The sequence below is a fragment of the Stegastes partitus genome, unplaced genomic scaffold, assembly GCF_000690725.1.
Source record: "Stegastes partitus isolate 25-593 unplaced genomic scaffold, Stegastes_partitus-1.0.2 Scaffold1471, whole genome shotgun sequence".
Classification (NCBI taxonomy): domain Eukaryota; kingdom Metazoa; phylum Chordata; class Actinopteri; family Pomacentridae; genus Stegastes; species Stegastes partitus.
Window position 1 is genome coordinate 114680 of NW_007579202.1, and position 65475 is coordinate 180154.

The window sequence follows — 65475 nt, forward strand, 5'->3', positions numbered from 1 at the left end:
AAGCTCACCCTGACTCTTATGCACAGTAAAAAAAAAACTTTCCACCTGATGATAAGAAGTCTTTTCTAGAATTTCTATGTTTGTTTTTATCTAAAAATAGCTTTGACCCCATGAAACCACACTTTGGCACAAACCAGCAGCCTCACTTCAAACCACTTGGATATAATCTGACTACTATGTAAACAGAGAGCTACGTGACAAGTGTTACTGCCGTTTTTTGTGTTGACTTTAGAGGTGGTGGTTCATTCAATATAAATCAAAGAAGGAGCACCAATATGATCATTGGTGCTTCTGACTTAAACATATCTGCTGATGATATTTTGTTAAAGCTGGTTAATCACTGTCATGATTTTTGGGTTTTAAACTAAAACAATCTTTATCCAGATTCTGTTCACTTCATTTGCAAAACACAAGAGGAATCATTGTCAGATCGCTCATTTCCATATATATAATATATAAAATGCGATACCCCGTGTCACTGCATATGTTTTGCTGCAAATGTAGCGTCGTATCGGATTTTACATCAAATTAAAAAATCAATTTTTTTTTTGAAATGACTCACTGAAATCTGGAGCTATCAGAATGATCTGACTCGCCATCTGCTGCACAATAACTGTTTTAAGGCTAGGCAACTTTATTTGTACCTTTCGAACACTGAGGCCATTTATTGTGCTTGAGGCTGAAATAAAGACATTTAATAAGTTGTACGATAATACAACAAAGGATAAAAATATGCAGGAGAAGAGTTGAGCTCTAAAGTGGCTCCGGTTTAGGGCTGTGCTGAGGTTTTGTTCTTCAAGCTGATCAGACATGTTTTGGCCCAATTTTGTGATTTATCGACCTGCGTCACCATTAAAATATCTTCTGTAAGTAACTGGAGGCCAGTGTAATGAACACTTTATGTACAGAAGTCTGAAAACTGCTAAAGCTGTTTATTTCTTTGCTCAACTATATTGTAAACGGCCTCTTCCTTCCTGTATTTCCAAGTTTAAATAAATTGAATGACTGAACAATAGTGTGTTGAGGCAAAGCGGAAACACAGAATAGTTGCTGTAGTCTGTGCTGCAAGGGATGAAGGCATGAAGGACTTTCTCGTGAAACCTTCCAAATTGTTTGATGAAATATACATTTAGTAACAACCTTGTTGTGGCTGCTGAAGCTCAGAAAAGAGCCAAAACGTGTCTTTTATTCAATTCCTTCATTCAAGAGTAAACACGGAAAACTTTCTAACAAGATAAGCTGCAGGCCGTGATGAGGTGAAAGTACAGCAGGAGAAACACACAATGATGGAGCTGCACAGCAGTCAACCAGGCCTGCACTGCCACCATGTGGTCACAGTGGAACATAGGAAACGTTCAGAATAGCTTTACACTTCATTCCATAATCTGGATGTATTCTTTGCTGTTGGTAACGAGCAAGTTTACACTCCTATAAACAGTCAATAAGAGCAGATGGATGTTGACTGATGGTGGATAATGTCAGGTCATGGGGAGATTCTGCTTCAGGGTTTGTTGTATCCAGTCATCGGCTTAATTCTCAGTTAAATATTGAGTTTACTTCCAACACTCAGCGTCACTTTCTCGTTTGGACATAGGCAACATTTTGACTGTTCATTAAGATCAAGAAAGGAAAAGAGAAAATAAATTATAAGAGACTTAATTCTTCCCAGATGCAAAAGAAGCTGAGTAAGATAATAAAAGAAATTGTTTCAAATAAATAAAACAAGAAACTTGAGAACTTCATCCATCCATTATCTATACACCACTTAATGCTCACTAGGGTCATGGGGGGCTGGAGTCTATCCCAGCTGACTCAGGGTGAAGGCAGGGGACACCTGGACAGGTCACCAGTCTATCACAGGGCTACACTTAGAGACAGACAACCAAGCACACTCACATTCACACCTACAGACAATTTAGAATCCCCAATTAACCTCAACATGTCTTTGGACTGTGTGGGAGGAAGAAGCCGGAGAACCTGGAGAGAACCCACGCTGCACGGGGAGAACATGCAAATTCCACGCAGAAAGATCCCGGGTGTCCTCACTGGGACATGAACCAGCGACCTTCTAGCTGCGAGGCAACGATGCTAACCACTGAGCCACCTTGCAGCCCCAGCTTTAAGAACTTAAATTCTAAAACACATACATTGTAGTGCCACATGATGTCATACTGCATGCATGAATTACTTACAATATGTGTGTTACAGTTTTTTCTCTTTACAGATCTTCCAGTGCAACAACATAATCTCTATAACATTTTGAGCGCAATAACAAAAATGTAGAAATGTTGGTCTTTATAAACTTAGATACAATTCTGGAGAACCCAGAGAGAACCCACATTGCATGGGGGGAACATGCAAACAGAAAGACCCCGGGTGTCCTCACCGGGACGCGAACTGGCGACCATCTTGCTGCGAGGCAATGATGCTAACCACCGAGCCACCTCGCAGCCCATCAGTGAGACAACATAATTCAATATCAACCCAAAATTAAGACAAGAAAAGTTTTGAAAAAGAATCAAAAGTTGTCACAGACTCTGGCGCCCCTATAGCTTATCTAGTTGAGCAGGTGACCCATGTTCAGGGCCTATAGCTCCCCAACGCAGCGGCCATGGGTTCGACTCCCACTCACGACCATTTGCTGCAGGTCTCTCCCCATTCTTCTCCCCCTGAAATTAACAAAAAGAAAATGTTCCTATAACACTGCTATAACAAAATGTACATGTGATTCACCAGTTTGAGTTTCAGTGACTTCTTAAAGGGATATCTATGTTTAATCTAGTACTGGTGGGGAGCATGTTCCAAACTGAGACCCCTCTATAAGGAACAGTTCTCTTCATAAAGTTTGGTTGTGGACTTGGTGCCACCAGGAGACCACTTGACGTGTCACATACCCATGACAAAAACCAGTGTATACTAGTTTATCACCAAACAACTGAAGTGTGTTTTGTCAACCCACAGTCTTCTAACCATAAAATAATACTGAAAAGGGGGAGAAAAAAAAAAGAGTAGCTGCAGGGGAACTTTCTGTCAGTACATTAATCAATAATCAACTAACTTTAACTGTTCTATGTGCAAAGGCAGATTTTGCAAAATAACCAGTGGAACATAAACATATGCTGCCTAGTTCAGTTGAACTCACTGTATTACATGAACTGCCTGTTTTTTCTCAGCTCGCCTTTGCCTTGAGCTCCATGTGACTGAATAATGACGTTAACTGAGCAGAAGGACGCATGAAAATACTGAAGGCTGCTGATTCACTGCTCACGTGAAGCTCTGTTTTCACTAATGTTGCTGATCTGAGGGTTTATAACACACTCATCGTCTGTCTGTGCAGCAGCTTCCTCTTCTGCTCGTCTTTGACTGTCTGGTTCAGGACTGCTGAGAGGATCATCGGTGCCCCCCTGTCCTCCCTCCAGGACCTGTACTCCTCCAGAGTGAGGAAAAGGGGCAGGAAAAATCCTCTCGACCCCCTTCCACCCAGGTCATCACCTCTTTGACCTGCTGCCCTCCAGGTCTCGAAGCACCGGAGCAGCTTCCTCCCTCAGGACATGTCCCTCATGAACAGTCACTAAATCACTAAAGCCTCCTGTTGCACCACCTCTGTGTTATATCTATACATGTGCAATATTGTTATTTAAACTGTTTTCTAACTTATTACTTGGTTTAGACAAGTTTATGTCTCTTTTCACAGTACTTTTATACTTTTCTTTTACATATAATATTTTATTTAGAATTTCTTAGATCTAGATGTCTATATTTATTGCCTGTCTTGTTATTGTTGTGTACCACAGCTTCATTCACCACACCACTTGGCAATGATAGCGATTATTCAGAGCCCAGCATTTCACTCTCAGCACCATCTTGTGGTCAAATCAAGAAAAAAAAAAGACTAATTGAGTCAACAGCTGAACTCAGGTAGAAAGAAAACACCTTAAATGTACTGCAGCCTTTGAATACAGCTGCTGGACTTGGATCGTCTCCTATTAAAGCACACATGAGAGACTGCTCCAGAAAATCTGACATCCACATCTGCTTTTGTTTTGAAATTTTCAGCAACATCACCGGTGGCACAACAAATACCCCAGAATTTAGCTTAGAACTTTTCAAACCAGCATTGTTTTTAGATTTTTACCTGACAAAGATGGAAAAACTTGATGTGAACAGACATAAATAACTTTGTTCAACTTCCGAGCTGGTTTGTGTTGCCCAAGTAAATATAAATCTATCTATAAGAACAAAAAATGTGTTAGAAATAAGACAAAAAAAAAGGAGCCAAGTGAGAGTTGTGTTTCATGATTTATTCTTAAGGTAAACATTTTATTCAAAAATAAATTACCAGAGATATCTTTAAAAGGCAGACAGACATTGTCTCCGACCCACTCGTCACAATCCAAACATTGTCCTATCAGAATCCAGATATTCACACCGCGTGTTTCTGTTAAACGTTCGCTCTCGTGAAGAAGAGGAAGAAACTAATGTAAACCTACAGCAGCGACTTATCATTCTTTAACAAACCACAGACTGGTAAGTTGATCAAGAAGAAGAGGAGGAAAAGAAAAGAAAAGAAAAGAAAACAACAGCCATTGTCAACTGATTCACTATAAAATGTATACAAAGTTTATTTAAATATTTAATCCAACATACATGCCCGATCTGTAATATATGAACACAGATAAAGAGAGACTGTACAGTACGAGACTGGCGCTTGAGGTGACAAATCGAGTGGATGGAATCAATGCAGAAGAGCTCAGACAGATGTGATGCAGCCGTTAGTGTGGCGACAGGAGTCGTCGTCGTCGTCGGTCGCTGAGCCGCTTCTGGGAGGTCGAGCTCTGATGGAGGAACAGTCAGCAGCCTTAAGAGAGAGGGCGGCAACAAGGCAGTAGGTTGAGTTATTACATGTCAGGTAAAGGGATTCTGGGAGCCTCTGCTGAGTCACATGACAAGATGAATACACTCTGATGATGAAATACAAAACTACAGCCAGCAGATTGCTAGCTTAGCATACAGACTGGAAACGGGGAAACTGCTAGCATGGCTAAAGATAAAGGTTGAATAAGTGATTCTAGTTCAAATTCAAATTTCAAATATCTCCATTCGGTGAAACCTACACGAATTCATTCCAGCCAAATGCAAAGGGAGACAGTCCTATGTCTGCACATTTAACGGAGGACAGAATGAATTCAGACCATTTTTAAAACACTGCTCCTTCTTTTTTTGTTACTGTGGATGTTTTTTGTGCAGCAGCTCGCTTGTCGTCTGTTAAAAATGGTGACAATCACTCCTCTTGTCCACTTTCTGAGGAAGAACGTTGCACAAGAAGCTGATTTTAGCACCACCGTTGTTTAATTTGGTTGTGGGAGGCAGATCTATGCTAGCTGTATCACTCTGATTCCAGTCTTTATGCTAAGCTAAGCTAACTAGCTGCTGGGTGTAGCTTTATATTTAACACCCTGACAGATTTAGGTCTCATCATCTGTAACGCTCAGCAAGAAAGCGAATCAATACATTTCCCAAAACTAATCCTTTAAAAGGAGCAAACGATCAATGTCTCGATCAGCTGAGGTATTAAATCATGAATGATTTACAAAACGTCAGAGCTCGGATTCCCAAAGCAGGAATCACACTTGTAGGTTCTAAAACTGCATGAACAGTCGGAGCTGCTTCAATGGAAGGCAGTGGAGGAGAGAACGGTTTTTAAAATGAGCTACCTCACTAGACCTGGGCTCTAAAAGCTCCTCACAGTCGCTCTTAACACCATGCACAGGGCCAAACGCTGGCAGGTCCGCTACGACACACCGAAGGCCAGATAAAACACGTCAGTCGCTAAAATTAAAAACAACAAAAAGATATAGAATCAGCTGAGAGGATCGAGGCTTCCTTCAGCTCCTTAATATGACAATCAACACATATTAAGGGCAAAAAGACAGAGAGACAGAGACAGATCGGATCTAGAAGCAACCTGAGCCCAGAGTTTGATTACACAAATGCTACCTGGTTAACACGACTTCAAAACGCAGCCAGAAAAACGAATGAATGGAGGCAGACAGAAGAAAAAAAAATACAGCTTTGCTCATTTCCTGCCCTCATCTTTTCAGTTCAGAGTTGTGAGTAAATCTGACCGTTTAATTAGCTCCTTAATTGACTGTCGCTTCAGTAGAATCAATACAACCTGCTGACTTTACTGAAATAACACGATAAAAACAACATTCATTAGTTTTCTGTTTGATTAGTCACTTGTGCTTATGGGAAACGTTATCGTCAAGCTGAGGAGCAAGTAAACTGAGCTCTGAACTGTCTGGCCTGTCGGACAAAACATTTCAAGTGTCCGATGCTGAGAACAGCTGCTCGCAGCGGTGTCGGTTTTCCCTGAATTACAGCTCAGTCCTGAAGCGAGCGCGCTTCGCTTCCAGCAGCGGTGAGAGTGTCAGCCTACAGTAGGATGCGTCTACCGCAGCATGATGGCACAACAGAGAACATCCTTCGGGTCTTGTTTTGGCAAAGAGGCGACGCTGCCGGCTTCTCTGCTCGGTCCTCTCATGAACGTGCAGCATCTGGTGTGAGGCACTGGGGGGCGACGAAGAGCAGCCAGCGCCTACAGGTCTGCCACAGACGAATAAAGACGGGGCAGCGATGTGTTGATGAGCGTTTGGCGGGAAAATAACATAAAAAGAGGGTCAGCTTTGGTGTTGAACTAGTTCCACAGTTCTAGGACTGAACACACTGAGTGAGTGGGCAGGAGGGTGATGAAGATGATGGAGGAAGGGGGAGGGAGATGAGGAGGAAGAGCGTCAGTGAGTCTTTAACTTGGTGTGCTGCGAGCCCTGTTCTGTCAAGCTGGCTTTGATCGAGTTAACCACCGTCTGTCTGACGTTGTCCTCCATATAATGTTCACTTAGTGGCTTCAAAACCTGCAGAAGGAGAGAGAAGACAAAAGAGGGTTCCGTGTGAGAGCAGGTTATAATTAAAAACTGTCCATGAAGGAGACTGAAACACTGAAAGAAAGTAGGTTAAGGGGAAAAAAAAGGTCAAATAAGGGAACGAAAACCGGATGCAGTCGACCACAGAAACACAAATTCACCACACAGCTCAACATCCTCAACTGAACAGACCATTAAACAAAAACAAAACCTCTCTTTCCACATTCATCAGAATAAGATTCTTATAAACCGTTTGTTCAGGCTCCACGTCCTCCAGATCCTGAGACGAGCCTGTTCTGCAGGTGTCCACACCAGAGGTTAAAGTATCAGAATCCAGCACCGTTGGACCGAAAAATAAAATAATAAAGAAGCCAGCTAAGTGCAGAAGTGTTTGATATGAGTAGTAACAGTCTGTGAGTCCACCAGCGGGCCGGGAGCTAGTTAGTCTTCTTGTAGTTGTTGTTGAGCGGAGCGCTGAGTCCCAGCGTCGCTCCTGACGGGAGGGAAGTGAGGAGAGAGACGGGCCACGCCAGGCGGCTCCTGACGGGCTCCGAGAGTTTGGAAAGCACCTGAGAGGACGGCAGGCAGGAACAGGAGAGTTAAACACAGAACGCACCGGAGCAGAGGGTGAGAAAGATGGAGGGTGAGATGGAGGCAGACGTCTGACGGGGAGATTAACCCTCTGAACCCTGAGCAGTTAGCTGGTTGTTGTTTCTGTCACATTTTAACTGACTGTGGGCTCAGTTTTCACGAAAAAAAAACATAAACAGAGAGCTCAAAGTAAGCGTCTTTACCAATAATACCATAAATCATGACAGGAAAAGAACAAAACTTTAATCTTTAGTCTAATCGACCATCTATTTAATCTACATGTTGAGCCCACAGCTGTATTGAACTACATGCATGTCTACATTCTTTACAAACTGCTAAATGTACCGTCACTCCACGTCAACTCTAGAAAGATATTTCTTTGAGCAAAATATCTCTTCAAACAACATGCTCTGTGTCTTTGGGCCATGCTACGTTTATTTTATTGACCGTTCCTTTCCCCTCTCTCAATCTCTCTAATCTGTTTCCACACTCGTCTCTTATCTGCCTGCTGTAAACAGTCTGGCTCAGTCGAAAAGTCCAGAAACATGTTGTGGCATGAATATTGGTCAAGGCTAATTCGCTCGTGGTGTCTGAGTTGAGCCGAGGGGAGCAGAATTATTATTTTTATCTGGTGAAAAATGTTAATTTTTAGCGCATTTCTAAGTGAGACATGTCAAATCAAATGGCATTAATCAAATAATCAAGATATTCAAGCTGAGATTTGGTTAATTTTTCCAACTGAACTACACATCGCTTATTCACAGCAGGTGGAAAAATTCAATCTTGTTGGATTTTTTTTAAAGATAGCGTGTTTCAAACCTACACAAGGGTTTTGGGGTTCAGAGGGTTAAGCAGAAATAAAAGGCACCGTACGACTGACAACCGCACAAATGAAAAATGTGGAAAAAGGAGGAGGAAGGGAATTCAGGCAGGATGTGGAGAACGGCAGGCAGAAAGAAGATGAGAGAAACGGGAACCGACGCCTCTCACCTTTCTGACCGTCCTCTGAAAAGCAGGGGAGGCAGGAAGACAGAAAGAACAGAGGAAACAAGGAAGAAGGAACGAGAGACGTGAGGTTTGTGGCGAATCACAAATGAAACTCAGATAAAAAGAAAAAAAAAAGCCAACAATCTGACTTTATATTTGCTTTCTTGAGTAATGTGAGTGCAGGTCAACAACTGAAGGAAGAATGAAAAGAGAATTTAGATGTGTTGGCTTGATTTCAGTGATGAGGGGAAATAAACACGGTTCTTTAGATTGCTGAGATGGATGATGGGATGTGAAGACGACAGGCGATCACAAAAAAGAGTTGCCGAAGGAAATAAAAACAGATGGGAGGTAAAACAAATTAAAAAAAAGAGATTTACACACACACTATATATTGTTGTGTTCCTGGAGGAAAAAAAACGTTAAAAATGTTGCTCACGTCATCTGATACCTTCTTTAAAGCTTCCACTTTAACCGAAGCACCACTTAACCCAAACTATTACTTTGTGTTCATACATGTTTGGAGCAAGCATCCGTTAATCACCACAAAGTCCCATGTTGGAGAAACACACACTGCACACAGCACTACACAGCAGCATTAAGAACAGTTCTAACTGCTTAATTTGCTATAAACCTAAACCATACTGGATAGTTGAGGCACATTGAGCAGCTGAGCAAGATTCCTATTTAAGTGTTTTTAAAAAATTCCAGGCCAACAGAACGGCCTGTGACTGCTCTCTGACTTATTTTAACACCAGCGTCCATCTTTTGAAATGTGAAGATTTGTTGCTCTTCTCAGTTTTGTATCACAGTGATGTTAACATTTACAAAAAATTGAAGACATGATCTCAGAATTTTCTGACAGTTCTTGTCGAACTTAAGAGGTCTCAACAGAATCAAATAGTCAATCAATATTGATAATAATTCTTCCCTAATGTAATGAAGGTATAGTTTCTTCTTTACCTCAAACTTTGGTGTTTCTGTACTGCAAGGTCGTACTTATCGTATACACCAATATTGAACTACAGTCGTGACTCGATAATCCGACACTAAATGTAAAACCTTTTATGTCGGATAGCAAGGCTGTCGGATTGTCAAGACGGAGGTCGAGATACAAGGAGGGCTTGATGCTGGAAGGCTCATTTGTTGTTAATATTTATTGTTTATAGTTGCTATCATAACTAGTGTATTGTTAGAACACTACGCATCCCTGGATGTCACGCCTAATTGACCGGTGCGATTGTGCACGTTCTGGACAGTTCCACCCCGGGGGAGGGCTCTGAAAGGGTGGAAGTGTCCGGAACGCACAGGCAGTATTTGGCTGCTGACGCTAGTTTAGGATATAGTGGTCACACTTCTGTTTCCACCATCGGTGGTGGCGGGAGAGTGGCAGATATGCTCCATCGTTACCATCCATGTTTACTTCCGCAAACACTGAGCACGCTCGCTGTGTGTGACGTCGTCGTGTCCTCTTCTGCGCATGCGGGACACGTTTGGGTCGTATGAAGTTCACACAGCAGATCACATACAAGTCGTGTTTAATTGGAAATGTGAACAAACTCACAAAAAATCAGATTTCACACAAAAATCTGAATTGAGTATTAAGTCCTGCAGTCTGAACGTAGCCAATGTGTCGGATTGTTCAGTCAGATAATACGCCGTTATCCGTATTTGTGACATGAAACGTCATGTCGGAGTCGGAATCCAAGGCTGTCGGTATGTTAAGGCTGTTTTTTAGGGGTTCTGTTCGTTTTTCCTAAAAATCTGTCAGATAGCAAGGTTTTCAGATTGCTAAGGGATTATCGAGTCACAACTGTTAATTCAACAAGTTTCAATACCTGAAACATCACCAGTAACAAGAGCGAACTTTACAAATGTAAAATAAGAACTGCTGCTACTCCCACTCTGTTGTCACCATGCAGACTGTTGTAACCTGAATAAACACACACACTCCTCACACGACTACCCACCTGTTCCCACAGCGTTTCAGCCACCAGATCTATCATCGTTCCAATTTCCCGAAACTCTCCAGAATATTTGACGTACGCCCAGGCGCAGAGCGACAGCAGCGCCACGCCCATGACCAGGTTGGCCAGCGCCGCCAAGGTGCTCAGGCCGATGAAGCCCGTCACCCCGGAGACCAAGTAGGTGACGAACATGACGGCGAAGAGCGTGGCGGGCGTGCGTGCCGCGTAGAAGATGTTTTTGCCATCGTTGTGTTTGGAGAAGTTGGTGTAGGCTTCGTCCAGCTCCGCCTCCAGCTGGTTCTGGTAGCGCTGGCAGAACTCCTCGCCGCCCATCTTCTTCACATTGCGGAAGAAACGCACCGAGTGGCCGCGGAACTCCTCGTGGCAGCGCTCCAGGTCGGCCGGGGCGATGTAGGGCTTGTCCCCGCCGCAGACCTGGTAAAATAGATGACAGGAAGAGGAAGATTCAGAGCAGAGTTTGTTTGCATTAAGGCCCCACTTTGTAGGAAGTTCTGTCAGTGTGTGGCTTCCAAAAAACAACAGGAAAACTAGACCCTGACAACTTCATGCTTTTCCTCAAGTTGGTTTTGTTGACTTTGGCAACCTTTAAGTTTGAGATGAGAAAGAAAACCGTGTTCTTACCAGCTCCATGTTCTTGCCGTACAAGTCTTTGGCTCCTGCCACAGCGGTCAAGTTGTTGGCTTCTGCTGTCGCCTGACAAACCGGAAAGAAAATGAGATTCAAGATGTCTTGGCCGCAGAAGATTTTTTTTTTTTTTAATCTAAAAAGTGCATCCCTTATTTCAAAAGCTCTCCTGGTTTGAAGACAGTAACTCACCTGCAGCATGGACTTGGGGTGAGGCAGCTCCTCACCTTGGTAGATCTTTATGTAAGCCTGCAGGAATGATAAATAATGTGAGATATGGCAAATATTTCCTGTAAAAAGGCAAAGCAAGAGATTCAACAACGTGGCAAGTACTTGAGACACGAGTCCAATGTGTCATTTGAAAATCAGGATTTATTACTGCCAAACCCTGAAGCAAAATTCCCTGCAGGTCTGATTTATCACACCTGCATTCACTTGTTGTGTGTGTGTGCTGTGACAAACTGGGTGAAGAGGGAAGAAATGTAACACTCTTTGGTTGTTTTGTTTGTTATTTTTCCCATGACTAATCCTGTGGTGTCAGACAGAGCAGCAGACTATAAAACAAAAAAAACAAAACTCTGCAGCACCTTGAAGTACTCCAGAAGATCTCTGCAGGTGACTTTGTTGCCTCCGATCTCCTTCACCACCAGCTGTTCTGGGGCCAGGAGGAGAGGAACCAGTCTGGCCAGCTCCCTTTTAAAATCACTATCGATGTCTGAAACACACAAACACACTCTGTCTCCATTTCTGCTGCAAGACATTTCAGCCCAGCGTGCTTCAGCCATCATTCTGTATTATTAGTGCATGTGTGTTGCTTTGTCGTCACCTCTCAGCCTGCCGTCGAAGTAGGGGTTGGTGGCCACCTTGAGCCCAGGATGAGGCAGCAGGAAGCAGCCGATGTTGGAGAAGCAGGAGTGAATGTGCTTCCTCACATTCTGCAACTCTTCGTGTTGGTTCTGTTTAACCTGCGTCAGCAAAGAGCAACACAGTCCATGAATGTGGTTATCTTTGGAGTTGACTTTTTGTGTTTTGGAAAATGAGGGTGTTGTATCTAAAAGGGAACAATGACCGTGTGACCTGCTTCACAAACTTCTTGAACAATGTGTGGAAATGTCAGAGTAGGAGAACGCTTCATTTGTTCCAACAGCGTGTATTCTACAGAAACAGATGTGTATTTCAAACCTGATGTAAAAGTGATTCTCACCTGCAGCCTTCTCTCCAGGAAAGTGTTGCCTCCTTCCAGTCCATAGTCGTGTTCATAAGGATAACTCCAGTCCCGAATCAGGAACATCAGGGACTGAAACACAAAACCAACAAAACAGAAACACAGTGAGATTTGTTATATTTGATTTTGTGGGAAAAAAATCACTGCTGAGATAATAATAAAAATGGTGATGTGTCTAGATACCAATCCCCTTTCTGATTATTTTCATGATTTACTTTAGTTTAGAAAAATTCCACATTACTTTTTGACTGACCATACGTTTCCTTGTTCTCAGTTTCAGCATCAAATCTAAGTGGAACTACATTTCCCAGTTTTATAGATACTTCATTTTATAAACAGTATTTTTCACTCAACTTACCGTAAATACAAACTACTGTTTTCACACGCTTTGAACACTGCGGCTTAAACAATCATGCGGCTGATTTATGGATTTTTACGAGTTTGACGAATTACATGACAGTGACATTGAGAGCGACAACGAAAGAGAGACTGAGGAAGTGTGTGACGATTCCAACACTGAAAGAGACGACTTTAGTGGTTTTACTGCAAAGGAGGAAGATGACGATAGCGATCAATGACTTCCTGGTAGACTGTTTCTGTGTAAATATCTCATGTTACGACGTGGACACCTGCAGCTTATAGACAAGTGCGGCCTGTATATGTAAAAAATTTGTATTCTTTTTAAAGTTAGTGGGTGTGGCTTATATTCAGGTAATAGTCCAGAATTTATGGTACACAACTTTCTGTGACTATTTACCTGTACAGGGAGATTTAATGGACAAGGTGCATATACATCGTATGTGGCATTTGTTGTTTAGGACAAATGTATAAAATGTTTTCACTACATTATACAGCGTAAAAGAGAAGCAGCCAATACCTGGAAAGGTTTCAGGTAAATCTCTTCCATTGCCAGCCGGCCGTATTCTGTGAAGAGCTAAATATGAGAGAAAAACAAATGATGATCAGACACCAGACGACAGTGAAGCAGACTTTGGTGCTACTTTGATGAAATGACACCAACCTGCAGATGCTGCAGGTCGTCTTCCTGGATGTTCTGGGAGAGATTGTACACCTGAAAACAAAAACACAAGACTTAAGTGTTAGCAGAACAAGTTAACAGCACTGTTTTCAAGAAGAAGACATGCTGTAGGTGTCACCTGCACAGAGCTGGTCATTGTGCTGAGGGCGAACACGGTAGCGCAGTCCTTTATGGTGGACTGACTGTCAAACGCTCCCTGAGTGTCGACGAGGAGCACAGCAACCTGTCGAGACAAGACGCAGTGCAAAAAGCAACCGGTTTGAGTTTGTGGTTTGGATGTGTGAAAACTCATAAACAAAAGATGAAATTAAGTATTTCAAGATAAGCATCCGTCTGGGGACAGCCTACCTTGCTGCCATCAGGCTTGTCGACCACAAAGACTTCACTCCAGGCCTGGATTCCTGTGGTCTCCCTCTCGCAGCCTCCTCTCCAGGTGAAGCCTGTCAGGGGCTCGTCATCGCCTCCCATCCAGGAGTCACCCTGCTGCAGAGGCAAGGAGGGAGGAGACAGATAACAGAAGAAGAGAAGGACAGATAAAGAATAAAGTGTGAAGGGCAGAAGAGAGATATAGTGGAGAGGAGGTGGACAGATGGTGGTACGAGTGAAAGAGGGAGGAGAAAAAACATGGTCCAGGTCAATGAACGCATGTCCACCAGCGTTTAGCACAGATCAGAGGAACTGTCTTTTTCTGGGTTTGCAGTGAATAACGTGTTATGTTGTACTGTCATAACACCAACACTGTACTCGTCTTAAAAGTACATGTTTCCTCATGTTTTTACTGTGTTATTATGGTTTTATGGTGATTATCTAAACAGATAATTGTGCAGCATGTGATTAGCACTCCTAGAAATGATTTATTTCATCATTCAGGCCAGTTCTCCTCCAACAGTTGTTGTGAACGTGAAGCTTCAAGTAATCGAAACCTTGTCTGTTTATCCCAGCGGCAGGTGCGGAAAGCCGCTGACCCCAAATAGGAAATGCAGCTTCTAAAGCAAATAGCTGATTTGCAAGTCCGAGCATGCAAAAACACTGATTCGTGGTTACTGCATCATTACAGTACATCACTCTCTCTCCGCCATGATGACAGAGCAAAATGATAGGCTGCCATCTGATAATAACAAATACCTGCAGTCTGATCATTCTCCTCGTGACACACACACAGCTGTGAAAGTCGTACGAGCTCATTAATACTGCTTGCAACACTAACTGTTGTTGATAAATGAGGCAATAGCAAAAGTGTGAACACGAGCAGAGACTTGCGTGGACGCTCATGATCATCACGCTGGCCGACAGCTGAGCGAAAGCGTCACAACATTCCTACATTTTCCTTGTTGTGTGCATGTGTGTGGTTGTGCTAGCAGGAGTAGCTGCAAGTGTGCGTACTGTAAAGTGATCCTGACTGCCTGTGAGCCCAGCTGCTGTCAGAAGGACTGAAGGACTGGTTGTTGATTCTTGTGTCGGACACAGCTGAAAAATAACGTGCGTTTGTGTGGACTCTGCGTGTGTGGTGTGCCATTTTGTGTAGCTCACATTTATAGACATAAAGTCAAACACCAGTAATGAGCAGGAAAACTAGCGATGTTTGTGAAGACTTATATATATAATATAGTTTAATGGTAAAATTCAACTTCCCAGAACACTGAGAGTGGCTAAACCCACCCTGTCTTATTGCTCCACATCCTACTCTCATGTCTGAGCAAGTATCTCAGGATGACACCTTATCTTTGGGAGTCACCAACACAAGCAATAACTGGTTGTAATACCATCTACTTGTCCGTGGAGCCCATCTGTTTTCCCACTCTCAACTGACTCAAAGCGTTACACAACACTAAGCCCCAGAGGAAGGATGAGCTCTTGTATATTTTTCTTAGCACATGTAAACACACCTTCAGCAGGGGACTTTAAGAATTAGTATTAGTGTCAACATTTTTTTTTTCCCTGTTCGCACTGATACTGTGCAGCAGTGAAAAAACTTGTTTAAAAAAATGCTGTCAAGCATGTGGACTGATAAAAGTATGCCCAGTGTGTTGTACCAATCTGACTTGCGGATGCTTCCTGGTCAGCCATGAAGTCAACTTTTATGACAGTTCTAAATTCAAATATATGCTTTGGCATCTAGATTTTATGCCTGGGCCGTTGTATGCAGCTACGTTAGATGGTACAGGTGTGCTCAATGAAGAGGCCGATCTTAAATTGATAAAAGGTAATATTTGCCTTTGCAAAAACTTTGGTGACTCCTCAACAGATCAGATTATTCTTTTTTAGTATCATAAAAACACTGTTGCCATCAGAGCACTTTAAAGGACTCACCAGTAATGTAAGTTAAAACAGAATAAACATGTCTCTGACTATATTTACTTATCGCCTCAGAAACTGTGTATAAAACAAATCAGTGCTTTTCAAGTTGTTTGCACTTGTGTTTGGTACTTCACTGAATAGCTGTCTCATTAAATTAGGTCCCACAGGAGCATGTGTCCTTGCAGAATCAGTATTTCTGAAACACCGCATTGTTCATCTCACCTGATTGTGCATATAGCGCAGCATGAAGTCCAGCAGGAAGGACTTGCCCTTGCGAAAAGCTCCGGCCACAGACACGACCACCACGTTCAGGTCCTTCACGTGATCCTGCAGCAGGATCTTCTCCAGCGCGGCAGCGTCCAGCTCGAAGCTGTGCTCATCTTCGTTGGCCAGGACGATCTGGATGGGCCTGGCTTTTTCCTCCTCGACCACAGCCTGCGGACAGGAGGTTGCAATCAATCAGGGCTTTCCCTGGCATCGAGAGAGGTTCGAGTGACTACACTGCTGACGTGGCAGGTTTTAAGGACGAGACAGAGAACTGAAAATTACAATGTCAACAAAGCGTTTAGTACAAATGAGGCAGCAAATTCAAGCTGAGGAGCCTGATGTCGAGCAAAGACAGGAGTTAAAGATTTTCACAATGTCACACACTAAACTGAACATCTGTACTGTTTGCCTTGAAGACATAAAAGCCTTAAATACACACACAGGGAATCTCTTTTCCCTGCTGGGAGCAACTCTGCAATGAGGAGTCTTTGATTCAATTTAATTCTATTTCAGCTCCAATTCACAACACAAGTCATCTAAGGACACTTCATCTAGTAAGGCCTAAAACGTAATATATTAAATTATAGAAAGAACCCCTCCCTTTCCATCCCTTCCCTTTGATCAAGCCCTTAAAGCTTCTATCACAGTCATACAGAATGATGATGATCTTCTACCTGCTTTGACAAATTTACTGCATGAATGTAATTTTTCTCTCTTGGTACAGAGTTCACACATTTATTTGTCCATTCAGTCGTCAGGAATCATGTGATTAATATCCCCATTAACAGAAACAGAGTTAATTAATTATTTGACCAAGAGCAAATCATTCTTATTGTGATAACTGATTAACTAGTGTTTGAGTATTTTTCAGGCCAAGAAGTCAATGGATTTGCTACTTTTTTCCTGCCTTACATTAAAGTAAATTAATTAGATTTTGCTTTTCTCCAGTTTTCTGGTGCTTTACAGATCAAACGATTTCTTGATTAACTAAGGGAATAATTATCATATTAATAAACCTAATGAGCCACAAAAACAAAGATGAGCTGTGGCCCTAAGTGACATGAAATAATAGTTAATGAACATTTATCTGGACGATCCAAATCCTTGCTTATTCCTTTTCTTAAAATTTACTTTCTCCTTTGTTCTCTTAATATCATTTTTGTCTTTCAACTCTTTAGAGTCGAAAAAAAGTTCAGATCAGCGATAAAAGAAAGAGAAACAGGACCTCTAAGTTAAACACATATTAATCTTCGCTAGATATGTTATACATGCTTGTCAGAAGACCGGAATGTGGAAGCAAACACATCAAAACTTCACCTCTTCCTCCTCAATCTCTTCATTTGCTGAGAGGGTGAGGACGGCATTTTTGCCCGAGTTTGAGGCCGTGGTCCTGGGAGGCAAGTCATCCTCCAGGTCTTCGGGCCTGGCTAACGGAGGCTTCTTCTTGGGCCGAAAAATGGGGACATCTTCCACGCCGCTCAAGCCTTCAGATAACGGGACAAAGCAGAGAGGGAGAAAGATAAAATAACACTGGTTGTGTAACGTTATGCTGCATGGAAGACGTTATAGTGAGAAGGAGAAGAATGTGTAGGCTGGATTATGTGGTAAGACCAAAAACCACTTTCCCACAGAACAAGTTTTATAGCTGTAGGTTGGTTAATGTGACAGACTGACTATTGTTCTGAGAGGTTCATGAGAAAGTGAAATGCCCTATATGGATCAAACCGAGGACAGGAATCTTTCCAGCATTCTGTGCTGGGCTAAATACTGTTATCCACTCTGGTCCTCCCATCTAGGTCAAGCTCTAAAATAGCCTTCCGCTGAAAATCACAAAGGGCCAGAAAAAAGGACACAAGTAAAGTAAGTTACCAGGACAGCGCTCTCGCATTTTTCTTCTCTGCCAACACAACACAATATATTCAGTTTATTATTTTATGAGACAAGAAAACCAGGAAATTTACACAACTGATTAAATGCAGTCTAGCATAATAACTGTATGTGCTGCTACCTTTTAATAATTACACTTGCTGTACAGCTTTTCACACGTCTTTTACAGATGAAAAAATATATATATATATCACAGGTGCAGGCTAAAGGTGACACTCCCATAGCCGTATAACTGACACATCCATCCAACAGGTTGGATCACAAGTATTACACCTTCAAATATCTAAGTGATTAGCCACCCAGGTGTGCCAATTTGTCTCAGCTTTGTCTCTCACACCATTCAAAATGACAAACCAACACGACTTCTAATCCCATCCCTGTAAATGTGGTTGCCATGATTGATAAGCACACAACCTGCACTTAAGCCACTGAGGTCCACAGAGAGACAAATGTTTTGACAGCACTAACCATCTAAAAAAAAAGAAGAAGAAAAAGAAAGGAGTGCTGGGCCAGACGAGTTCTTGTTATTGCTTCACAGACACCCCTAGGACACACTACATGTGTTCACCAGTGAGAAAGCTAATACAGCTTAAAGCAATTTTTCAAATAATGATATTAAATGTCATCACAAAGAACAGCAGCAAATCCTCAGAATTAAGAATTTGAAACTCAGAAGCGTTACTTTTTCATTTTCTGTTGATTGATCAAATGATTAATTGATTAACTGTTTCATTTGTAGGTTGACAATAACTGAAATATGGAGCTATGACTCTTTTTATCCAGCTTTTACTGGATAAACTTCTGCGCTGTACAAAAAAAAAAAAAAAGAGTTTTACAAAATCTTTCTACGCATGACCCGAGGCAGCGCCACTGGAAATTTCACAGCTAAACTAATAAATTAGATTTCACTATAACCAAGTTAGAAAATCAGAGATCAGATCATCTCCACAACCATTGTGCATTATCTGATTTGGATCCCTAATAACTGCTCCTAAAAAGGTACAAGCTGCTCCTTCTGGGTTCCAAGTACAACAAGACATGACATTTAACACACAGAACACATGCATAAAGTCTCAACAAGTACAGGGTATGTCATGAATTTCAAGCGAGCATTTCCATCAAAAAACTGGTTCTGTTCCTGGCACTGTCAGTCTGCTTGTCGCCTAGATCCCGAGGGCTAAAATAATTAGTCTATTAAAGTGTTGATTGATGACAGTAAACCAATTTCTAACAACTTCGATGATCCATTAAAGAAAATGCCAAATATCCACTGCCTCCTGTTCTCAAGGGTGTGCTGCTTTTTAAGCATGTTTTATATTGAGACTGCTGGTTGAACAAAACAAGTTAGTACTGTTGTTCATCGAAATGGTGATCAATCACTTAACTGTAAAAATCTATATACCTACAGATTATTCCGTGATACGAATTATCATTAGTCACTGGCCAGTGGAGAGAAACTACTTACACAAAGGTGAAAAAACAACAACAAATCTGATTATCAATGAGCTGGGAAAGAAGTTAATATAAAACCAACTGAATAACTTTGACATTGTTCAACACAATGACGTTGATCATTTCTGTGTTTTTCTAATTATTCTGAAAAACAGCTGATGTTGTAGGTGTCCTCCTTTGTCTCAGGTTTAAGGCAAATCAGTATCTCTAGGTTTTTGGGTTTTTTTACTGTTGGTTGAACAAAACAAGACTTCCAACATTTTAGAAGCCAAAACAATAATCATCCATTCAATCATCTGCAGAATAATCAGTAATGGCAACAGACAAAACTCAGACTATTTCAAGGTAAATGAAGGGAAGTTTTGAGACTAGCAAGTAATATTCTTGCTCAAGAGGACAACTGTAAATGGGACATCTAAAGATCAACCTGGAGGTGCTGCAGCAGTGCTGTGAGCACAGAGGGGAGTTACAGTAATCTGCTCCGCAAACAAATTAGCCCTGGACATTTACTCAGCCTGTGGCACTGCAGGTTCCCATCAAGTGCAGAGCAGCACTCAGCAGAATGAAGTGGCCCAGACTGCAGCCATAGAAGGGACCCACACAAAGACACTATTCTGCTGGGACTGCGAGGAGTCTGTATTGCAGCAGAATGTGACTGAGAGACAAAACACAATAAGCATGCAAGGAAGCATAACAGCAGCCAGTTAAAAACCATTAGCTCTGCTGCTACGTACACTCACACTTCACGATAAAGTGGCTAATGCACCGTCCTGCTCCTTGGCTTGCAGAAATCGAGGGCAGAACTAAAATTAGCCACCTTACTTCTTATCTTATGGGGGCACAGAGCAGATGTTAACTGGCCTACATGTTTTCCTGCCCGTGCAATCACACACACAAAGTTACCAAGGGATTAGATTTACTTCACACTCAAGGAATACAGCATCACACAAACACACAAGTCGGTCTTGCATCCCTTCCAATTTGGATGGGGGTCTATCTTTAACGACACATAGCAAGAATAGCTTGTGTCTACGCAAGCTAGCCTACATCCCAGCACCGTATCCCGAATCGGCTCTCCCCTCCCTTGACTCCTGCACTATATCTGAGGGAGACCTTGATAACACCATGGTCCACTTAACTTAAGCAGCTGTCTAAATATGGAAGGTTTCAAAGTTTAAAGGGGAGATCTCCCTCCCTCAAAAGACTTAGTGTAGGAATTAAGAAAGGACCAAACCTTTGGGAATAAAGTTGCATCACACAAGGAAAATATATCACAACTAGTTAGTCGAGCAACATGATGTGAAATATTTGCTGACATGTTGTTGGTTACGACAGAAAGCTGGTGCTTTAAAGAATTGAGAAAGCAGGTCAAATTCACGCAAAAATCTCCTTTCTGCTGTTGCAACACAGAGTATTAACGCTAATGATTCTCAAAATGGGTTACAGCACCCTCTTCTAGCCTCATACCATCTGAGTACACGGGCAATACTTGTTTAATCTATGCAAAGACAGCAAGTCTGCCGAGACTGACTTTATGACTAAAAGAGTGAGAATCCACTGTAGCCTATTAGGATGCAGGTACACTGACTTCCCCGCACACCAGCACCAATAGACAACTGGACTCGGCCTCTCTGGACACGAGTCAAGAGGGCAAATGTTCAGCTGCAGCGAGCAGACCAACTGGGAGTCAGTGAGGACAAAGTGCAGATTAAGAGCAGCCGCAGTAAGTGAATGTTGTTGCCACAGAGTCGGCCAGCGTGTATGAAAGTAGACACAAGGGTTACTGCGATAAGACAGTCCTGCACAGATGAGGCCTGGAGACTCTGGTTTAGCAACTGTACTCATGACATTTTTTATTTTTCTTTTACTGTCAATTAATCTGCATGACATTATCTGAATTACCACTAACTGTCTTGTCCATTGAATATCTGAATTCTGCAAAAATCCTTTCTCACAGTTTCCTAAAGCTCAAGGTGACATCCTCACATTCATCCACAATTCAAACAGGTTCCCATCACATAAAATAAAGAAAAGCTGCACATCCTCACGTTGTATTACTAACTTTATGAGGACTAAATTTCAAAAAATGGCACGGTTTTAATTTAAACCCTATAGGCCACAAGCTAAATTACTAATATATGCTGCATATTTGGTGGTTTATGAATACATAACTTGACTCTCACATAACCTGAACCAAAGAATGTAGTTATCACAGACCAAAAATGAATCATATACACACTCATAACTGATCCATCATTAGATATTCAGTATTAACATGAGTTAGACACCAAACTAACTATGCAAATTACATAAAACCTGATGCAAAACAATCAGCAGCAGTCAACAGCTACGGTTTACCTCATTTCATCTGCTGGAATTAACGATGACTTGTATTTTCCTGACTGTAAAACACACATAAGCTCAGGTATTTAGGTGTTTCCACTTCACGTCGCACTTGACGTGGACAAGTCAGGCAAAGTGAACACACTAATAATAGGCTATTTAAAAATATCTGAGTCATTAGTGGGATGAGATTAGCGTCAAGTGTTTCGTGTAGACTTCAACCTCCGCGACAGGACACCGGCTTTCCAAGTTCAGAAATGAGCCCGTTCCGGGTGTCTGTGAGACTGGAAGCGTGTTTCGGTACGAGGAGCGGTCCAGGTGAAAGTGACGGGCCGGACAAATGAGCCGACAGGTGTCGCGTTTGAATTTTGTATCCGGGTCAGAATCACTTTCAAACCGCTTTTTCTCTTTCAACTTAAACACACTTTGAGAAAGAGAAGACGCCGGCTGACGAACTGTGATAAACTGTTGGTAATTTTTGCCGTAGTTTTTGCGCTGTGTGTTTTTTTTTGCGAGCTACAGGAGACAACATTCTGGCTCCGGTACCACATTTGGCAGGACACCGCGGGTCTCCCAACTGAAAACAGAGCGTCTGGCTAACGGAAAAGCGACCGACAGAGACAAAGAGCAAAGAAACAGACACACTTTCACTTCTAAGCCGCCTCTTCTGCTTCGTACTAACTGCCGGCGCGGTGTCACACACATATCCGATAAAATCAGCAGTTTACCTTCGTCGCCGACCCGGTTTTTGCAGTTGGGCTCGAAGTGATTTCTGCTCCTCAACCCGCTCACCTCCGCCATCTTGGACTACTGAAATCTAACGTGGCTGACGTCACAGCTGCTTTTTTTTTTTTCTTCTCGCGCTGTCTGCCGAAGTTCGTGCCGCCTCGAGGCTGCAGCTGCTGGGATTCGGCCAACTGTTCATAACGTGACACCGTGAAAACACCGTTTATTTTAACGGTTTCACTCAACATATGGACGGAACTGAAAATACAATGTCTGTTTTTTAAATTGATATATAAATATATTAAGCATAAATGTACACAGAAAGTATGCTCAAGTCAACAAACTTAAAGAAAAACTAAATCATAACAAACTACAAGTTTATTATTATAAAATCTAAATGTAAAACCCTGAAAATGGGCACCTTAAGGAGTTGTTTTTCTCAATACAAATTTGTCACCTCAACTGACTCCAGCTCAGGTGAAATGTCTGATAACACCTACAAAAATTATTTGCAAAAAAAATATTTTTAGTATAATTTATTTATTTATTTTGTTACAAATGATATCCATGGGACTTTACACTAACTTTACTATCTATTATTTAAATATTTGAATTTAAATATTTAAATTCCTGACATAAAACGGATCAAATCAACAACAAGAGTTCAAGCTAGCTAATGCTACAGGAAGCTAATGTAGCATAGCCTGAACAGAGAACCCTCTGCAGCCCAAAATTTGTGTCTGCGAGGTAACTATACCACAAGGTCAGTAGGGCACAGTGAGCCAGCATGCAGGCACAGAAAATGTAGACGATGTAATGGGCACATAATGACTGTAGTCCTCCAGGCAGACTAAGCAGTATAATAACAACAACGACAGCTGTCCCTGTGTGCATCTGCATCTGAGAGTAAACAAGGCTTTACATTATTTTCCTGTACTCTAACTGTAACCATAATGACACCTTGCCTAAACTTAACCTTTAACCTAATCTTTACCTAAACCTCATCCTACTCTTCTCTTAATTTTCACTCTAAAGTTTAATGATTTTCATCATAGTGTCTTGCTTTTTGTCCCCAAAGGACATGGGTTTAGTTCCTCACATTTTCTAAAGTATTTTAAGGAACATGGGTAGACAGATACATGTGAGAAGGGTCCAAATGACAACCTGGCACTCATAAATCTCTTCTATTTTTCTTATTTTTTGCTCTTTATTTTGTACTTTATTATGTATGGCACTGAAGGAGCTGCTCTTAATCTCATTGTACTTGTGTATAGTGACAATAAAGGCATTCTATTCTATTCTATTCTATTCTATTCTATTCAGAGATACGGTGGTAGATTTAACCACACCACCACCACCCCATACTATTTCCCTTTTGTTAAAGCAACTGGGATACAAAAACATGTTTCCTTCGTCTTTAGACACAAATGGTATCACCATCAGCATTTTTTCCACCCCAAAAAATGTCAGATAGGAATCTTGGAGGAAATTGGATCCATTTCCTCGATGTGTTGCAGGATCCTGTCAACACTGACTCTCTTCTCTTCTCTTCTCTTCTCTTCTCTTCTCTTCTCTTCTCTTCTCTTCTCTTCTCTTCTCTGTCAGAATTAGGTCTTAGGTCTTTGGTGTCAGCATACAGAGAAGAAAAGTACACAACAGTCTCAGAAAACAAGGAATTCTCATACGAATTCTCTTCTGCTTCCTTGGTTGGCCTCCACATTTTTCACATTGTGGTTCTCAGCATGGCTGTCTTGGACTGTTTCATCTAGATTAAATCTCCCAAAACTTATTTTATGAACTGCAATCAAATGTGGTACATATATTTCTGGATTTAGATGTTATAATTCTGTTTGGACAAAAGCTAATGTTTATGCAATATTCCAACTAATAAAAGCTAGCTGTTTACCTGAGCCAGCTAGCTTCTTACCTTGACCTCTTCGTGTTCCTTCGACGGTAGATGATCGATGACGAGAAATTGGAAATTTCGACGCAAACGCAACGACGCAATTAAGTTTTGGTTTTGGTTTGGTTTTTAGAGTTTGTTTTTGTTGAGGTTTTTGGGTTTTGAGCTCACATTCATTCATCACACACACACAGAGTGACTGACCTGTATTTGTCCAGTTGGGTTTGAACCAACATCGCGGTGTTGAAGGTCGGCGTCCTTCTCCGTTAAACCATCTTCAGCGCTGGTCCAAACCAACCAGAGAGAGAAAGACCAGACTGAATGTGAGCCAAACTCACCAGAAGATTTCCAACCTTCAGTCTGAACAAATTCAGAATCCAACATGTTCAAGCTGAGACGCTGAAACGACACAGAACTCATGTGTGTCATGATTTTGTGGCTCTGATCTGCCTCAAGACTAAACCTCATGAGAGGGTCGGAAGCTGAAGGTCTCTGTGGTGTGATGGTTTAAGGTGTTCATCATGTGAGCTCCGGGGTCGTGGTTCAAGACTCTTGTTTTCTGACGAAAGAACACTTGACTTTTAATTAAAGACAAACTGCCAACAAAAAAACATTCAAGCCAATTTTAAAAACAGTTTCAACAGTTTTTATTCAGTTTCATTTTCAAAGAGAGAAGTCTGGAATTCCTGAAGCTTTCAACCCCAACCACAGGTTTTCCTCTACATAATTTTAACTACATAAGTTGAAAAATTCTGCAAGGTGGCGCAGTTGGTAGCACTGTTGCCTCGCAGCAAGAAGGTTGCCGGTTCGCGTCCCGGTGGGGGCACCGGAATCTTTCTGCGTGGAGTTTGCATGTTCTCCCCGTGCAGCGTGGGTTCTCTCCGGGTTCTCCGGCTTCCTCCCACACAGTCCAAAAACATGTTGAGGTTAATTGGTGATTCTAAATTGTCCGTAGGTGTGAATGTGAGTGTGCTTGCTTGTCTGTCTCTAAGTGTAGCCCTGCGATGGACTGGCGACCTGTCCAGGGTGTCCCCTGCCTTCGCCCTAAGTCGGCTGGGATAGGCTCCAGCCCCCCCGCGACCCTAATGAGGATTAAGCGGTGTATAGATAATGGATGGATGGAAGTTGAAAAATTAAATCCACTGACGACAGCCAGCAGATGTTGAACCAACTAAGAAACTGATGGTTCTCACAGTGAGTCTGCTGCTTCAAAATGAGAACCTGTGAAGACCGTTAGCAGATAAATGTGGTTTTGCATTCCAGCCAGACCTGATAGTTCAGTTGACTAATTGTTGGTTATGCAGTTTGGAAGCCGTTGGTTCAAGTCCTGCTGGTGTCTTTTTCCATTTTTGATCCTGTTTTGTCACATGATTTGATATTTTCTCCAGTCAAGAAACAATCAGACTTCAGAACCATCACGTGACTGGAGAAGTTTTTAAAGTTTAGCATCATATAAACTGATATTCAGCAGAAATCTGATGCAAGAAGGATGTTTTCATAGGACAAAGAAAAGCTACAGAAGTAAGTGCTATGATAGTCCAGACTCAGACCTTCCAACCATGTGATCCTGTGTTCAATTCTAGTTGTTGTTGTCCGCTTTCAAAAGAGGTTTTTATTATTTGGCATTTGGACGTTAATAACTTTATATTTTCCACTGATCTCTAACTGTGTTATTTGTTCTTGCTCTGTAGAGAAAATCTTCTTAAATTTAATAATTTCATTCAAAACTGATTTGATCAGAAAGTCACACTAATCCATTACAAAGAGACACGAGACCGTCACAAAGAGAGACAAACAACCGCAAAGAAACGAGCATAAAAACAACCGTAGCAAGATCAAATGTGATGCAAACAGCAAAAGATCTTGGTGATTGTTGCATATTAGGGCATGTGATGTTGACACAGGGGATCATTCTAACGTAAGTATGGTACACAAAAAACAACTTGAACAGCTTTTGCACACAATGCTTGTGTTTTAAATGATCTCCTGTGCCATCATCACATCCCATATTGTGAAACAACCTGCAACAAGTTTTTTTTTTTTCTTGGTGAAATAAAGACATTTCTTTGTATATCTCACTTTCTGTCTCATTGTAGTTGTTCAAAGTATCATTGTGATTGCTTTGCATCTTTTGTGGAGGTCTTGCATGTTTTTGTATCTTTTTGTGGTTGTTTTGTGCCTCTTTGTGGTTGTTTGTCTCTTTGTAGTTGTTTATCTCCTGCTGTGACGGCCATGTGTCTCTTTGTGGTTCCTTTCCATCTTGGTTTTGTGTTACTTCTCAATATGTTTTACAAAAATCATTTTTTAATGAAATCATTAAATTTCCAAAGATTCTCACATCAGTCTCAGTAAAAAGATTTCTGCTGAACATCGGTTCATATGAAGCTGAACTATAAAAACTTCTCTGTTTCACTGATGTTTCATTGTTTTGCAGGACAAAACAAAAGACCCTACAATATTATATAAAATACACATTTACATTATGAACCTAAATGGTAATATTAGGACCCTACAATAATATATAGTGCAGATTGACCTGAATAATATAAATATTAGGGTAAACACCCTACATTATTATTTATTATATACTTTTTCTTGACTGGTTTAAATATAAAGGTTAAGTCCATACAGTATTATAAAAATACAAATGTACATTGCTGATTTAAAAGGTGATTTTAAGATTTATCTTGATAATCTAAATATTAAAGCTAATGCCCTACAATATTACTTATTATGTACAATAGCCTGACTTATATACATGTTAAAGCCAAGACTCTGCAATAATATATATAAAATTACCTGACTAATTTAAATGTTAACATTAAGAAAGTATAATATTATAGTAAATATTATTGTTTAGACCCTACAAAGTTTACAAAACCCAACAAATGCAAAGACTCCTGCTGTGTTTAAAGTTAATATCATACCTGCTAAATATCAGCGTGTTGCTCACAACACCAGGGTTAAGTGGAAACCTCCCTCACAAAGCAACACAAATATAATATTCATTAGTTGATTTGTCCGCTCACTATTTCCCCATTAACCAGGCGTGGTCGGCTATATTATCTTATTATCCTCCTTATAAGCTTGACAAAGGTTGGTTTTGCTGCCCACCGTAAAGATAAGCTCTATCTCCTGTGTTCAGCCACGTATCAGCGATACGGCAGAGAAACTCTGTTCTCCACTTTACAACTTTATAGTGCTATCAGTTAAAACACCATAAAAGCTCTTCTCCTTCGTGGATGAACCCACTTGATGTGTTTGCCCAGCTGTTCACCTCCAGCATTATGTACTGACACTGTGGAAAGTCTATCTGCTGACACGGATGCATAAATAGGAGGGCAGCTTTTCTTCAGGCCTCCTAATCCAGAGTCAGAGCCCACTTGGCAGAGGAGGGACGGTGTTCAGTTAACTGGAGGAAGACAAAAACAATAAATATGCTTTAATGCAATAATGACGATCATCAGCATGGTGATGTGCACAGGTGCTTTTGTAATGATCTCTTAAACATATTTTTTTTCACTGTAATTTCATAAAAACAAATACAGAACAAATATAGGATCCTCTATCAGCTAAGGCACATGCACATGTATGACTTATATATGAAAAACCACAGCAAGTACGTTTTTCCTTTCTACAACAACACATAACTGTATTTATAATCTAATTGTTCTGAGACTAATTGTACAGCAACCAGTTTTCAGTGTGTTAATTAAAGTAAGTTGAACTAAACAATGAAGGAAAAAGCAGGTTTGAACTTCACCACTTGGTATCTGTGCAATCTTAAGAGATTTTATGCTTCATTCATGCCCTTGTGGTAACTAGAAACTTACTATGTTTAGCCTATTTGACACACTTCAGCCTTCTGTGCCGCTTTTTTGACCTAATACATGACGTCAAAGAGGACTGGAAGCTTTCCTGACTCTGCCTAGTGGTAAAAACTCCTAAAAGTAAATTCTTGGATAAGATGCCATTAAACTAGAGTCCAATGCTCATCATGTAATCCAGGTAAAGTGTGGTGCAAATGTCACCACAGCTCCTGAACGGTTAGTTTTACAAGGATAGTAGCCTTTGTTTGGTCTGTTTGAGTTGCTCTGCAGCAGCCGGGTCTGTTTGCACTGGCATTAGCTTATCTGCATGTGTGTTCAAGTTGTGTCACAAAGCTGCTGTTTGGAGAAAGTAATCAGAGGTGCTGCTGTAACTTTCCATTTCTAAGCTCTAACGGACGTGACCTGGAAATACCAACACAGTCAATTTACACAGACAGCTAATGAGCCAGAGGATGACAGGAGGGATGTGCAAAATGAAGATGGATTCAAAGCTCACCTTAAACCACCCTGCTGATGAGCCAGTCGGGTTTGAGCTGCGTAAATGTGATTGGACGTCAGACGACTGCTGGACCACTCCCCTGTTTCTCTCTCCAAGGGACAACCCCACTTATCCAGGAGATCCTGCTCCATCCCAGGATTAGATGTGACATTTAGGAGTCACTTGAGGTGACTCTCTTGTCTTTCCTGCTGGCGACTAGCAAACATTCAAAGTCACAGAAAAAAACTTTGTGTCCAGGGAATTTCCTGGTTGTGAATTTGGGTCTTTTGCAGGCAGTTGTGTAATTTGAAAGGACAAAAACATACAGTACAGCAGCTTCCTCTTTAAAAAAGTGAGAAATGTTATTTAGCTGCACCACAATCCCTTTAATCTTTAATAAATATGCTACCAAGACCTACAGTTATCATATATTATCTGGATTAATGTGTGTTTATGTGGTCTGCAGGTTCCACAGTGACCTCTTTTCTCTCCTCCTCCTTCTTCTTCATTGCACCAGAATGGAAGAGGTCAGAGGTCAAACAGAGGAAAAGGTCAAGAAAGAGACGAAGGTTCATGGCTGTAAGAGTGACAGATGGAAAATAATTGGTTTTTCGAAACAGTGAGCGGCAGAGCGAGACCAGGCGTGTTAATCTGTGTCTGCGCTATTCTTAGCTAGTCCCATCGGCCGGCAGAAATATGAGAGACACACGTGATGACGAACGCTGATAAATTTAGAGAGAGGGTCAGAGAACGGTGACACGACCTCCAGACCACTGCTGAACTCCAGATGTGTGCACTGCTTGTATGTACAACATGTGTGTGTTTGTGTCTGGAAGTGTGGAGGAGCTGCTCTGAGGGTGCAGAGTCTTCTTCCTGAGTTTTTTTGTCTTTTTTTAAGTGTTTATTTCTGTTTTATGTTGGGTTTTTTGTTTTTGGTTGGTCCCATCAACACTGTGTTCATGTTTGAATATCAGCCTCTTGGTCTTGTGTCACAGTCAGTTCAGATGGACTTTACACGTAGTGCAGTCACCTGAACTCAACAAACTGTAGAAACTGAATACATGGCGCCCTCTAGTGGCTACAGCCTGAAACACATTTCCTGGAAAAAAGGAAAACAAGTCCAAGAACTTTGTTTTGACATATAATTATGTCAAACTGCTGTCAGTGATACTACTGACAGGTTAACGGTCAGTTTACTCAATAGTTCATCATGCTTTATCATAAAAAGTAATAACAATACATGTCTTCGCCAAATGAATCCACTTCCTGTTAAAGTTTTATAACATATTCTGATTCCACAACATCCTGCCATCATGGTCAACTTATATTTAAATAATTGTAAAAATACTTTCTGCACATCCATAAACTGTAAAACTAACTGCAAAGCAAATAAATGAAGTAATTTTTCAGCAGAAAAAAACAACAACAAACAAATAAAAAACTACAAAACAAAAGAAAATTCATTTAAGATGCATTCAAATACATTTTCTCATCTTAATTTTACATTAGATCACATGCATATTCAGTAGTATGAATAATAATAATAATAATAATAATAATAATAATAATAATAATAATAATAATAATAATAATAATAATAATAATTTCCTCATTTCCTAACTGCATCTTGACTAGTAACAAACAAATTCCCTTACAGAGATCAATAAAGAGTTGTTGTTTAGGATTTAGATTGTGATTTTACACCTCGACTTTGGTCAATAATTTTATGTGGGATACATATGCTAACTGCTTTTTTATTTTTATTTTTCATTTTTCATTTGTCTGATCAGAAAGTGAAGTGACCCAAGACACACGCAGAAACAGACCGATTTGTTATCATTTGATTTCATTGTCGAACTCGACCGTGTTGACTCCACTCGTCTAGAAAACTTGTTCAGTCAACGTTTAACCACCGAGTGAAGTAGTTTCCTGCAGTTCGACAAAAGATTGCAGCAGATTCAACGATTCAAGAATCAACGATGGCGAAGTTTAACCGACCAGGTGAGACGGGTTGCACGATCGATTAGATCTGTCATCGATTAGTTAGGCTTATTAAAGGAACCCAGATGGCACGTTTGTTTTAAAAGCTCATTTTTTAACTTTAGGTTTCCTATATGTGCTAGTATCTTTTAACCAGACCATGCATGTTTTTGTACGTTATTTGTTTTTAATTTGTCGGTATGCATTTTGTATCTTAGACATGCTAATACTGATTTTGCCTTGTAGTGTCCCCAGATTGTAAACTAAACTTTTTGCAAACTAAATGTATTCACTCAGATATTTTACTAAAGCTCCATTTTTAAAGTACTCGTGCCTTTCCTGAATACTTTTATTCACTGCCACTTCATGCTTTATTTAAACTAAAGGCTAATTTTATAATTTGCGCAGCCTTGCTTGACAGCAGATGATTACTTAATTTGAAAAATAACATTTTGCCCAAAAGCTGTTTAAGTAAATAATTAATCTGTGCTCATACTCCTGCATCAGTAACAATAACAACACAATGTAACTAAGGCAGAATAAGCACGTTTTACTGTGATTTCTGTTACTCTTTACCATTAAAGTGTCATTTGTTGACGACACTAAAGCTCTTAATTACATACATACATTTTTGCAAATTCAGAATTTACACAAAACAACTGATTTGCTTAATCAGCTCATTTGCCATCATGCTGATGCATCAGTATCAATAATAAAATAATGTAACTGATACAGAATGATCGTATTTTGCTGTAATTTCTTTATGTGTTTTGTTGACAATACTAAAGCTCCTGAATTCATAAACCTCTTTTAAAAAATGCATCACGTTTACTTCAGTGAAGAGTCTTCACCACTGCTTCATGGCAAAAAGTCAGCTGGTGGCACATTTGGGGACATGGAAACATAATATCTTAACCATATATATTTAATATGTGCAGTTTTTTGGTATTCTGACAGCTTTCCTGTCTGTCTCGTCTCTCAGCTTGGATGCAAACAGTCACTTGCCTGAATGCTTTAAAAAGTGACGACAATGGATACTCTGCATGTGGTCTTACTAAAGTCCTCTGGCAAAGGCGATACGCTTACTTTCCATCCTGGGACAACTTTGAGCTGGACTGCGTCTCCTACTCACCTTCTCAGCCTGCTGTTTCTGAGTCCAGGCCCTGCAAATCCACACCAGCTCCTGGAGGTCTCAGCACATCAGCCGACTCTCCTCCCACGAAACAAGACTCTCCTCCTCTGGTGAAGGTTTCCTGCAGCCTGAACAGTGATGCTGAAGCTCCTTCTTGCATGAATCAAAGCAATGAGCTCGCAGACAGCAGCTGGATATTGAGGACTCTGCATAAGGTCACGTTCGGCAAAAGCTACCTTGAGCCCTATACGTATCAAGGCTACGAGACTGTCGGTCACAGATACCTTTATGGTCCCCCGACTAAAATATCTGGATTTGTGGATGAAGGCTTCACATATTCCCAGACTCATCCTGATCAACTGAGGAGTCAGAGGTCACTTTGCTGGAAAATGAAGAGCAAAACACCTCCCTGTGCTGTGAGTACACTAACTCCTCCTGCTAATCTGTTTGCTGAAACCAAAGATAATTTCTGCTTGCCAAAACTTAAAAGGCCTCACATTTACTTTTAGGTCGAGTCAAAGCTGAAAGAAGCAAAAGAGCCTTCAGCTGAGATAATCCAGAACCACGGAGAGCCTGTTGAATGGAAGAAGAAGGAAAATTCACTGTGAGCATATGATTTCTTCCATTAACCAAAGATTTTTGGTTAAATAAATTCATTAGCATAAAGAAATTGAAGTGTTTTGTGAACATTTTGACACATTAATGGAAAAATATATAAAAGTTTAACTTACTAAAGTTGAACTCAACCACAATGTGCATTAACTTTTCATGTTACTGCATAAAATTAGAGGTAAAATATGGTAAGATAAACTTTACTGATCCCTTACTGGAGAAATGTCGATGTTACAGCAGCTGAATGCAAATAAAGCACAGGAAGAAATAAGACAAAAAAAATAAAAATAAAAAATACAATGTGGATAGAAATAAAGGTAATAATAAAGACTATGTACATCTTTCACATGTATAGATTTGTCAGGATGGATCATGTTCCCAACTGTAGAACAAACTGTGTGTAGAATTGTATCTAAGTTTATAAAGACCAACATTTCTACATTTTTGTTATTGCGCTCAAAATGTTATAGAGATTATGTTGCTGCACTGGAAGATCTGTAAAGAGAAAAAACTGTAACACACATACTGTAAGTAATTCATGCATGCAGTATGACATCATGTGGCACTACAATGTATGTGTTTTAGAATTTAAGTTCTTAAAGCTGGGGCTGCAAGGTGGCTCAGTGGTTAGCATCGTTGCCTCGCAGCTAGAAGGTCGCTGGTTCATGTCCCAGTGAGGACACTCGGGATTTTTCTGCGTGGAATTTGCATGTTCTCCCCGTGCAGCGTGGGTTCTCTCCGGGTTCTCCGGCTTCTTCCTCCCACACAGTCCAAAGACATGTTGAGGTTAATTGGTGATTCTAAATTGTCTGTAGGTGTGAATGTGAGTGTGCTTGGCCTTCACCCTGAGTCAGCTGGGATAGACTCCAGCCCCCCATGACCATAGTGAGGATTAAGCGGTGTATAGATAATGGATGGATGGATGGATTTGTAGGATCTACAATGTGGGTGCAATGTTTATATTCTTCTGTGCCTGATCAGAACCAAATTCATCCTGCAGTAGGACCCTGAACATCCTGCCAGAGTCACAAAGAACTAGAACTTGAGTCCTCGGCAGATGGTGGAGGAACCAGACAGCTCTGAGCTCAACATCATAGCGTCAGACATAAAGAGACAGAAAACACTGAGACAGACTGAACCCACAGAGGAACTGTGGCAAATTCTTCAAGACGCTTGAAGCAGCCCGTTTGCCAAAGACAGAGAAAAACTGAGAACTGCTGATGGCCCCGAGTGCTGATGTGACTGTTTTTTCTCTTTAATGTGTAGTTAGTTATGTGAATGAGTTACTTCATTGAGTTAACCATGTCGACTCCCAGCAGCAGTTTACTAAGAGTTGCTGCTTGTTAGTTTTTTTTTTTTTTTTTAGATGTTTTACAAATCAATCAAGTGTATAAAATCAGCTGCGACAGTAAAATGCTGTTTACACATGAATGCCTGAGCGATAATTTAATTATATATGACAGTCACAGGATCGCCTTTTACTTTAGATTTTTTAAATTGCATTTCCTGATTTGCGTACTTTGATTTGATCAATGCAGGACTTTCAAACTGTAATGGAGTATTTTTACAGGAAGGCTTTTTTGTAAAACGTCTGAATAATTCCTTGAATCTATATCGCTGCATTTCCAAGAATGACCAACAGGAGGAGCCAGACTCTTAAAAATACACATTTATTTTTTATCACAGAACTGTTTTAGGTTGAAATTTAAGTAACATTTTAATGGTCTATGTCCCATAACAACCAAAACAAAAAGTACAGAAGGAGGGACCAACGTTGTGCTTTTAAACAAGCAGGCTGTTAGGATGTAGACAGCTGGTAGTATGAAAAATGTGTACATTTAAAGCAGACTTTAAAAAATAAACAGCATCAAAAGGCCACAATAATGCGATACACAAAAATATAACACTGACAGGCCTTTTATCCCAAAGTCAGAGCTCAAAAACACTAAAAACTAGTCCTGGTATAAAACTTGTCTTTCATGAGAACACATTAAATGAGAAATGCTTTCTTAAGAATGAGATTTAAAAAACTCACTCACTCACTTACAATGGCACATTTCATATCACATCACTGACAGCTGCATATTCTTTTGCATATTTACGTTGCGTTTGAAATACACGGTGGCAAAATCTTTTGTGTTTTATCAGGAAGACACAGTAAAAGAAAACACTTCACATGTGACTAATGTTTAAGTCCAACTGAAGCAGAAGAGGATGTTTTCAGACGAACCCAACAGAACCAGGCTGCTAACGACTAAAACTACAGACGCTCGCTAAGACGGTGACGATTCAGCAGGAAGGTTTCCAGACAGTCAGCGCCCAGTTTACCCATTAAAACCTCGTCTTCAGGGTTCGGTCCGTCCTCACATTCTTGTTACAAAGAGGGTTAAAAACACAAGTGACCCGGATGAGAACACTGAAAGCAGAGCGGAGCGGTTCGTTAGCCGTCTGATGGGTCATGACTTCCCTTCAAAGTTCATCATTTTCCCGTGTTGTCTTTGTGTATTTGGCTTGATCAGATTAAAAAGCTGCGACAGTCCAGAGTGATGTAAGCAGTCACGTTTCATGTCTGATGTGCAAACGTCATCAAAAAAAATACAAACAAACTTGAGGATCACAGCTTTCCAATTAAATGTACTGAGTAGTGAGGACGAGTCACGAGGCAGCGTCTAAAAGCCACGTTTATAAAAACCTGTTTAAGACTATTTACACACCATCAGACTGGTTTATGTGATTTCTAAGAATGTGATTGTTCCAGAGTTTAGTGATGAAAGCGTTATGCGCTCTAACGTCATTAGTTTTTAGAATTTTGTGAAAAAGACCATTTTAGAGACGAGGCTGTAGGATACTGGTGTAAAGGTCGTCTTCGTTGCCATGGAGACGATGGTCAACACGCCTCCTGCTCTCTTCTGTGACGAGTCCACTACTGATTTTAAACACTTTTGGTTTTGATTTGTACAAGCTGTTTGATCAGCGCTATCGATTAGTAAACGTCCCGCATAAACACAAGTGTAGGCCTTGTGCTGCTGAGTTTGGAGGAAATAAAAATATTCAGTAACATATTTCAGCTTCTGTCGGCTGGATGAGTCTCTGCTGTGGAAGACTCTCTAGTCTTCTAGTCTGCTGTGCCGTCTCCTCTCAGGTGTTGAAAGCTTCTCCCATATACGACAGGGGAGGTGTTGGAGGGTGTGGTGGTCAAATCTACATCTACTGAAGGTTCTACTGGACACTTTAGACGATGGCCCGGAAAGCGAAGGAGACTGCAGCGCCGAGCGCCAAGCCGAGGGACAGGAAGAAGGCCATGATGGCTCCTGCAGTCTCTGCCTCGTGCTGCGCCACCTTCCTGCAGGGAGACGACAGAAGTAGTTTAGGAACGAGAGCTTCACCATGAAAACACACCGAGGACACAATGTGTTTGTTTTAAAGAAGACAAAAACAAGCTGAGGGACACTGTAGCTGCAGGTCGACTGGTTGGTCCATATGCTCTGGTCACTGGTGTTGAGACAAGCGCTACATGAACGAACCTCCAGGATGGAGGAGGGAACACCACCGTGGTTTCACAACCTGTTGGAGACTGCTAGGTCTAACTTTTTTAACTTTTACTGAATGTTTATTCAAAGTCAGCTCCAAACTAACAGGCAGCGTGTCAAAGTTGTCGCCGGTGTGGCTGATATTAGAGTTGCCCAAAAAATCTGAGTGTAAACTTTGCACACATCAGTTTGCATGTAAACACAGCAGCCCAACTTGTCTGCATTACATTCCTCAATAGTTCTGGTGCTGGGATCTGCATCTGATAAAGTTCTGTGTCTGGAAATCATATGACTATGAGCAGGTGGTCTGCTCTGAGGCTGTTGGTATCATTTCAGGATAAAAAAACATATTAAAATGATTTAATATGCTGCAAATACTAGCTTTACATGTTTATTTACAGTTTATTTAGGCTAATAAGGAGATCATGTGCTGACTTTTTCTACTGCGACAATCAGTTAGTTGGACTTTATGATATACATTTTGCATCGTATTGTGTTTTCTATTCTGATCTGTGTGTGGGTTGAAACAAATGGTACAAATGTAGCGCTACACGCTGAAGCCTTGTGTAGCTCTTCTGCTTATTTTGAGTTCATCTTGAAGTTTTTAAGGTGCTTGTAGATTTAACACACTGGCATGAGAGTGATCTCAATCTTCAGCCACCTGCCAAAACCAACATCCACATCTCCTACGAGTGTCAAGGCTGTGTGTGTCCTTACTTGGGGCCGAAGCACATGCAGAGGCTGGCCAGGTACCCGTTGGAGAAGGAGAAGAAGATCATGAAGACGATGTACCAGGCGTCGTGATGGAACAGCACGGGGAGGTAGTTACGAGGCTGAACGTTGCATAGCATGAAGAGAGGGATGAAGACGACCCGCAGGCCCACCAGGACGGGAAGCCAGATGCTGTCTTTACCCGGCTGGAGATGGAGAAACACACAGTTAACGATACACGAGGACAGACAAGGACTCACAACTGCAACAACACAGACGCACACTTTGGATGTTTTTATTTCCCACATATGCTATGAACGCATAGTGAACATGTACAGATCACTACAGGCCGGTGCTTGCAGGCAAGTGATCTGGGGTTATGCAATCTATAACTGTAAAAAGGTTTTCATCAGGAAAGTTGTTGCACCAGTTTGTCATATGTCAGGGTGGCTGCTTTACTCTCTTATATAAATTCTAATGTTTTGTGGATTTGAGTCAGACTAAGCAAGTTATCTCAGGCGTCACATTGGTCTCTGACAACGTGCAATGAGCATCGTTCACTATTTTTTGACAACTAATCCAAAAAAAAAAGAAGCATATGATGTATTAACCTTGGATATAATTGCAGTCGTTCAACACTAAAGTGTTTTTCTGTGGACGAACAATCCCGAAAATGTGCGTATAAATAAAACTACAAACATGTTTCCTTTCCTGAGAGCTTTAAACTGTTACATGACTCTGAATATTACGTGGCAAAGCTTAGCTCTATAACAATTTGTCTCAGCTCAACAAACAAGGTTAACAGTCTAATCTGTCTCTTAGTAGGAGAAACATGGACCTGCTCACTTAAAGACACGACTGACCAAAGAAGCTGACAGCCTCAGTTGGCAACCGTTGGGATCCTGGTCTGATGATAAATAAACTCACATGGTCCTCCAGCAGCTGACTGCCGTTATCTGCACTAAGAAGCTGCATTCCTGTGCAGGTCAGTCTGTGTCAGCGAACTGTACTCAGTCTGTAGCAGGATAACTTGGTTAAATTGGATGATTTCCTCTGAATCGCAGGAAAGTTTTGCTATTTTCTGAATAAATTTTTCAAAAGATGTGGATTTATGTTTTACCAGGAAAGAGGCAAATATTTATAGACAAAAGAAAGAAAACATGATGTTTAATGTATGAGTATAAAGAAAAGTGCTTGTCACAATCAATCCTTTGATTGGAAGTGGCGATGTGGATAATTCAATCCAAAGGAGGCTGGGCTATTTATACACTCTGAATCAGAAGATGCTCAACATCCTAGTCCTGGAGGAGCCTCACCAATAGATTTATTGGTGAACAAAAGAGAGTTTAAAAACACCACTAGAGCATCCATCCATCCATCCATCCATCATCTTTACACCACTTAATCCTCACTAGGGTCGTGGGGGGCTGGAGTCTATCAAAGCTGACTTAACGTGAAGGCAGGGGACACCTGGACAGGTCACCAGTCTATCACAGGGCTGCACTTAGAGACAGACAACCAAGCACACTCACATTCACACCTACGGACAATTTAGAATCACCAATTAACCTCAACATGTTTCTGAACTGTGGAAGGAAGCCCAAGAACCTGGAGAGAACCCACGCTGCACGGGAAGAACATGCAAACAGAAAGAGCCCGGGTGTCCTCACTGGGACGCGAACTGGCGACCTTCTTGCTGCGAGGCAACGATGCTAACCACCGCTCCACCTTGCAGCCCTCCACTAAAGCATGTACCAGAAATGATTTTATGACTTCAATAGACACTGAAGCGTTGCTGAGGGCTTCTTCACCCATCAGTAACCTTCCAGCTGCCACAGGGAGAAGCAGCAAACCTTCAAAATCCACTGTCACTTTTCTCAGACCTCTAATTAAACACGTTCCTTGACACAGAACACACAGATTTCTCTCCAAAACAAACCTCTGATCTCAGCAACAAAACTTGTTTCCTTTACTTTGAGACACTTTTGTTTTTCCACCATTCCTCCCATGACTCATTCGTGGGTAAACATTTGTTGTAGCCAAAGGCCGTCATTAAAACTGTGTCTGCTGTTCATGGCACCACACAGCCACCAGACAACAGGAGATCACCAAACATTTTATTGTGCTTATTTTAAACTATATGGAAAATGTAGTCATCAACAAGAGCGCTTACTGCTTGGTTTCCTCATACAGGGTACATTTCAAGTATAGGTCCCTGTTGTTACTAATTTGTACATTTGAAATATGCTCAAGCAGTAAATGATTGATGCTATTATGAGCAAACGTGTGATTTGTTGCAGGGTAACAACCAGTTCAGTTTGCCTGTGTGCACAAGAACTGTACAGACACAGCTGAGTCAAGCAGGAGGTTAAAACAAGTTCATGATGAACTTCCAGTAGAGGAAATCAACTGACCCCACATCAAAGTTTACGGTTTGTTGGGATCAAGCCTGTAAACTACTTAGGTGGGCTCTAAACCACCAATTGTATACAAAAAGGTGGATATAGTCACGTCAGCCACTGGTTTGTGGACTTGAGTTTGGCATTCGGGTGTTTGGATCTGCCCGGAGAGCCTGAGGACACGACACACAGTGACACAGTAGCCACCTGACATACTCTGCTTTATCATCTATTTGACTCTAAATGACAGCAGAATTTACAAAATCAACATTATGCTGGATTAAAAAAAGTCTTCAGACCACCAACTGAGACCATGAACTCATTAGGAAAATGTTTACTGAGGAAACAAATCCAGTGAGAAGTAGGGTCACTTTCTCATCTACTTCAAAACAGGCTGACTTATCTTTTTCAACCAGAGGAGCTGCCCCCTGCTGGCTGTTAAAAAGAATGCACTTCTGAGTTGGCTTCACCTTTCAGACCCAGAGGCTACATCCATCTCTTACATACAGTCTTACTTATACATGAGCCCGATTACTGGAGTTTCAACCGCAGCTTTTTAGTCTTAAGATGTGATCTGTGAGTGTTTTTTGCGAACATGTTATAGTGTTTTTACTGACCCACATGCAGACGGCCGTCAGACTCCTGCCAGCCCAGTCCATCATGTTGAAGAGGAGGAAACACGACACAGGGATGAAGTAAATATCTGAAAAGGGAGCAAAACAAACCAGCTGTAGATACATTTGTTTGAAATAAAATATGTAGCGCTTCCACAGTCACCCCAGTGGTTCCACTATTCACCACTATCGATAGCTGTCAGGAAAACAAAAGTACTGTCCTCTTTCTCTTCTGATAATTGCAGATGTACTTTATATAATATTTTCCTGGGAAACTTCAAGTGAGGCAGCAGATAGAATGGTATTGTAAGAGTTTAGAGGGAATTAATTGAACTGTCAATGGTATTATTACTCTATCACATTATATTGTGCGATCAATATTGTCTCAAGTCTCACATGTGCCTACACTGAGTCTTTCGGGTTTTTTTTTGGCTCAAAATAGAGCAAAAATGGTGAATTTCATCATGACTTTCACATCTTTACAGCTTCTATTTTACACATTCACACTATAGCAACCATAAAACAAGATAAAATGGAACTTGGGACCTTTAAAGCAGAATAAAGTCTATTGCCACTTTTAAAGACCTGCAGTGAACATCTAGGAACTCTAATTGAATGGATCCATGTGATAAATAGAAGAGCAGAACAGCTAAAGGCTCCAACTAAGTCATTCCATACAACTGTAGGTTTTAAAACCTTCTAACAGATTAGTCAGTCAGGAGTCACCTTCATGTGGTTTGTATTTCATCTGGTGGCATCTCCAGTTTTTAATGACGAATTGTAAATTTGTGTGAACATGCTAAACTAGTCTCGTTCTTCTTGTTACTCGCTTTCTTTTAAAAAAAAGAAAAGAAAAGAAAAAGGGGTACATTGTAGTTGCAAAAACTACCCCACACTACTGCCTGGGTATAAGAGTTCAAAATCTCTCCTTATCTCCTTCTCGCCAGCCATCGCTCTCACGTGTCTGATTATCACTAACGACTGTAACAGTGCATCTCTGTGAAAAGGGAAGAAATGCAGACTCACCCCAGGCGCCTCCATTTGCTACTGTCGACTTGACGTCGACGGTCACGGCTGGGAAAGTTCCAATGGTGACGGTGAAGATGAAGCACACTGACAAAGCCATCACCCAGATCTGATTAGAACACAGGAGGATCTTCATTAGTATCATACAACCAGCTTGACCCCCGTCATACAGGTAGAACAGGCAGATAAAGAGGTCAGGCAGACAATGTCTGACTAGTGATGGACTCACTGGTTGACAAACCTACGACTTGTTAATCTTTTAAGTAGAGGTGTTGTTGTAAATGACCACAGATGTGTCACAATCAGAGATGGATTTCTACTGTAACTGGATATACAGTATTTCTAACTCAAGGACTGTTTAAACTGTTATAAACTAGTTTAACCCACTGAACCCCAAATAGTTTCTGGGTGTTTTTTGCTCCTGTAACATTTTTACTCACTTTGGGCTCTATTTTTTTTTTTTTTTTACAATCCTGGAAACAGCACAACGCAATGTTTTCTTCTATTTTTTTTAACAGAATCCATGAAGAAACTTGTAGTATCACCTGTTTAAAGATGTTAAACACAGACACGCTGGGCTTGGTCTCATCCTCCATCAGATTTACCACTGGTCGCTTCTCTGGACTTTCTGGGAAACAAACAAACAAACAAACAGTTTATTTACATTGATCAAGTCACACCTGGAGTTCATTAACATGTTTGAGTTGCAACTGTACATGTGATCTTGGTCCTTGAGGATCTGTGTAGTTTGAGTTTAGGAATGTTGAGGAAAAGAAGATCTGCAGTAGCTCCTCATCAAGTTGAAATTTCATCATTACTCTGATGTTACTTTTATTTTGCTCTCATGTATCTCAGTTCGTTCTTCAAACAATGTACAAATGAGGGGACAACTTGTCTTCTAGTATGCCTAGCATGTGAAACGGTAACATTCACTCAGTAACAGGGACCTTTTGTTCGGAATCAGGTTTCGGAGAAGGTCATAGGTGATAAGAAACGTGGTGACTTTATGATTATTGTGTGACTGCAACCTTTAGAAAACTGACTTGTATCAAAATGTTCCACTGACAGAGAGATGAGGCTCATACATGAACACTTTTACTGAACTGTGCTGGCCATCTATTTGTTTGTGCCGATTATGGAATAAAAGGCAGAAGGACGAATATGCCAGGATTGCAGTAACACCTCTGAAAGAAACTTGCTCTCTTGTTTACATGCTATGGCCAATATCTTGTCTACCTGTGTGGACTCTCTACGTACCTTTTTTGAGTAAGTCCATCTTGTTCTCCTCATCAGCAGATGGTCTGGATCTATTACTCTCCATGTAGTACTGGAAGAACTCCTGTAGACAACAACAGCAACCACAATGAGCCCATTTCACTGAGCCAGTAGAGCAGAGACGAGAGGAAGAAAAGTTGTTCCCTGAGGTGTTGTAAATTCAACTGAGCTTTGAGCGACTATCAAAAAGCACATCTGAAATATTTCTTTCAAGTTCACAAAGCACTTTCTTGAAAGGTACACATTTATTCACAGCAAAACGGGAAGACAGTTGAAAGCTGATGCAACACAAATACGTTATGATAAAAAACAACAGAAAGAGAAACAACTTTAGACACTATGAGTTCTTACCATCTTGGGCAGAGCGATGTAGGAACCTATGGCCATGAGAATAACAACACAGGCTGTGATGAAGTAACCAAAAGCACTGTCCTGCAGTTTGGATCCAGCTGAAGGCAAAAGACAAGACACGTGGTATCGTTACTGCTTTGTGTTAATAAATAAAATCCTGTCAGTATTCCTCTACAGTCATATTTGATGGTCCAGTTGTTGATTTATGTTCTAGCAGGGCTGAAACTCTTATAACTTATACTGCTTATATTCTTGACAAATGGACTAAATGTTTAGTTTATGACAGGTCAAAAATAATTTAAAAAAATGCCAGTCACAATCTCCTAAAATAAAGCTGTCATCGCAATGCTTGTTTTTCCCAAACTACACTTCAAAACCAAATCATAATGACTTTACTGTTAAATAAAACAAAAAAGCAGCAGTTGCAGAACACGTGTGATGTTTCTGCATACGCTATCAGCTGCTAATGGTAGCACTAAGTAGAAAAACACTTCCCCTAATTCACCAGTTAACAATAGAAATGTGTGTGGGGAGACTTATCAAATTCAGCCTGCTGTAGCTGAAAAGATAAACAAATAAACTCTATTATTTTAGTAAAACGGTCATATCAAGTTACACGTAACTGAGCCAACAGCAGCTAAACCACCCTGAAGTTTTCAGAGCACTGAGGGAAAGACCTGTGCAAAAAGGACTTCAAAACTACTGTATTTGTAATCAGGGAGGTTACATTCAAAGAGCAGTCTGCAGGATTTTGTGCTAATCACTAAACATGACTTGCTTAGCCTGACTCAAACACATTTATTACTACAAATCTGCGTACAGGCCAGTGCGCAGATCATGGAGAAAGCAGCGAAGGCGCCGGCCAGCCCCTGTCCGCTCATGATGGGAGTGGTGTAGGAGGCAGGTAGAATCCCTGCCAGCCCGAACAGACTGCCCTGAAGGATCGCTCCGAACGCTGGCGAGGAACACACAAAGCAAGACAGGTTTAAGAATTAGTAACGTTTACAGAGTCACTATGAAACCGAAGAAACAAAGCGTTCCACAGCTACAGATAGAGGCCCATAAAACAACGTCTGCTGTCACAAACAGTAAGAAATGACACACTTTCTTCAAACAACATAGAACAAAGTAATTTGTGGACATAGCCGTTACATAACTTGTGTACCATTTTCTTTATCTCTCTTCACACAAAGTTGTGAAGTGTCATACAAACTCACAGCACATCAATTAATTACAAAACTTTAAACAGCAACTTTAGGACTAGCTGCAGAAACCTCATAACATGTGTCCACTAAGAGGAATGTGCCGCCATAGATATCAAAGCTTTGAGGTCACCACGTCCTCCCCTCTAAATGAAACATGATGGGCTGGTCCTCATGAGGACCTGAGGGTCAGGACTGGCCCACTGGGGATAAGGAGGGGGGTGAGCTTATCCCTGCTGCTCAGTGACTCTTTGTAAATAAATAAGCACAGCGAGATTACAGACTGTGTTCTGAAGCTCAGTGTGGTATGAGAAAGTGTGTGTGTGTGTGTGTGTGTGTGTGTGTGAGTGAGAATTTTCCCAACACAGTGAATGCAGCTGATTTTGATCAAAGGCGTAGAAGACACATGGAAATAATCATTCATATAAGCACATTGTGGACGGCAATCCCTAAACTAATGCACTACAGTGCAATGTCACTACAATTAATGCAACCCCTTCATTTAGCTTAGAATGTTTAGTTTCAGTTGTTTGAAACTTGTGGAGGTTGCCGTTTGTGTTGGAGCAGAATTGCATTGTGTAAGGAGAGGTTTCTAACATTTTGTCAACCCGTATTGATAAAAGTTAGCAGTTGCATTTACTGAAAAATCTGCAGAACCGCAAAGAGTAAAAGCACTATAAGGAGATGATGAGATTTAGGTTTGGTCCTGATCTGCTGCCAGGTCCACTGCTGCAACTAATAGAACACAGATTTTTTTTAAAAATTGTCTGTTGGTATTTATCCCAGAAAATACTCAATCAATAACAATAATTTCACACTGATTTATCAGAAAACTAAAGTGACGTCCACATTTCTGTTACTATGGGACCGTATCAGACCTCAATGCACTTGTTGAGTATCAAGTTTAAATGAAGAAAGCTTAAAGTTTAACTGCACTAACTGCACCTAACAAATAAGCAGCTACATTGAGAGTGCACTGAGTGGAAAAAATGGAGTCACATAACATGTTTAAACGCCCCTTTTATGGTCTATAGAGGCATCAAAACACAACAACTCGCAGTAATCAGTCTACACAATGGTCAGACACACCCAAAGTCTGATGCTTGTAGTATCAGGTAGGCTAATTTAGGATGGGTTATTACATCTCTGCTGCTTGTGCACCACCTGTTATTTTGCATACTAGGCTATATCTATTCATAATGTTCTCTGACTGTTGTTTTAATAGAGGTTTTTCCTGCAGTGATTAACAAAGTATCACGCCATTGCTATTTATTCAACTTTATAGACTTACAGTTGATGCAGACGATTTTGATCATAGTGAGGGTGAAGAAGGGCAGAGGGGCCATGTCCACTTTAACGATCACCGCTGTCAGCAGGAAAACCACAAAGATGACCGTCAAGCTGCCTGAAATTCGCAGCTTCTGAGGAATCCTGAAACACACAGACACTGGCAATTAAATTCACAAACCCACTACTAAGAAGAACCTTAGCCATAAGCAGCTGGTACATACATAACCGTTTGTATTTATTGAGTGATATTAATAACAAAGAGTACTGGGAGAAAAAAAGAGCCTAAAAACAAAGTGGACTATAATTCATCATTGAAATGTTTTCTGAGTGGTTAGAGAGTCATTGCTCTCTTCTTGTAAGAAAATACAGGCCAGTGGAAAATTAGAGTGAGCTTCAGTCAGTCCCAATGAGCAAGCCTTTCTTGATTGATGAGAACAAGAGGAGAGAAAAAACAGAAAAGAAGACTGAGGAAGACAGACACAGCAGGAAAAAAGGGAGAAAGTTTTTAAGAGAAGCAGGGAGAGGTAAAGAAGAAGATGGGGGGAACATAAATAGCATTCCTGGGTGTGTTTGTGCAGTGGAAGAGTCGGCCGTGGTCAGGGTCCACCCCAGATCCCTCTCAATCCGGCTCTAATTAAAAAAAACATACTGGGGGAATACAGACATACGTTGACATAACAGGATCGTATTACCTATAGTGGTACAGGGTGACCAAAGGGGAAGCAGGAAGGCAGAGTGGAAAAAGTCTGGATGTATAAAATGTGTAGAGAAGAGCACATAGAAGACAGACAAATCTACAGCGTTTTGTTTTCTAGGTCTTAGTATGATAGTACAAAGCAGGGTGGATACCTCTGATGTATGAAGGAGTTGAGGCAGGTGAAAATGAGCAGAGGCACCATGGCACACAGCGTCATCACGTTGTTAAACTTTGACTCCAGCACACTGCGAGTGTCTCCATCCTGTGAGGTCGCGTTGGCCGTCTGATTGGTCAAGACGTCGGAGGGCGAGTCCTTCAGTCTTTCGGTGAAGTACTGAAGAGAAGGACAAAATAATCCAAATTCATTACAGTGACTCTTGTGCAGCTCAACAGTAACATGGAGTCACAGGTTTAGGAGTGTAATTCAATCCCAGTGAAGTCAGCAATCTCGTTTGTTTTGTGGAAGGGAGACCTGGATAATAGGACGATGGCATAAAAATGGTAAATACTAAGAGGCATTGCTATGTGAATATATGAGCGTACTGTAGGACTGTTGTGCTAGACTACATTAGACCTGATAACCTGAAAACTGAGTGTACAGTAAAAGAGAAAGAGGTGGGAGGTTGCTGAATATAAATACACACATGATTCATTTCACAGTAGCCTCAACAGAAGGGCCTGACTGATTGTTAGAGTTTGGCTGGATTGTCATTATTGGAGCAACAACGTGCCCCGTTTATGTGAACACACAACTGCTTTGTATCTTGTCATTGCAACTCTGCACTGAGACTTAGGGAATTATTCCAGGGTAGGGGGTTTATACGGATCTCTGATCAATTACAGTCTGCTACAACACTAATTGTCATAGTATAATCATATCTGTAGTGCATGTTTTTAAAGAGTATTGTATTTATAAAAGGGCTTTCCAAAATTTCTTTGCCAAAACAAATAAGCTAAGTGAGCTTTAACAACAACAATTTCCTCTTAGGGTGAGTCCACATCAACTCTCTGAGGAAATTCCACATTTTAAGAAGTTAAACCCTAAAAGCTTAAAAAAAAGAATGGCTCGGATTAAGGAGACTACACCTCTGTCACAGAAATCCACCTGGCTGAAGTCATGCCAGCCATCCTGAGTGGATCCAGGTGGTTTTGGAAAGCAAGGCAAACAAACAACCATTGTTTTTCTCTAAGTGAGGTGACCTTCCGCTAAGTGGAGTCACCCTTTTAATTAACTCCCCGCTAAGCACAAAGGCACCAGGGCAGCTCTTCCTTTTACCTCCGTCTGTCTCTTATCAAGGATTAACTTCCATTCGCCTGCAGACATTCTCATATTCAAAAGATTACAACTGCCCTAAAGTGTTGCAGTTTACCATTGTTGCCGTCATGAAGAAATTCCACGGTAGGAGGGTTCCCAAGCCCAGGATGAAGAAAATGATCCATACTGCATTGTATCTGGGAAAGCAGCAAAAAAGAAACTCACATGAAAGTGCATAAGTCAAGTCATTTACCCCGACATCAACAAACACTTATCAGAAAGTTATTTGCTGGGTCTCATCCAAATCTCACTTTGGACAGACTGAAACTAACGGACGATATTGACAAAAATAGGTCTTTAGGAGACTTGAATAAACACACTTAAATTTCCTTTGTAAACAACTTCTCTTACTTGTCTCGAGGTGCGTTGATGGCCGTCATGGTTCCGTCAGACAGTCGGCGGCACGTGCTCAGCGTTCAATTAGGGTGGCAACAAGGTCTGCAACACACAGATAAGGAAACATGAAAAACATATAGCGGCAAAGCCAGACATCTTCATAATCAGCTGCCATCTGCCTCTCCTTTTTAGATTTTTACATTTTAACATATGGCTCGACAACAGTTTCATAATGGGATGTGTTGAGGGAAGTCCTGAAATCCACAGCAGTGTCACAGTCACACGCTTGACATCTTCCAGATAGGAAGCATCTCGCTTCTCACCTCTCCTCAGAGTGCACTTCTGGGAGGTTCGTGACATGTTCTGAAGGAAACGCGCAGTTCATGATAACATTTAATGTGTTTAGAAGTATGTCTCCACCACTAACATGCACTATTTATATACAGGGTAACAAACCACTAGTGCAGTTTGATTGATTTACGAATTGTTGTTTCTTGAGGAGGAGCTACTATTTATAAGAAAAGAATCAGAGCTTCTTCCAGGAGTTCAGGCCGCAGTAACGTTTTCCACTGCAGAGAGGCATAGAGTTGCTGTCTTGTTTATGTTTCTTTATTTTGTTCATCTTTAGTATGGGGAGTCTCCAGTTATCAGTTTCAGTTTTGGCTATCTGATCTGCACTATAAATAATCACATCCTGCATCTATTTCTCTTATTCCTCTTCAAAGTCTACAGATGCATTATTTCTTGGCCCTTCACATTCTTGTAAACAATCTTACAGACTGCATAATGTAATTGAAACAGAGCAGCAACAACAACAACAACAAAATGATAACAGACCAGTTTAGATAAAACGCACGGGTTCAGTTTAAAGTCAGCTCCAAATTTAGTGGTAGCATGCCATCAGCATTGCCACACCATCTCAAACTGTATGACACCGATGCCCGAACAGCGCTGCTTCCTAGTTTCTGTGTCGTCTCATAAATCATTGCAGAGTAAGACTAACCAGCCACAATAACAATGAGTAGGTAGAAACTCAAGCCGAAACAGCAGAGTTCCAAAAAAGCAGTTGTGAAATTCCAATGTCAGCCTTCAAACTGATCAGAAACACGTGCACATCTTCCAATGCATGCAAGAAAAACAAAAAAACAAAAAAAAGGAGAAGCATGCCAATTCTCATGAACCCTTTAAGAAAACTTACTTGGAGAAGAGTTTGAGCACAGACAGAATATCTCTCTTTCCACTGGTCAGATGTACAGCTAACACAAGGGCTGAGCGAGCTCTGCATGCTTCACTTTATACCATACAGAGGTTTCGTAGGTTGACACCCAACTGTCTTCTGCCCATTGGACCTGCCCCTCTTTGCATTGCAGCGTCCATCCCTCCCTCTTCCTTTCACCTCGTACACCCTGTTCTCCTCAACCCAGCCCTTCCTACACATTTTTACATTCCAAGCATGTGTGACCCTCTTTGGTGTATCCACGTCAACTCCTGGATGTGCATCATTTTGGGCGAACTGTGGCAAGAGCAAGGAATTTTGATTTTTTTTATTATTATATGATTCTTCATTGCTCTTGAGTCTCCTGCATTCACATTTCAATCTTTTCTGTTCTCCATATGATCCTATTTTTCAGTCTATAACACCCACATCCCCTTAATTTATTCCTCCATCCCCCCCTCTGGCCATATCTCCTGCTGCTTGTAATTTCTCACCTCATTTCTTCCACTGTTCCTCCTCAGCGCCTCTGTTGCTGTTATGTTCATGTCTGCTGTGTCCTTGGCCATTTTTGTGCATTTCGTATTCTCATCCTAGTCTCTTAACTTAGCCAACAGTATTTATGCTCTCTCCCCTCCTTTCTAGCAACTTCTAGAATCTGAGGGAAGACATATGCTCAGCTAGCTGTGTGATATCTTCTCTAAACAAAATAACTTCCTCCTTAAAAACACAAAGCGGTTTGGCATCCATTCAACCCAAACAACACAAAGCAAAGTTTAGGTTGTGTTAGCAACTTCACGGAAACTTAAATGCAATGAAAAGCACCACTAATTGGTCTCGAATTGTAAGAGGCTGATATGCTCTAAAAATGTACCCTGAGAAGTTTTTGACCACTTGAAGCACTACAGATACATGATTTTATGAAGAGAACCCAGTTTGGCTTGTTCTTGTGCATGTAAGGGAGGACGCAAATGAGTGACGCAATACAGATTCCTGCCAATGCTTTCAAACTATGCTGGCGATCTGGCGACGATGGGCCAAGTAATACAGAATGGCAGGACAAAGGCAGGAAAGAAGGAGACTGCTGACAAATAAGCGTGGATGTAAACAATGTAGGTTTAATGAGAAAGGAAATGCATTCAACATGTTTGTTTGTTTGTCCTGTGTAATTTAGTGAGTGACACTGAATGTACATAACTTACCATTTAAACAAGCTAAAATCATTTATCATGCGGACACAAATTTCAGTCGTTGGCAACGTTTTTTTTTTTTTAAATTCCTCTTTGTAACAGCTAACTGCACTATTAAGCGGTGGATTTTAGCAAAAGAAAACCTGATTAACTCAATAATTACATTAAGTAAACACAAGACTGCTATGTACAATTTGATTGAGTCCCAGCTGCATCGGCTGACAGCTCCTCTTTAAGGTCTTGTTGGTAGCAGACATGAAGAATCCCATGGTTGATCTGGCTGGTCATGAGTGTGCTGTGAGTCAGGACAGAGGGTCCTCTATATAAAGGAGGCCACACACACTATAGCCTGTTAGGTATCATGCATCGTAACTTCACGTGACTGATTGAGCAGAGTCGAACTAACCCACTGTCTGTGAGGAAGGTCTATACGGCATGTGAAACGGGACAAAAGTTCAGCGAAACATTGGGATAAATGTGAGGTATGTAAACATGTCAGAGGATAGGTAGTATCTAGACAGCATGGTCAGCCAGGAGCTACTGTACCGACTCCACAACCTGGTTAGCGCAAACTTTCTTTTTTATTTGCCAATTCTTAAACGAGACAAGTGGTTGTGATAAAAGATCGTGACTTTAAGTTTAGATCTGGTAAAGCTTTCCGATGGAACAGAGCACCACAGATGAGTAGTTCAATGGCTGTCGGAAAGTTGTAAATCTGCAGATTCTGAATTAAATTCTTAAAACAGCACACTTCTACAGTCCACCAGCAGGTTTTGGGGTTCATTTAAATATTGAATCTTGTCTCTAAATTTGATAGGAGCATGCTCATGTGTACCACATTTTGATGGCTTGGTTTGAACTTTTGGGCATATTCGGTGATTTTATCCACAGAAGAAAAACGTGGGTCGAGCCTGAAGTGGCCTTAGGCTTTGGTAATCCCATCTCTTGAACAAATGTTAAATGCCAGGCCTGAGAGGACTGTGCCTGACGATTTTCCGAACAAGACAGTCTCACATTTACACCTCATTTCCGCCGTGACTGGTCGGCTGTGCAGAGGTGAGAAAGATCCTATGATTGATCTTCTTTCTAGCTTCTTTTTTATTTTCTACACAAGTGCTTTTGTCATCTTAATGTGTCATGAGTAAATGGCTTCCAGACCAGGAGACACTGACAATGCACAGTTACCACATTGATCTCTCTGTATGACAGCCTGCCTCTGAGGTTGGCTGTTTGGAACAACTTTAAACACCTCATTTTCGGATGTGGTTGGACAACACGTTCAACAAGCTTTGTTTAACTTGCCTAACCCTAAAAAGCTGCCAGAATTCAATGCGTGCCTCTGCCTAAAGGCATTTAATGCCTCTGTGAATTTTAAATGGTCGTTTCAGAAACACAAAGCCAAATTAGTATTTTACACTTGGCTGTCTTCTTTCTCTCTCCATCTGGTTGTCACGACAAATGTCAAACCTCTCAGTGCAAACTTCATCACAGCCAGCGGCAAAACGGACACAAGAGCACGTCACAGTTTAAAGCACTCCGGCTTAGCCATGTCCCAGATTCCTGTAAAGTATGCCTCTCTCAACCTAACGTGTCGTCACTGCGAGCCAGCTGGCATAAGTTTCCTGGTGCTGAAATGGTGCCCGCCCCACACACACTCACATGGGCACTTTGCAGTCTGTGGAGTGGTACACTTTAACACTTTCACTAGTCGGCCTTTCAGGGAACAACAACCAGCACTCCAGTGAACAAAGATTTAACAGCAGAGACCGTAATTTATTGTTTCCTCCTCCAATGTCAAGGTATAAAAAAAGAGAAAAAAGGTTTAACTAGGGCAGTTAAGACCAGTCTGCCTCCCATAGCTGCAACTGTGTCCAAAATTTCAATCATGTGAAAAATCTGGTCGGATCACACCATAACGTGTTTTATTTAAATTCACACAATGTTTTAATTACCAAAACCTACAGTTTTTTATGCACTATGATTTAAAAAAAACAAACAAATTTTGGTCAATCTCTGTAGTATCTATGCATTACGTGAAACATCTCACAGCTCAATAAACCTTTTCTAAAACAATATTTATAGTAATAGATCATTAGAACCTGGGGGTGTTGTTGTTTTGCGTTAATATTATGAATTGAATTCAATCCTCATGTAAATTTAAAAGCCATTTATGTTCTCCTCACTGCATTCACTGTTCTCAATCAAAACGTTGAGTTCTTATTCCACCTTTTCTTAATATTAAAGCCAAAATGTGACTTCTATAGGTTATAATGTAAATGAACATGTAGATCTTGACAAATGAGTTCACACAATGTTGATTAAGCCTATCAATGACAGGTGAACCTCTCTGCATTATAACAGACTTTTAAATCTGGCATTGATGGCAACATTTCCACACTGGTGCAATGTGTTTTATGCCAACAGGCAATGGTTGCTTTGACAGCATTTGTGAGTGTAGTAGCTGTAGCAACTGAGATGAAGTACATAAAGTAAATTTAAAAAACTTGTTGTTCAGTGAAAGGATTACGGTCTAAAAAAGACAGCGACTGACAGTGAGCCACAGGTCATGAGCTCGCATCAACAGTACTTGTGTAGTTACTTTCTCTGCCAGAAAAGGCAGACAAAAGTTCCACACTGCAGGTTTACGTATAACCAGTATTCAGAGCTACTGCTGCAGGCATTTTTACAAACCAGCATGCAGAAGGAACACAATTAACTGGGGTTCCAATGCATTTTGTGTTGGATCCTGGAGCATAGACGTATGAATCGCCACACTTATTGCAAAATAAAAAAAAAAATCAATCAATCAAATCCTAACCAAGGTCCAGTTAATAGAAGAATCACTGAACAGCAACTTAGACTTAACATCAGAAATTGGCTGTTTAGCTAAAGGTCAAATAAGATAACACAGGAAAGGCTCATGATGAAAATGATATGATTGTATAATGCATCATGTGCTGCTGATGTGCCTTCAGTGTATTACGAGCATGACCTGAACTCAACCATGCACACTAAGGAGATGTTGGTTCTGTTTGGTTTTGTTTAAAGAGGTCTTTGTCTAAAACTCTGTGACCTGGGGGAACGGGTGACACTAAGCACATGTTTCTTTTTTTGTTTTAACAATATGGGAAGGTGCTAGAAAGAGGTGGTTTAAACCTCTTAGACATTAAACTCTCCCACTGGAGCTTACTGCTGGCATGTGAAAAAAGGTGGCTGGTAGCACCATGTCGTGGAGATAACACGTCTATCTGCTGTAAAGTCCAGGCCCACAGCCGTGCTATCAGTGGCAAGGACTGCAGTTCACTGGGCAGTGAACTCGTCAAACTGGGGCATAAGGGAGGGGAGAAATCACTTAAATCATTCCTTAAAGTGCCCTCTACATCAGCGCTGAATGTTAATAGAAAAAGACAGGAGTTCATTTTTCTCTCCAGTGTACCTCTCTAACAGGGTCGCCTTTATTCCCAGGCTGAGACACAGAATAGTTTGATGCTGGTCATATGATGAGACCAAGGAAGAACAACCTCTTTCCCAGTGCTTATGGAAGCCAAACACTCACCAAATCATGACATTTTAGTTGAGAAGTGTTAAACCAAAAAGGCCTCCTAAGAATTAACCAGAGGAACTAAATAACAGGGAGGTATTTATTTTTATACCACTGGTGTAAAAACTCTTCCCCAGTCCAAAGAGTTCATGTTGCTGGTATTAGTGAGTCTCCTAAATTCAAATCTGGCAACCTATTACATTTACATAAATGTGAAAAACCCAAAACTTAACATGTCTTAAAGCTGGAGATTTTGGTGTTTAGGAGTTAAGAGTTTTCATTCTGGTAATCTAATTAGATTATTTCACAAATGAGACACAACCTGAGTGCAATTAACTGTAGTGAAATAGCTAGAACCCCCCCAGAAAACTACAGACAAGTGACACAAAATTGAATTTCTTACACTAACAGCTGCAAAGTAAACACACAGCCACCCCTCCAACATGTTTGTTTTATGCCTTAGGAATACAACAAATGGGGAATTGTGTAGTGGAGGCAGAATAATCCACCAAAGGGTAAATAACAACAGACTGAGTAGGGTACAGTAGACGAGGTAATCCGTCTCTCAGGAGCTTCAAGCATCAACAAGCGATCAGGAAATGGAACTATTCTTCAAAAACACAACTTGAACATCACAGCACCATCTCTACAACCCTTCAATGACAACTCATATCTGTGCCTGACGTGAATTTCCAATTTTGCTTCTAGTATGACCAACAAACACACACAGATAAATAAAACTAAAATGCAGCTTCCTAAACACCCAAGGTGAAGAACATCCAGGAATACACTGTTAGGTTGCAGTGCCATGAATTTTACAACCTTGATTCCAATTTCACGCTGCGTTTCCTCCTGCTCATCTTTCAAGGACAGCGTTATTGACTGTCTATGTCTGAAGAAACCATTTTATGACCGCCAACAACAGAAAGACTGAAGAAAAAAAAAAAGGAGGAACATGTGGGTGAGCTACCTAACCATACAAGAAAATATGTAAGCTTCTCTTTAAATGTTACATCACTGAGAAATACCACAGATTCTACCATTTATCAAGGTTTCTGGCTCTTTTTTTAACAATAAAGACGGGCAGGTTTTAACAATTTTCTCTGTTGAGGTACATCAGTCGATCCTCTGCATGTGATTTATTCAGACAGCATCAGCAACACTGTATGGATATAATCATACCCAGCATTACCAAGCAGCATTACCGTATCCATTTGATACCTAACCACACTAATCCACAACATATCAGTCATTTTGAGGGGAATGTGTGCACTAGAAATGACTTTCAAGGGCTACTAAGCATTACAATATCAAAGTAATGACACCGAAACTCCTAAATATATCAAAAAAAATCCCTAAAAGAGCAGAAATGGATTTGCTGTATCCTAAAAATTCAGCTGTGTGCAGGGCTACTGGTGAGAGGCCCTTTTCTCAAATTGCTTCACTTAAGTCATTACAATCACAGCAGCCACGTTATTAGTCTGATTCTGTGCTCATGTACTCGAAAATAGCTGGAATCAAGGGCACCTGATGTACCGTTGTGGTGCAGAGAAAGGTCAGCAATTTGAGGATATTTTAAGAGAAACAAAGATGGAAAAATGCAATTCAAATAAAAAGTGTTATTAACTGACCTGCCTGTGTTTGTACTTTTTTCAATTGATAAATTAACACATATTACACATCAAAAAATAGTGGAAAGAACTGTTTTCACCACTTCGTCAGTAACAGGTTAACATCTTATCAGGACTTTCCAAGAAGTACTCCAAAACACAACAATACATTAGTTTACAATGATATCTAATAGAGATGAGTATTCATATTTGAGAGGTTGGAATGAGAGTTAGGTTTTTTTTTGTTGTGTATTTCTGCTTAAAAATGCTATAATTGTTAAAGCTGTTCTGAAATCTCTTTTATGATAGTTCATGGTATAAACAAGAGCCCAAATGCATCTAAAAAGCATGGTATCTGTGCATCCCTTCTTTTCATGGACTCTCTGTGACAGAGTATATTCCTGGCTCTGACATGGGGTTGCATTTATGTAATATCAGTTCTGGTAATTCCTTCGACCTAACTTTGGATGTTATGGAGACGCAACGAGGCCCGAATATAAATCTATTAACTTTCTAAGACAGTAACCGGCTCCACAAGACAAAGAAAGTTCCCTGAAAACACTGCTGTGTGCTGCAAATGAAAGGATTCCCAGATAATCCACTCACCTTGGAAGACTCATAATGAACGACTTACACTCAGCACACAGTCAAGATTTTAATCTGCATGAAAATCCAATTTAGAATTTCAATCAGCAGCAATCATGCATCAAACACAGGTTCCAGATACCAGACGGGTCCGACAAAGACTTTACAGAGCGCTGGTCAACACTTATCACATTTTGTTGCCATTAGCATTTCTGTTGATCTAACTTTTGATTGCATTTGGAGGTAGTCGCCCTGGCAGCAAATGCAACTGTGCACAAAAATTTCACAATCTTCCATCATACACACACACTGTGGTTTGGTGGGAAACCGATCTCACAGTCGGCAGCCGTTTCTTCAGTGTGTCCACACGGGCCTTTCATGTCAGTCACTGGCTCTGTCTTAGTGGCACAATGAAATCCGACTGACAGAAATAAAATAATAAATACATTCTCAACCTGCACTTTCCGCTCATTTCAGGGAATGTACAGTAGGTTGTGAACAGAAGGACCCTGACAGGTGGCCAAATACCTCATCACCTCATCACTCCCACATGCACAGCGAGCCGCTTTGGTAAATCAGGGGCAAACCAAGCAGACACAGCAGGCCTAGGTAACACAGCGAGGGTCCTCCAGCAGACAAAGAAACATAGAGACGGATAAAATTAATTCAAACAGACCTCAAACGACGCTGACTGGACTAAAGCTGGGAGACGAAATCCAATCAAAACACAAAACTTAGCTTGCCAGATGCTGCTGGTCGCTACATGAGCGTTTTTCTCCAAGAGACGACGCTAGATTTAGAATTCCCCAGTTTCCAAAGCATTGCAGCTTTTCTTTCAGTGAAACAGTGGAGGTGAGGCAACCTCTGTCAATCAAGATGATTAGCCGAAGTAGGTTGACTCCATTTACATTCATCAGAGAAGGTGAAATGAATCCTCTGAATAGGTGTTGTTGCACTAACGTCGCCATAAATATGTCACCTTCATAAAGATGCACACACAACTGAATGCAAATCAGTTAGTTTCTAAAAAACATAATTTTTATTACTTTCATATGTATCTGACTACATTTGTTGAAATACAGCAGGGGCAAACCATTTACAGGTTTGGCTGATGATCAGATCCGGTTTTCAGCAAGTTTCCATTTGCTGTTGTTTTTTGCTTTTTCTTTTCTAAATCCATTGCCAATAAAATGACTTAATTTTTAAATGTTAAAATGTGTTCCTCTAGCTCTGATGCATCCTCCTCTCTCTATCTGTGGTCCTTCTGTGGTCATAAACAATGTCTCACTCACAGCACTATCTAATTACACACATCGAGTAATAACCTGCCCACAACCCTGGAGAATAAATTTTAAATTTTGACATCAAGAATTTCGCTTATAGCTCAAATTCATATCGGCTCAAATATTGGTTTTCAGTCTTTTTGATAGCTAATAATTAAAAATGCATATCAGGCGACCCCTGATGTGATTGGTTATGGAATATGAGTAATGGCTTGTTGGGGATAAATGTTACAAACGTCTTCAGCATTTTAATTTAACACACACAAAATATAAATAAACTAGGGGTGGGACTTTAACGCGTTAATTACGATTAATTAATTACAACAAAATGAATGCGTTAAAAAAATTTGTCGCTATCCAGGACCACTAGCACTAACAGCTCCGGCGGTTTCTGTGCTTGCTGCAACATTCAGGTAGTACCTTTTATCTTTTATGCACAAGTTGCACAAAAGAACACTCTTGTCAAGGTTTCCATCAGGCAGTTTTTAAAAATGAAACTTGCCCTCCATCAGTCCAAGCAATGCACTCTCATCGGATTCCTCCATGTTTGTTGTTGTTAGCATAGCACTGACGCGTCTTGTGCATCAGTGTGATCGGTGGGCCATGAAATCGAGCGCTGACAAACGTTCTGTGCTGCCTGGATGCAAACTGCAATTAAATGCATTCATTTTTTTAACGCATTGTTTTTGTTGTAATTAATTAATCCTAACTAACGCTTTAAAGTATATTAGGGGTAGGACTTAACGTGTTATTATCACGCTAATTAACGTGTCCCACCCCTAAAATAAACAAAAGCACTTCTAAAAAGTTTTGTGTCTGAGTTTATGTTATAAATGTTGACTCCAAGATTTAAATTTTTACCGCAAATTATGCTATACACGTTGATGATCCCTGTATCGGTGCTGAAAAAAATCCCATCAGCTGACCTCTGCAATAGAGCATGTACTTACAGTTTGTAATATTTCCACTCAGTGCTGACAGGCTGTGCGTAATATGATTTAGGTCAGTCATTTGCACCTTCCACACAGGTCTGCGCAAGGGAAGGAACCGCAGAGATTGTCACGCTTTGTAAAACGAGGATGTAATCAGGACAATACAAACAAGAGCAGGAAACAATAGCACAGAGACAGGAAAACGGACCTTCGTGAGACACTAATGAGTGCAGCATAAATCCTTTAGGAAAACTCTGGAAAATAAAAAAAAAATCTCATCCATGCCAAAAGAGGGAGGGAGCATAAAAGGTCTCCAAATCTATTGTCTCCTTTGTGACCCGCCTCCTTTACACCCTGAATCCTTTCCCGCCACTCACACACAGCAGGAACAAAGCACATCACCAGCTGCCTGTCTTTATAGTTTGTTCAAGTGGTCTAGATAAATGGCAGACTGATGAAGTGGCAACAACAACTCCACTTATCACCATGACTACACTACAGTCAGCGTTGATGGGTTTCTGAGTAAGAGTTTCCTCACTATGGGTGCGTTTAGAACCTAATCTTTACTTAACACCCGCCGAAAAAATGACTCACTTATCCTTGAGGCACGCAACATAATAAATAACTTCTTGCTTTGATGGCTGGTCAGATCAGTCAACAAGAGGGGAAACTCAACTCCCACGAAACAGATGCTCGCGTCCGCCCAGTGGTGGATCGACCCCGCTGTCCCATCAGCTGTCAGGGTGGAAAACAAAGCCGCCATTCTGGTGCTCTCATCTCCCTTGCTTCAGGGTCAGCCGAGTCGCAAATAGCACAGACACGTGTGACATGGAGACGCGCCAGGAAACACACCATTCAGTTTCAGAGAGAAATCCCTCGTTATGCAGAGGCGTTATAGCGCATTTTGGGAAGAATACGGCAAAACTAGTCCCTGAAACCACTTAAAAGTGACCTACATAAGGACGGATTTGACATAGATTCAGCCTGTTTTGTTTTTTTTACCAACAGGAATGTAGAGCTTGTTGGTAAAACTACATTCTCCTGGCTGGCATGCTGATGAAACCTTGACTGGACTTCCCCCTTTTTATTTTTTAACCTTTACTGTCTGATCTTGTGACAAAATTTTGATTTACGTTGAAGGGGGTAAAATCGACATAGTTTTTCAAACAGACATCTAATTGTAATACAATTTCTTTAAAAAATAAAAACAAAAACAAAGTCAACATTCACCGATTTGTGATGGAGCATGAGACACCATCACTGACTCTCACGTGGAGGATGTGTTTGTAAATCCACTCACACAACTTTGAGTCACATTTATACCGAATTATCATTTGTGATTAGCTGATCGAAAGGTTTCAAACTGTTGCAATTGATCGATCCGGCTCCGGTATCGACCCACGTGGTCGCTCTCACTGAAGCTGACAATTACACACGCGCTTTCTCATCCATCACAGGCTCGCGCTGGCACATACAAGCTTTAAGTACAATAGTCATATAATCTTGAGTCAAAACTTAGAAAATTTAAAAGACATTACGGTTGTTTTTTATGTTTTCTGGGGGCAGGAAATGGAAGTAAACGTGGCGCGATGAGAGGCAGAAAATGAAGCATGTGCCTGATAGTGAAATTCAGTTCATTAGCGGCGGTTTTGGGTCAAAGTGTGTCCCTCAGCAGCAGCTGTACCTGCCGGCTAGCTTCACTGTCTACCTACCGTCAGTCTCGGCCGCTCGGTCTGTCGGACGGACGGAAGGACCACGCTTGAAGTTGGCGCTAAATTTAATTTCCTCAGCCAAACAAAAGAGGCATGCGGACATCCACCATAAAGAAAGATAAAACCCGGCATGTCTGTTCACGTTTCTGCCACAAAAACACCGAAACGAGCCGCAAAAACCAACACCTGGAACAAGTAACGCTGTTTTTTTATCACTAAATTTGAATTTAACGGTCAGTCTTTGAGGCGAACGCTAACTCAAACTGACGCCGTTTTTTGGAGATAAAATAGCGACAAACCCTGCTGACAGCGACGTTTAGCGTATTGACGCCGTCGTTAATGAACTTGGTGCGGGATATTGTCTTACCTTGTTCCCGTGTGGAGCCTTGTTGTGTCTGTGTGGATCCGCTCCGGAACGGTCCTCTGCTTCAAGCGGCGTTCAGGTACCGCACGGAAAAACCAGCTTCACAACCCGTAAACGACTCTTAATATGTACTTAAATAGGGTCAGCGACTGAGACGTTGCATAACCACGCAACCCGAAACCAGATACAACAGGGAGAGCGTGTTTTATCATGCACAGGTCAATTTTGAGATATGCAGCACACACGTTGCATATTCAAGTGTTTATGCAATGAACCGTTTAGTGCAATATTTCATTTTGCAGGTGCAAAAGTTAATTTTTGAGTGCAGCATTCCGTTATTATACATGATATTTCAATTTTAAGGTGCAGCATTTGAATTTCACGTGCACCATTTCATTATCATGTACCTCTGTGGGTAGTTTTCCCTTAAACTATTGTTAAATGTGCTTTAGTCAGTGTGCCTGGGAGTGGTTCTTAATTATGTTTTAATGCTTCATTGAGCCTTTTGAAAGATGAATGTCTGTTTTTACTCAAGACAGACAATAAAGAATCTATCTATCTATCTATCTATCTATCTATCTATCTATCTATCTATCTATCAAACTAAACTGTAGCATAAAGCAAAACAAAAAAAGCACAAGTTCATAAAATGTTCTAGTCTGCATTATGAGTACTTTTGAAACTTGAGTTTTATTTTTATATTAACCTCGTGTACATGCATACATTGTGAGTATTTCTTCACTGTGATAATGCCAAAATAAAAGCTCTGAGCATTTCCTAAACTGTATACTTGTAGTAGTCCTTTGATTAGATCAGCCAACTTCAGTGAACTTCTAACTTCACATTTTCCGACTGTCCCTGAACCTATCATCACACTGATAGGAGGGGAAATCTCATAGTTCTTTGATGTGGGATGACATTAAAATGTCTGCAGCATAAGAGTTTCTTAACCATGTGCCACTCACTGGATGATTCTGAGCCATCTTTTTCGATGAATAATATCATTACTGGCACGATGATGCGGTGAATCAAAGATCTTTAACTGTCATTTAGTGGTCTCTTACCGGAAATCATGGTTATTAACATATCTTTTGCCTTTCATCAGCATATAAATGACTCAATGCCACTCATTTTCATTAAACATGTTTTAGCTGTTTAAAAGCCTGCCAGATGCATAGCTGAAGGTGCGAGCAGACAGAAAAGGGACAAAAAGTTTGCTTTATTTTTTTCTGCAAGACAGAAATAACACAGATTAGTAAGTACATTTTTAAAAAGCTTCATTTTTTAGATTCAGTCGTCAAAGTAGCCTCTTTTTGCTTCGACAACAGCACTCTTCCTTCTCTCAGCCAGCTTCATGAGGTCGCGGCCGCCAGCGTTTCCAGCAGTCTTGAAGGATTTCCCACATATGCTGAGCACTTGTTGGTGGATTTTCCTTCGCTCTGCGGTCTAACCCAAGCTTCTCTCCACTGGGTTCGGGTTGAGTGATTGTGGAGGCGGTCATGAGAAGCAGCACTCCATCACTCTGTTTCTTGGCCCCTCAGAGAGCCCGGAGGCTCATTGAGCTGCAGAAAAACAAACGCTGATCCCACTGAGCTCAAAGCAGAAGAGACGGAGAGTCGCTGCAGGATGTTGCTGGTTAAGCGTTGTCTCGAAACATTATCACAGCTCCCCATCTTCGCTTCACTTTGTCACTTTCATCTCACAAAGACACAGCAGCTGCACCAAAAAGTCAGTCAAGTTCATTGTGTTTGTTGGTCCAAGCGGTTCAGTTCTTCTTCACAGTCTTCCTCAGTCGTGGTTTCTTTGCAGCAATTTCATCATGATGGCCTGATTCACAAAGTCTCCTCGTCATAGCTTATGTTGAGATGTGTTTGCTTCTTGTGCTGCAGGAAACACTGGTGTGGGCTCTAATCTGTGATGCTGATACTTATCGATCTGAGGCTGGTAACTTTGGTGAGCTTCTCTTCTGCCGCAGTAAGAACTCTTGATCTTCTTGTCCTGAGACGGTCCTACTGAGGGACAGTTTCATGGTTTTTGTGGCGCAATTTACACAGTTTTCAAGAACTTTCCCAGATCGACTGACCTTCATGTCTTAAAGTAATGTTGAGCTGTTGGTTCTCTTTACTTAGCTGAGCAGATCTTGTCTTAATATAAGTTACTACAACAGTCAAATAGTCTCACACACGTATTAAAAAGAATAAAACTTTGTTGGACCTAAAATAAGAGTCAGTTTGATGAGCAGGTGGGTGCAAATGTTTAACAGGTATTGTTTATAATAGTGTTTTACTAGAAAGAAGAGGTAGACGAAGAGGAAGGTTGCATTGTAGTCTAGTCAGTGCGAAAATGTAATGAAGGAGAAATTATTATTTGTAACGTAAATGAAGTAAATATAATAAAAATGGCCTGTCTCAAGGCATCAGCGCAAAGTTAGCAATATTCTCAGCTGCTGAAATCAGTCGCTAGTCTGGACCGAGCTTTGTGGACACTATTTTTGTTTAATTCACATCATCAGTTTTTACAGCAACCACCTGATAACAGTCGTTTTTGGCACAGAATGATCACATTTTACATTTTTTAACCGTGTTTTAGAGAAACAGTACATTACTGGTATATTATATCTGTGTTTTTACAGGTTTTTTTATTACAATGTAGATGCAGGTGATGCTATTATTGAACATCAGTTTATATATAAACCCTTTATCATACTGCGTTATATGTCACCTTCACAATCAATGATTGGAAGTAAAAATCCAAATCAAGTTTTTACACAACACTGATAAAAAAAAGCAATAAAAACATCCAATGTTGCCGTAAAGCTTTCCTAATCATTCGCTTGCAGCACAACTAACATAATACAAAAATACTAATATCCTCAGAAGACAGCCTTTCATTTAAGACAACTACTTCCTGTCTGCTCAGCTTGTTTTGTTCGTGCGACTCTCTGGAGGCAAAGGCGACTGCTGGAATCAATTTGCTGCTGTGGGCTTGAACTTGCACAGTAAAGAAGAAATGCTCTGAAACAGCGCAGAGACTCCAAAGCCACAACAACAAACAGTAGAGTCTGTAGCAGCCGATGGCATTACATCAACCTAGATAAACTGCGGGTACATCACGGGCTGCTCACGTGCTCTTTATCCATTTTTCCAAAGCTGCAATAAGTGACGGACAAATGACACTTAGACACGCTTGTTTGTGTGAATGCATAGGAAGCGCATGTGTGAAAATAAAGCACGGAAGGAGTTGTTTTCAAGCTGTTCTATTAATCACGCAGCTTTTGAATTATTCACACGTCATCAGAGTGTTTATAGAAATGCAGAGACAGCGCGTGAATTCAGGCTGAAGGTTAGTGATGTTCAACAGTCTGACGTGAGGACCAAACAACGAAGCAGTAGATAAGAGAGGCAGGAGAGTGTCTGAGGGGGCTTTTTTTTTTTTGGTGATTTCTAATTCTTGTTCTTAGCAAGAGATGGAAAAAATGACTTACTTTGAGAAAAATGTGCAATCAGTGGACGGTATTACACAACATGTTATCCTGAGACCGGTTCTCTCCTCACTTTCTTTCAACTTGTTTTCTCAAGTGTCTGCAAAAAGTGACACCAATGTATAATTTCTTCGTAACACGTGGGCCCGTCTGAGCCGCCACGCCGAGGCGTTGTTTATGGACCTTTCTGTGTAGAGCATGCACACGCTGAGACTGTGCTGTTTACTCATATAGTTGTGGTGGGCACACAGTCATCCACACCCTGTCTCTCCCCCCCAACGTCTAAAAAAAGCTTGCTGCGGTTTTTGGACAGAAACCATCTGTGACGGAGACTGGCTGCTTCCTCGCTAAACCCGAACCCAGCGAGGAGGAGTCGAGCCGCAGAGCACTGAGGGACCACTGTCTCTCAAAACTACACTCAATTTCCACCAACGGCCATTCAAATGTATTTATTTCATGCAGCTGAATATGCCTCAGCGTCCGTCAGAGCCAAAAGGGAAAGTTATTCAGCAGCTTGTCGGTGCAGAAGGGCAAAACCTTGACTGGGTTTTTCCATGGAGAGGAGACAGACAGAAAGAAAATAAGAGCAAGTGAGAGAAGAGACACATAAAAAAAGGACTTCCTTCATCAGACAAACTCGCAGAAAAGAGAAATTTGAAATGTGGGATGGATGATTGCAGGTGTGCAGCAGCAGCAGTGAAAACTGTCGCTGTGTGTTGGGTTGAGGTTTCTCCCACCAACTGACTTCTGTAGGACACCTGCCAAAGGAGCCAGTTTTGCTCTGCACAGGCCTAATAAGCATCCAGACAAGAAGCCTTATCAGGTTTTCCAACCCGATAAGAAGCTTCTCAAGAAGAACCTGAAAAAACAATCAATGTCCCTTCGTTTTGTTGCCATTTCTATTGTCAATCTCAGCTCCTCCACTTCCTTCTGACCCCAGAAAGTTCCCTGTTTTGCCATTTTTAGAACGCAAGTTTTATGAACAAATAAACACCACAGGTCTAATTCGAGAATATCCTGTGGCATAAGAGCTCGGAGAGAGGAGGAGGGCATGACATGAAGGGGCTGGAAGTGGCTTTCTGACCACATACAGAGTTTAGGAGGACAGCGGTGGAAGAAGAAATTCCAGCGTTTGGCCTCTTCAACCCCTCAACGGCTCCGAAGACAGCAAGAGTGAAGTAAATCCCGCTCAGGATTAAGAATTTCGAAAGCCTGGCTCTGTTTTGAGGGATTAAAGTTTGGACTGAAGTGATGAAGGCAGCCAAACAAAAGGAAAGAAGCTCCTCAGGGAGGTCTGTGAGAGTGAAATCCCTCCTTATCTTTACCTCAGTAGCTGCTTCAAATTCCCAACAGAGCGCAAGTGGTCTGAAGGGGTCACGAAATCCCAGTCACGATGGAGCATCTGCAAATCTGCTGCAGCACAAAAAAGTTGTCCATTATGGGATTCAGGTCTTCAGGCAACATCCAGCAACTTCAGAACTGGCATTTGTCCCAAAATTCTGCACTTGTGATGACTTGTTGCTCACATTCTTCTGTGGAAACCACCCAAAACCCTCAGAAAACATCAGACTTTAATTTGAATTCAATTCGTTAACTCCTCCAATATTTACACTCCTCGGTTATCAGCATGGTATGTGCTAAATGTTGACCGATTCTGACCTCAAGCTAATCTAAAAAAAAAAATGTAGCGATGCTGCCAATAATAATATATTTTAGCTTTAGCGGCTTAAAATGTTTATCGCTCCATTGCTCAGATGTATCCATCACATTTCTAAGGTCTTCATCTAGCATATAAAGCTCAATAGCAACTCTTGTCTCTCAGTAACTTCATTATGCATTTCAGAAACAAACAAGTCATTCATAGAGAAACAGGCCAAACTAGAAGGTCACATCAGTCATTTTGGACAGTTCTTAATCTTCTCATAAAATTTGGGAGTTATACAACGTCAGCAGTTTGGATTCTGTTCTGCACATGAGGAGGAGGAGGACCGTGTGAGAGTGCATTCCTGCCATTTCTACATCCAACATGCACAGCATCTGTGTTGTACTGATGAGAGGATTTAACCAAACGATGTTGCCACAAGAACAACCCGACGAGAAAAATGGAACGTGGGATCAAAAAGGAGCATCGGGCACGACAACTGCTCACAACGTAAGCCAAGACCTTTTCACACACAAAAGGTCGACATTACTGACATTATTACAAGATGGCTGCGACGCATTCTGGACTAGTGTTACGACCTGAGGCTGGTTCAGGGGAAAGAGCAGTGACAGGATTAGAGGAGTCAAGTTGTTGAGCATTTTAGTTGTTTTTTTATTGCTAATTCAAGGAGTGAAAGTAACTTCCAGGGGAGCCAGTGTCAAAACAACAAACTACAAGTCGAAATAAAATGAGAATACAAACTAAAATACTAAAAAACTAGAGGTTCAACCAACTCAATATGGACAGAAAGAAACCCAGTAGAACTAAAATGGCAGCTCTCCTCAATTATATGAGGTTAAGAGTTAAAATAACAATATTGAAGCAACAAAA

The 65475-nt window shown here is 41.0% G+C and overlaps 2 protein-coding genes across 2 annotated transcripts; both read right to left on the reverse strand.

Annotated features, from left to right (window-relative positions):
• Window positions 1-6920: 6920 nt before the first annotated feature.
• On the reverse strand, window positions 6921-22431 carry LOC103370707 (atlastin-2-like). Its single transcript, XM_008299838.1, has 15 exons — window positions 22353-22431; window positions 17260-17426; window positions 15898-16110; window positions 13726-13860; window positions 13496-13600; window positions 13360-13410; window positions 13216-13272; window positions 12318-12410; window positions 11940-12078; window positions 11701-11828; window positions 11306-11362; window positions 11111-11182; window positions 10472-10903; window positions 8505-8519; window positions 6921-7492 (listed from the first exon to the last, which is right to left on the reverse strand). The coding sequence occupies exons 1-15, from the start codon at window positions 22423-22425 to the stop codon at window positions 7361-7363; spliced, it is 1869 nt and encodes a 622-aa protein (XP_008298060.1). The 5' UTR covers window positions 22426-22431; the 3' UTR covers window positions 6921-7360.
• An 11507-nt stretch (window positions 22432-33938) lies between these two features.
• Window positions 33939-59553, reverse strand: LOC103370708 (equilibrative nucleoside transporter 1-like). Its single transcript, XM_008299839.1, has 13 exons — window positions 59465-59553; window positions 47047-47133; window positions 46751-46832; window positions 45533-45714; window positions 44685-44824; window positions 43012-43146; window positions 42192-42289; window positions 41823-41904; window positions 41111-41193; window positions 40566-40674; window positions 39543-39628; window positions 36533-36732; window positions 33939-35628 (listed from the first exon to the last, which is right to left on the reverse strand). The coding sequence occupies exons 2-13, from the start codon at window positions 47073-47075 to the stop codon at window positions 35517-35519; spliced, it is 1338 nt and encodes a 445-aa protein (XP_008298061.1). The 5' UTR covers window positions 47076-47133; window positions 59465-59553; the 3' UTR covers window positions 33939-35516.
• Window positions 59554-65475: the final 5922 nt, after the last annotated feature.

What these genes read in the sequence shown, in the direction of transcription:
- LOC103370708 (XM_008299839.1), bottom strand. Translation starts at nt 47,075, where the DNA reads ATGACGGCCATCAACGCACCTCGAGACAA. An exon ending in CAAAATCGTCTGCATCAACT is followed by an intron (nt 43,147 to 44,684) that starts GTAAGTCTATAA and finishes GTTCCTCGCCAG; the next exon opens with CGTTCGGAGCGATCCTTCAG. An exon ending in AGCAAATGGAGGCGCCTGGG is followed by an intron (nt 39,629 to 40,565) that starts GTGAGTCTGCAT and finishes CTCCCTTTTCAG; the next exon opens with ATATTTACTTCATCCCTGTG.
- LOC103370707 (XM_008299838.1), bottom strand. Translation starts at nt 22,425, where the DNA reads ATGGCGGAGGTGAGCGGGTTGAGGAGCAGAAATCACTTCGAGCCCAAC. An exon ending in AAGAGATTGAGGAGGAAGAG is followed by an intron (nt 16,111 to 17,259) that starts GTGAAGTTTTGA and finishes TCCTGTCCGCAG; the next exon opens with GCTGTGGTCGAGGAGGAAAA. An exon ending in TTTACCTGAAACCTTTCCAG is followed by an intron (nt 12,411 to 13,215) that starts GTATTGGCTGCT and finishes TTTGTGTTTCAG; the next exon opens with TCCCTGATGTTCCTGATTCG.